This window comes from Adiantum capillus-veneris, chromosome 13 (genome assembly GCF_014529385.1).
Source record: "Adiantum capillus-veneris isolate H3 chromosome 13, ASM1452938v2, whole genome shotgun sequence".
NCBI lineage: Eukaryota > Viridiplantae > Streptophyta > Polypodiopsida > Polypodiales > Pteridaceae > Adiantum > Adiantum capillus-veneris.
The window spans coordinates 100,412,030-100,484,118 of record NC_140943.1 but is presented as its reverse complement, the minus strand read 5'-3'; the positions used below and the strand labels follow the sequence as shown (position 1 = coordinate 100,484,118).

General features: G+C 44.7%; 1 protein-coding gene across 1 annotated transcript; it reads left to right on the top strand.

Moving 5' to 3' along the window:
• The first annotated feature begins 13,399 nt into the window (after window positions 1–13,399).
• LOC147444523 (uncharacterized) lies at window positions 13,400–67,780 on the top strand. Its single transcript, XM_086527110.1, has 2 exons — window positions 13,400–13,830; window positions 66,993–67,780. Exons 1-2 carry the CDS (start codon window positions 13,560–13,562, stop codon window positions 67,418–67,420), a joined length of 699 nt encoding a protein of 232 aa, XP_086383236.1. The 5' UTR covers window positions 13,400–13,559; the 3' UTR covers window positions 67,421–67,780.
• The last annotated feature ends 4,309 nt before the right edge of the window (window positions 67,781–72,089 follow it).

Below are 72,089 nucleotides of genomic sequence, written 5' to 3'. Positions count from 1 at the left end.
GGTTACCTTCCCATACATATAGCATCTTATTTGACATGGATTTCAACTTTGGTCTCTCAGCTAATTCCTTTTCAAACTCCTCATTGATTTCTTTCCAATGATCATCTCACTCTTTTTGTATATCATCTATATTTATAAAAACCAAGACTCAAGCAAATATACATCAAGAACTAAAACAATCAAGTAAATCAGCACGAAGCATACCTGTGACATTAGTCTCCTCCCTCTGACATGTCCATATGGAGACAATAAAGGCTCCTTTCTCTTGCATGTAGCCCTCTCAAGCAAATGCAGATTTCAAGCCAGTGACATCATCCCGAAGACCCCTAACACGTGCATATGGAATGAGCCTACAAAGAGGTATCAAAGGACAAGAGAAACAACTATGTATTCTAGTATTTTGAAGAATATCTTGTCCTGTTTGCATATAAAGTTTGTTTTCTGCACCAACATCAATTGTCTGCTCGACCTCGGGCCTTGCAACATACGGAACAACCTCCATGGAAATATTAGCTTCATTTGGAACTAGATCACTCTCATGCAAGGATTCAAGTGTCACATCTTCTTGGCTCTCCATTTCATCTTCTTCAAGGGTAATATCCTGCTCTGTGCTGGCAATATTGGATGCAGAGACAGAACTCACAATATCACTAGACTCCCCTCCGTGGACATCTAGCTTTGCTTTACCTCTACTACCAGCTGCTCGTCCTCTAATAAAACAAAGACTCTTTAAGTTCTTAGATTTATACATTCCACTATCACAATTGAAAAAATTAGTTCAAAAACTGTTCAAAATTAACTACTTGAAAAGTGTCCGTGTTGACACGGGCAGTTTCAGAGAGGATATCTAAATCACAAATTAAAAAAAGCGAACCTTTTTTAACACTGCGGAGAAAGAAATTTTTAAATTAAATTTATTTAGGCCTAATTTATTGATAACAATTTGGCATAGAAGTTGTAAAGCTTTGAAAAACAATATCAAAGCATTATTGACTGAAATTGCCCGTGTTGACACAGACAGTTTCGAGCATATATAAACAAGCTCCTAAAGGTAAAAAAGTTCGAGGCATAGTCAACGCGGCTTTGTTTGCAAATCGAACAAGATATATAATCAAAAGCCCGCGTCAACACGGAAAGCCAGAGCAGGAAATAGCACCTAGGCCATGATCACTATAATAGCAAAAAAGAACTCGTTTTAATTGCCGGCATCAACAAGGGCTGCCTTGAAAAGGAAAAGATGAGCAGTACAATCGGTTAGATGCAGCGCAATGTATTATAAGCTTGCAATCGGTTAGATGCAGCGCTTGAAGCAAAACATGCACGTCTGCAGGGCCTTTGTCATTTTGTAAATATTTTCAACCTGTGGGCAACCTCACCAGGTCGGATGTCTAATTGCCTCCATTGTTCCACTGAGTTGGAAAGCTAGAAAATGACAAACTCCCCCTAGGCCAAGCTAATGCATAGAAATATATCGCAATAAAACCTATTTTTTAACTGCCTGCGTCAACACGGGCTGCTACGCCTGGTTATAGCTGTGGATAAGCTCTGCATAGCTGTGGGCAATATAGCTGTGCAAAAAAAAAAAAGTTTTTAACTGCCCGCATCAACACGGGCTGCTGCGCCTTGTTATAGGTGTAGACAATGCATGCGACACTTCTTGGCAGATACAACCCACAGAAACGGTTTCCTATATATATATAGCGTTTTTCAAAATACAAAACAATGCAAAACGGTATTATTGCTGAAATTGCAGTCCAGCTAATGCAGAGAAATTGTTTTTAACTGCCCGTGTCAACACGGGGTGCTTCAATCAATGGATAACGTAACTGGACAAAGCCCTGGATCGTCCTCGTCGCATCGCTGAGCTCGCTTATAGAGAGCTTTGGCGAAGTCGTATGCAATAAATTCAAGACTAGCTCGTATGCAGTCACGTTTTGGAGAGACCAAGCTGCAACGTCTCAACAAAGGGGAGGCAGCTTGTGCCTTCAAATCAATTGACGCGAGCGCTGCAAGGAATGCCTCAGAATCGTCGGTAGCTACAATCAACAAAAATGACCATGATAAGCAGCCGATATTGGAAGAAGCAGCGGCCCGTGCTAGTATACGTACAATAGTGCTTGCAATTCCATGGCTTGAATCTCGAAGAGGCAGCCTACAACGTTATTGCTAACCATTACACTCACTGCACAGAGAGTAAGAGAGAGAGAGAGAGAGAGAGAGAGGCGGAGAGAATCCGAGAATTACTGACTCTCTCTGTCGTGGACATTGAAAACCGGCCCCATCATTTCTCAGTAGGTAGGTGGAAAGGATTGGGTGGTTCACACCTGTCCACTTTCAGAAAAAATCAAATTCTATTATATAAAAATTACATTCCTTCACACCCGTCCAATGTTTCAAATTCCATGTCATATTTTGTAAGTTGTTAAAAATTGGTTTTTTTTTAAATAACGATATTTTGGACATTTTTACTCTACTTAAAAAATCTTCGGATCGGATTTTCTCCGGATCCCCGATCACTAGATCGACTAGAGCATCATTGCAAAGGCATTTGTGTAAAAAGACTTCGTCGTGCTAAACTAAAAGTTTCTGGAACTTTCAAAGGTTCTATGTGAACAAACTTTAAAGCAAATAAAATCTCACGTCAGATTTGAAAAGTTGAAACAGTCATTAGCATGCAAAGTTCTGTCGAAAATCATGGCAATTATGAGTCGGCACGCAACCATTTTTGGGCCTTGCCATGGTCAAAAGATTGTTTTGCTCTTCGATAATTCCCGTCAAGAGATAAAAGTTAAAACAGTTCAACAATATTTTGAGTTGGCTGACAAGGAATTTTCGATTGTGCCACTTACATTGTGTGGTGACCAGACAAAGCTTGAACCATTGCAGAATGCAGAAGGCGAGTATGTATATGTTTTTCACCATGTTGTCAGTGAGTTCTATAAAGTTCTTTTGGGTGAATCCAGTGAGCAATCTAAAAAACTGGGCTCCCAATCAACACCTATAGATCTTGATGTGGGGGAAACAGCCAAAAATAAAAAGTCTACAAAAAGTATTCTAGACTTGATTCGCGCACTACCCCTGCAAAGCAACCTACAAGCTGCCCTTTCACAGGTGGAGGAAATAGCTTTTGTCCAAGAACTTCCTAAGTACTATGATGGATTTATTGCATACGAGTTGCCACCTTCAACAAATAAATGTGCTATGACTGGTATGGAGCAAAAATATGATACTCATCCATGGATAGAGTATGTGACAAGCAACAGCGATAGCTTCTCTGGAATAGTGAGGTTTAGTAGATGTTCTGGTCATCTTCGTTGTGTCAATCTTGATTGTCCCTACTATCATAGGGCATCCATGTTTAATGAATCTCAGTGGCGTGGAAGGCTATCTAGAATGGTTCTAAAAAGTTTCTTAACCAAAGAGTCAGGCTCGCTCACGTGTGTTCATTGCAAGCAAATGCCAGAGTGTATTGGAACATGCCCTGCTGTCATCTATTACTGCATTCCTCAAGACAAATTTGGAGTGACACGATGTGTTCTTCACTTGGGGTATCACAAGCACCCAGTTGCAGAAGGACAAAGTAGAGTCGTCTCTGAGCAGGTTCAAGAAATTTTACGTACCCATGCATCAATGGATCTTCATACCACAGCTAAACAATTAGAAAGAAAAGCTACAGAGGATATAATCATGGATAGACTTGTCTCTAGTGATATAGGTCATGTTAGTGATATGGGTGATAAAGAGTTTGCAGAATTTCTAGATACCCTAACTCCATTGTCCAACAAGCGACGGATTGAACATTCCTTGCAAGATGATAAGAGGACGAAAGGGATCACTGCTAAAGGTCTAGAGGCAGTACTTGATCTAAAGGCAAGAAGCCATTATACATTTATTCATACTGTTTTGTACCCAGGACAGTTAGAAAGAGAAAGCCAACCACACATCTTTAAAATGTCCACTCAAGGCCCTGGCAGTGGTGTTGATCTAGTAAATAGAATGCGGCCTGGGGGAAACTTGGAGCAAATGTGGGTTCATTTTGATCACGTCCACCGAGTGCCAGGATGGCCTACCATGTCAGCTCATGTTTACGACCCATATGTCTGTGAGCTTCTCACACTAGCAACATGTGAGTTCACTGTTGAGAATAAGCATGTACAAATTGACTTTTGGAACATGCTAAATAATGTTGTTATGAAAGAAGGATATGAGATGCCCATATTTAGGGGTTTCATGGCTGATGAAGCTAGTGCAAATTGGATTGCAGTGCGAACTGTGTACTTTGGTGGGTCAGATAATCAAGTCCCTGAAAAAGAAAGGTCATGTGGTTTTCATTGGGAATAGAGCATGGTGCGCCATACCACTAAGTGCATATTGCCTCCATTTCAAGAAGAGCATAAGATTCTGTGTCGCAAATGGAGAGATTCTCCTTCCGAACATGTTGTACATGTTTGTAAGTGTGAACTAAGAATTTTTTGGAAAGTTGGCCATGCTATTTACAGTGAGCTCCCGTCTTTGGAAACATGGTTGTCGTGGTGGGATGTTCGGGTGGCGCACTAGGGAGGCAGGTTTGTTTCACAAGATGCTTCAGGTTTGTTTGTCCCAACAACAAATCTTTCTAAGACTAAGCATGCGTGCATCTGTGGGGTATAAGGCAAGCCTTGGTTTATATGAGGCAACATGTGCAGACATGGCTCTAGCAGTGCTTCAGAGTGTGAAATACAATGCATACTTAAAAGGCATCCATAGCTCCACAGGGCCAGGAATGCAGGACCTTGCCAATCGATTCATGATGCAATCATCAGGAATTGGTCCAAAAAAGAAGCTAGTTGACATGACACACTCCTCGATGTATGAAATCGTTATACATAGTCCTGAAATGAATCGATCCACAGTAAGGGAACAAAGTGTGCGAAAGAAAAGGCCTATCTTTGTAGATGCTGATGATATCTTGGATGATGATAGCCATCGTCCAGAGTATGTTACAGTCACAAAATCCACCAGTGCAAGAGGGAAGAGTGTAGGACCATTAGCTGGCAATAGCCTTTGGTATGAGCAACAAGTGGCAAATACTATGTGGGCAATTCGAAGAACAGAACCAGGCAAGAAAGTAACATGCTTTGGGAGGATTATAGGAAACAATGAAAGATGTGCCTGCATGATTAATGGTTCATTAGCAAATATGCAAAGTGGTGTTCCTGCACCATGTTTTTGGGGACGTCGCAAATATCCCTATGTTGGCGATAAGCCAGCTGGTGTTGTGGGAGGCTACATTTGGTTTTGCAATACAAGCAACACACACACACATGGCAGATTGATGACATGATAGTAGGACCACCAGGTCCAACGCCAGGAGTGTGGCCTATGGCAATCAGTGTTTGTTTGACTGCAACTGAGGTGGCAACACTACAATCCAATGGCTTTGTTTTGAGTAGACAGGGCAGCAACCCACATGTGCACAGGGGTGTGACAAACAGTAGAGTACCAAGTGGATTTCGTCCTCGATATCGAGATGGTAAGATGGTAAAGTGGAGGAGTAAACTCACAAAGGACTTCCAAGATAGAATACAGACGGGCAGAACAATGAAGGCTAAACTAGTGAAGGAAGCAATTGTAGTTGTGAATGAGAGCCATGTTTTTTACGTCAGCACAGATGGGTCTGTTGCAAAGGGTGTGACTTACTCTGTTACCCTTGCTGACTTCCCACAATGCACATGTGAAGATTTCCAGCGGCGTGAGAGCTAGAGGCTCACATACGTGCCATGCAAGCATATGTACTTTGTTTTTTTGCAAATCCTGGGTATGGATCCAATGGCTCATGAGTTTATGCATCAAGCCGCTCTGACCAAGGTCGAGTTGTTCCAGGCCTTGGGGGGTGTAAGAGCATCCACACTACCATAGAACTCAGCACTTGGATAGTATGTCTTCTGAAAAGTGCATTTACTCGACGAATATAATATTGTTTTGGTGTGTGTTTAATAGTTTGACTGACTATATTTTAGTGGTCATGTGTGAGATGCCATCACATCTATTAAAACTATGCGATCACTGCATATCTTGAAAGGACTACTTTTTGATTGTCTCTTTGGCTGATAGATGAATGGATCCATGAACTTTATCTCCAATTTCTTTATCAAGCTACATATTCTTGTTCTTTTGCAGCGTTTGGTATGCATTTCGTTAGATTGACTATGATTTTTTCATCATGTGCACATACCATGCCATGACATCTATAGTAATTTGGAGAAGTGTTTATAGCTTGTGTAAATGCCTCCTATCTTGATATTGACAATATGCGATCACTAATTTTTTTTAAAAAGACTACTTTATAAATGTCTCTTTGTCTGACAGATAGATAAATTCAAGAAATTAATCCCTATTTTTTTATCTAAGTAAATTGTCTACTCTTGCAAGATTTATCTTTAAAAACTCGCTCGGTTTGGTATTCGCTCGAAATTCTTTGCTCGGATGGCGTGAATCCTCCTAAACGAGGTTATGATGACCATGCAATTGAACTTCTTCCTGGAAGTTCACCGCCTAACAAACCTCCTTATAGAGTTTCTCAAGCTCAATAAGAGGAGATTATGCGGCAAGTGCATGAGTTAGTTGAGAAGGGCATGGCTAGGCCTAGCTCATCTCCATTTTGTTCTCCTGTGCTACTAGTGCAAAAGAAAAACGGCACATATTGTATGTGTGTCAACTATAGAGCACTAAATAGGATCACTATCAAAAATAGGTTTCCCGTTCCACGGGTAGAAGACCTATTTGATAAGCTACAAGGGTCCACCTACTTCAGTAGGATTGACCTAGAAAGTGGCTATCATCAAATAAGGATAGTTGATCAAGACATTGTAAAGACCGCATTTCTCACTACGTTTGGTCTTTATGAATACATTGTCATACCTTTTGGCTTACCAATGCACCAGCCACATTCAACCGCTTGATGGAGAAGCTATTCAGGCCTCACCGAACCTTTACTAGAGTGTTCTTTGATGATATCATCATCTACTTTAATCCATTAGACGAACATAAGCAACACCTCCAGGTAATATTTCAAGTTCTAAGAGAGAATAAACTTTATGTTAATCAAAAGAAAAGTGAATTTTTCTTACAAGAGATTCAGTATTTAGGTCACATTATCTCTCAAGATGGCATCCAAATGGATCCATCAAAGTTAATAAAAGGATGGCCTAAACCAAGGAATCTTCATGAATTAAGAAGCTTTATAGGTATGTGTGCATACTATAGACGCCTCATAGAAAAGTTCTCACTAATAGCAAGACCATTACATGACCTAACAAAGACAAACGTTAGGTACACATGGTCTGCCAAGGAGAACAATGCTTTCAAAAAGCTTATCTCTCAACCTGTGCTTACACTACCGGATCTCTCAAAGCCATTTGAGGTCCAATGTGATGCTTGTGGTGATTGCCTTGGAGCTGTTTTCCTTCAAGAAGGGCATGCCATAGGCTATGAAAGTCGAAGGCTCGACCCTATTGAGCAAGCTCTAGGCATATATGAAAAGGAACTCCTTGAAATTCTACATGCCTTAAAGACTCATGGAAGCACTATTTATTGGGGACTCCTTTCATTCTGTGAGACGGATCACCAAAGTCTTAAGTACTTTATGATGCAGACCAAGCTCTCCGACAAACAAATGAGGTGGGCAAATTTCCTTTCGCAATTTCATTGTCATATTGCTCACGTTGCTGGCAAGCATAATCAAGTAGCCGATGCACTCTCAAGACGACTGAGAGTGAATGCGGTTTCCATAGCAACTCACAATGATCTATCTCCCATGATAGATGAGTATGCTATTGATCCCAATTTTAGAGATGTGATTTCAGCCCTTGCACTAGGGAAGAAAGAGGGACCATTTACTTTACAAGATGGTTATCTTCTCTACGGCAATAGACTATGCATTACTAGCTCACTATGTGAGAAAGTAATGATGAATCTCATGCTGCTCCTTATGCAGGGCATAGAGGGATTTAGTCTACCCTAAAGGGGATTGAAGCATATTTCTATTGGCCTACCATGAAAGCAAACATACAAGAGTATGTTTCTAAATGTCTGGCATGCCAAAAGACGAAGTTTGATAGAGGGAAGCAACTTGGATTGCTTCAACATTTGCCAATCCCTAATTCACCATGGGAGAGCATATCCATGGATTTTATCTTTGGATTGCCTAAGTCTATCCATGGGAATACGGGAATATGGACGATAGTAGACAGGTTCAGTAAACAAGCTCATTTTATACCTGTCAAAAAGACTATCAAAGCCCATCAAATGGCAACCCTCTTCATTTTACAAATCTTCAAGTACCATGGCTTGCCAATGTCCATAGTGTCGAATAGAGATCCTAGAATGACCATTAATTTTTGGAAGGGTCTCTTTGAGAATTTAGGAACAAGGCTAAACTTCTCTTCGGCCTATCACCCGCAAACGGATGGCCAAAGTGAAATAGCTAACTGAACAATTCTCGATCTACTAAAAGCCTATGTAACAAAACTAGATCAAAAATCCCAATGGGAGAAGTACTTACCCTTAGTGGAGTATGCCTACAATAACACTTTACATACTTCCACGAGAAAAGCACCTTTTGGGTAATTGAGGGAAGATAAAAAAGTCCCTTGCTACTTAAGGTACACGAGAAGATCTCCACTGCAGATGAGTATAGTAGAGACCTACAAGAATCTTTCCAAAAGATTAAGGATGTTATCTCTATCTCATAGCAAAGGCAAAAGGCTGCTGCTAACAAGCACAGAAGAGCCCAATCCTTTAAAGAAAATGATTGGGTCTTACTCAAATTTCCCAAGGCTCGATTAAGGCACACGACAGGCAAGAATCCTACGGGACACCAAAAGTACTATGCTAAGTTAGCAAACAGGTACTATGGTCCCTTTCAAATTCTTAGGCCAATCAATGAGATGGCCTATCAACTCAAGTTGCCCAACCATTGCCTCATACACAATGCTTTCCATGTGAGCCTATTAAAGCCTTACAAAGGAGAGCCACCTCAAGAACCAACTATTGAAGACCCACCGGAGATCGAGGACCAAGAAGAGGTGCTACATCCCGAGTCCATTCTCCGACATGAAGACAAGGTACTAAGAGGCGGTAAGACTATCCGACAAAACCTTATTAAGTTTAAAAATTATCCTTTTGAAGATGCTAGATGGATGCAAGGCATACAATTAAAGGATAACCTAAACCTTGTCAATGCTTACAATGCTTTCCTAGAGTAAGCAAATGTACAAATGTAAAAAATGAACAAAGTTTTCGTCTTATAAGACTCTCTTTTTCTTTATTGTGCACAAAAATGAAGTAGTATGCATGCTTAGATCAAGTTTGCGGAGACGACGTCTTTCGAACACCAAGTAGAGCTTGTCACTCTACTATGGAAGACTTGTAGGACTAATGTGCAGACATGCTTGCGGCAGCTTAGGCTCTCAAGGGCCAAATGGACTAGTCATCCATTTTGGAACGATGTCGTAGGGTAACATAAGGATCCTCTACCCGCTACGAAAAGGACTAATGAATATGCTTTACCTTCTCTACCCCATAGTCGAGAACGACTATGATTTCAAGAGAGAGGTAATGTCATAATAATCAATATCTAATTCTCCTAAATAATTTTCTCATGTTAAACTGACCATTTAATATGGGGAAGTGCCAGGGGGGAAAAAGCTAGAATATTGGTTAAGCTAGCAGACCGGCCACAGTAGGGATCTAAAGGGGGGGCCATCTGCAAAAGAGCTATGTGCAACAATGGGCTCAAAAGACCCTAAGGTTCAGCCCATTAAGACTTCCAAAATGCTAAGGTTCCAAAATTCAAAGGTTGTGTCCAAAGGTCAAACATTAGGGGAATTGGTGTGTGTGTCCCAAAAAGTCTTTGTCGAGCCCTACATAGGAGGGGGCGAGCCCAAGAAGTAGGGGATGAGAGAGAAACACCCACACACACTCACAAGCTTCATTTGTACACAAGGGGAAAGAGGGGACACATGTCAGCTCCCTAGGCCAGATGCCCACAAGGTGTACTCAAATCCTATTGGATGTCCATGGAGGTGGACCAATGAGAATTAGGCTAGAGTAAATCTAGTTTAATTAATTTAAAAACACTTAATAAAAGAATCAATAGGAATTAAGCTCTCTAGAAGACTATTGGACAGTCTCCCAAGGGGACTAATGAGCATATAGCAGCCCAATGGCTTGCCTGATTCCTATTGGCTAGGAGGCAAAGGGGTCCAATGAGAGTTTAGTTGCATTTATAGATAGCATGAACAATACTTCAAAAGAGAGAGAAATTAAGCAATTGACAACAGTTGAGGACCGGATTTGCATGGTGCCGGTCCCCCCTCCAAAAGGCTTTGTATTATGGTTTCTCCCATCAAGAGAGCCATTTTACAATACAATTCTTTGTGTTCCTTCAATACTAGCTAGTGCAATGAAGATGGAAACTTCATGCACTAAGCAAAACACTTATCAAGCACGACATCAATTCCCTCACGGTCTCAGACCCAAGACCTCACACACCTTCGAAGATGGTGAGAGCTAGCGGGGTATGAGAGTAGATTGAGAGGAAGAAGGAGTATTCTTACGAGAAAGATGTACATCTCCTCACATAATCACTCATATTAGCATAGCTTAGCTTAGTAATTAGCATGGTAGAGGAGATGAGCATGCATTGAAGCTTGGCTCTTGGTTGGATTTGCATCACAAAGCCAAGAGTTGTTGGTGTAGGCATCCCTTCTCACAAGCTTGGAGTAGGTGGTAAGCTTTCCATTAATCTTGAGAAGGAGAGAGAGTCTTCTTTGCTTCACACATAAGATTGTGTGAGTGTGTGTGTGATAATGCCTTGCAAAAATCAGCCCCCTCTCTCTCTCTTGGTTAACCCCCCTTGCTAATTACTCATGCTACAGCCCGATTGGACCTCCCCAGGCCTAGCCAATGGAATTAAGCAGCATAAGTGATAGCCTTTTGACATGTGTCCCCCTTTCCCCTTTTGTGAGAGCTTTAGGTACTAGGTGTTATGCTTTTTGTTGTCTCTCCACCCTAGCACTCTTGTATTCTAATGAAATGCTCATTATGTTCATGCTATTTTCTGCTACAAACAAGTTACTAGACCGTTAAATGTTACAGAGTGAGTATCTAGATGCTGCACTTATCACTGTAACGCAGATACATTTACATGAGGTTGAAGGTGATAAACTCATATAGCGCGCCAATTATGTTCCACACACACACACACACACACACACACAGAGAGAGAGAGAGAGAGAGAGAGAGAGAGAGAGAGAGAGAGAGAGAGAGAGAGAGAGAGAGAGAGAGAGAGAGAGAGAGAGAGTAACCCGCTTGTTTGCCGAGACGAAGCACTGCCTGAAGACTACATGGCTTGGAGATGCAGAGTAGCGTGCTTGAGATTAATATTAGGCTTGATGAATATGAGTTTTCCACCACAACTTTCAATCGGAGGCAGTAGGAGCAAGCTTTTGGATGGCTCAAGAGGTGAAAAAAAGGTGCCACCGACGCTGAGTAGTCATTTTTTGGGTGAGGGCTCATGAGTCATCGATCGCCACGGTCCTTCTGTCTCTCTCTGTCCCATCAAGAGGACTGGTGATGCACTTTTCCCGTGTAACTAGCCTTGCTTGGTGGACATTTCTATAAAACGTAACAAGACATACGCAAATTGACATCAAGCATCTAACACTGAAGTAAACAAATACAAAGTGCATTGGCAAGTTTTACAAAAATTATTTCATGTGTATTTATTAAACATGTATGATGATTGATAACCTTTGCAGTTGTCTCTAAAATGGTCCAATTTTACTGCTTTCTCTACAACTGTTTGAGTAGTGAGATCAAGACAATGCTCTTTGCCGTACATGTCTTGATAGATTTTCTAGCCCAATTGACTACTTATTTGGTTTTGATTGCTGTTACCTTGGCTTTTGTTATGAAAGAAGTACCAATCGATAGCCAACAACAATGGCTTAGATTGGGACTTGATGACCATTGGGAAGAAGCAAGTTGTGTCCCATAGGGCTCACTATACCAACATGTTAATAAAGGTGATAATTAAATTGAGCAAATAGTTGCATCTTAATCATTATGCTCAAACTCAACTCCTCAACCAACTTTGGTAGTTTATTTGTAGATTGCCATTCAACCTGGTAATATTGTCAGTCATTTAGTCTCTAGACCAGAGACCCATCTTTGAGACACCCATATTCTTACTCTGAATCAAGCGTAGTCAATTTTTTCGTAGAACTTGAGAGAGAGAGAGAGAGAGAGAGAGAGAGAGAGAGAGAGAGAGAGAGAGAGATGACAAAGAGATGTTGTCATAGTTGGAGGGTCTTGGTGGCTACTGTTGATCCCAGAACCTGGTGCAAAACATATTTGAGGAGGAAAACCTTGGAATAAAGAATTGTCTATTACAAAATGGTTATGCAGAGGAGAACACTGGCTAACAATATATAAGATGCATTGTCAAACAAGGACATACGTAGATTGACATCAACAATCCAGGAATAAAGTAAACATATACAGAGTGCATTGAGTATTGCAGTACATAAGTTGAATTGTCCAACTATGAGAAAATAAGTACATGCTGTCTATTTGATATATAAATAAGATGATCGAGATTGAGCACTTACTACTGACGAAAACATGTAGCTAAACTAAACTTAAGGAAGCATTGACAAACTCAAACAAAAAGCATCAACAGACTATAAAAATCAAATTGCACTACCAACCTAATAATCGTGTACGGGTGTCGTCCAATTGTGCAAGCCGAAGGACAATGTTTGAGTCAAGTTACAAACAAGCGATGTGAATATATAAACATAACATCTTGCAATGAAACATTATGCAAAACTGTCATACAAAAGTATGGTGGAGAGTTGGCATTGTGGTCTCTCCAAAAATTATAAGAACGGAAGCAGTGCCTTGTCCCGTAGCGTTTATGTGTTGCGCCAAGCAAACACATAGACATGGTGAATTGGATACAGATAAAGAACCTTGTAGTGTTGCCAAGTTAGATTTGTGCTTGCGCGATGGAAACATCGAGTGTTGTGAGTATATGTCCTCCCTACTAGACACAAAAAACACGCATTAAGACAAATACAAGAGATGTAGCATATTGGTTAAACTTAAAGAGAAGCAAATCTGCTTATATACGAATGTTGCTTTTCGGTGCTGCAGACAACGTAAAGCTTTTCATGGTGCTCCTTTCAAAGCTTTCCATGGCGCTGCTTTGGTGTTGCACGTTTCGCTCGTTTTTTTAATAAAAAAATTGTTTGTCCCACGCCACATGGTGGCCCGTGGCTGCAAATAGGGGAAAAAGAACCTTTGAGTAATGAACAAAAAAAGCTTGAAACTTGAAAGTTTTCTTAGAGAGTGGTCTCGCGCGCGCGCACGCACACACACACACACAGAGAGAGAGAGAGAGAGAGAGAGAGAGAGAGGAGAAGAAGAAGAAGACGAAGACGAAGAAGAGAATTTTAACGCCGTAGGAAACTATTCCAAGAGACCTAGGAGGGAGAGAGAGAGAGAGAGCGCTGATGAGCTTTCTTGTCTGGTTGGTGTCGGCGGAATGGGTCGTGACGTTGTTGGTGATGATGGATCTGGGTCCATTTCTGAAGCTTGTAAGTTTAGCGAGGGTGGGTACTGTAGCAATTATCGTGAAGATTCTTGCGGGTGCTACTGTGCTCAATTTGGCAAGCACTATCAATGGCATCTACAAAATTCTCCGAAGGACTTCAAAGATGGCCTCACCAACTTCAGCAGATCATTTTGTATTGCGAACGTACCTGCTTGACTCGTTCCTCATGGGTAGTCCTCTCTAAGATGTGAATTTGTTGTTGTCGTTGTTGTTGTTGTTGTCTGTGTGTGTGTGTGGGGAGAGAGAGACCTCTCTTAGCCGTTGTTGTTGTTGTTGTTGTTGTGTGTGTGTGTGGAGAGAGAGAGCTCTCTCTAAGCCGTGAATTTGTTGTTGTTATGTGTGTGTGTGTGTTTGTGTAGAGAGAGAGAGAGAGAGAGAGAGAGAGAGAGAGAGAGAGAGAGAGAGAGAGAGAGGGGGGGGGAGACTTTCTCTTCTTTTTCTTAATTCGATTTCTAGATCTTTACAGTGCTGAAGTATTGCATGCACAGTTTAACTAAAAGTACATCCGTGTTCAATTTGCTGAGCCGAGCTGTCATAGAAATTGTTTGGCCAGCTCCTGCATTGGTGCAAGATTTTACTGGAACCTTGTGCTCTTTTAAAGACAACAAGCTTTTTTTATAGCCAAGAAAATTCATTTGGGCAAAGGAATTTGTTTTGTCTTCTAGCTCTGCCTCCTTCTTGCACGGGAAGGGGCATCAAGAGAGAGAGAGAGAGAGAGAGAGAGAGAGAGAGAGAGAGAGAGAAGGGGATGTGAAAGGGGGATGGGGGAAGGGGATGTGTCATCAGTTTTATACGCTCTACGCCGAGCAAGCTCTAAGGCATGCTTCAATAGACAAAGGCCTGCACCAAAAAAACTATCTGCGGAGTCCATGGATGTGAATGTGAGTTGTCATTTGACTGTGTGAGAGCTCAAGATGTAGGGTGGATGAAGTCTATGTGTGCATTCAAAGTTTGTTTTCTCTCCCTTGAATTGTGCTCTTGTTGAGTACGGTTTGCTTGAGAGGATCCATGCGGTTTTTGATGGAGTAGACAGGCTTCTTTATCTTTGCAAAGATGTTTGCTTCATTAGAGTTATCGTCTTGAATAACTGTATCCTGAAAAACTTATCGAAGAAAGAATATTTCATGACCGTACTAGGTGGTTGTTTGAAACTAAGAGTGATAACATAGAACACTTCAATATAAGAAGATTTGGAGGATAAGTAGAGAGAAGGAGATGATGTACCTACGAATGAAATATCGATTGGCACGGGATTGAATTAGTGCTCGCTACGGATGGGTTAGTTGATGCGGAAGCGTACTCCCTAATCACCAATGATTAGTGTTAGGCTATGGAGGGTGAAGCCTTAGCTTAACCATGTGTTAGGGTTAGGGTTAGAGAGATGGTGATTAGGGTTAGGTTATGCAAAGAGCAAGAGCATAGAGAGAGAGAGAGAGAGAGAGAGAGAGAGAGAGAGAGAGAGAGAGAGAGAGAGAGAGAGAGTATAGACACAATAATAATGCTCAAAGTGCAATTGATTGATTAGAAATTAGCATTTAATATAGGCTTAGTGCTTTACAATCATTGGCTTGAGAGGTTGCACCCTCTTGCAATTGGACCATGTCATCAATTATTACTTCCTAGGTGGATAGAGGGCTTTCCCATATCGTGCCACAAGTTGAGCTTACTCTAACAAACGTCCCCTTACGCCAAACTTGGGGTTTTACAAAGATTTGATGTGTTTTGTGGTTCATGTGTTCATATATGGGCATCATTTTGGGTGAATCAAATGTAGTATCCGAAATACAAAGGTGTCCTCCCTAGAGAATTGTCAATTGGGTGTAGGATCAAAGAAATAATATCCTTCTCAGAGAATTGTCAACTGGGTGTAGGATTTAAGTGCACCTCCCCTAGAGAATGATAAGCAACTAGATGGTAGGTCAAATATAGATGTGCTTTCAAAAGATTTTATGTATGTGGCTCCGATGTCGAAACGCCATATATGTCATTGATGCCATCTCTAAATCTGCAAAGTTGTTTGTCGATGTCGTCATCAAATTTTGCTCCGTCTTCATTTTGTTGTCGTTGTCGTTTTCATGTTGTTGGCTTTATCTTCATGCATTGTCATTATATCGTTTTCTTCATCTTCATTGCTATGTCGATGTTGTGCTTGTTCATTGGTTCAATTTGTTGAGAGTGTGGCCTTCTTGGCCAATGGTGCAAAGCACACTCACAAAGCAAATATGGTGCGCGTCTTGTGTATGCTCATGTTTATGGGCTGTCTTACCGTATACATGATGTATAGGCAGTGTCTAAAACCCATGTTTATGTGCTTAGTGCCTTTGTACACAAATAGTACATACATTTCAATGTTGATGCACATCGTGTGTGCGTGTGTTGTGTCTTCATACACATTGATTTCATATATTTCTACATTGGCATACAAGGTAGAGTTACCGGGGAACGGCGAGGAAGGGGCCTGGAATGCCGAAACGACGTTCCGGCCGGCTGGGAATGCTTGAAACGTCTTGGAATGGACAGACGTTCTGGCAGGCAGGCCATCACCAGAACGTTTGGGGGGGGGGGGGGGGGGGGGCACCGGAACGTCAGCCAACAATTACATGTCCCGCCAACGGTTAGAAATGTGCAGAATTAAAAAGCAGATCCTTATAAATTGTCTCATCCCCTCATCCCTTTCCTTCACAAAGCTCTCAAGCTCTCTCTTGCTCTCAACTTCTCAAGGCTCTCTACAAAGTGAGGGCACACTTCCTTCGAGTGCCGGGACATGAGGTGAGATTTTGCACCAACGTAAGCGTCGAGAAGAGGAAGGAGCTTGAGGAAAAGGATCGACAATTCAGCCATAAATCCAAGCCCATGCGCAAAGGTATCGACCCGAAGACCCTCATTTACCCTTCTTCTTCTCTACCCGATGGCGGTGGCGGTGGATCTTCATCAGGTCCGAATCGTCGCCAAAGGACCCTTGCCACCTCTTGGGACCCAAAGAAGAAGGAAGAGGTGGATGCCGCTGTGGCCCAATTTTTTATCACGACCATATCGCATTTGTTGCGGCTCGGTAAGCTTTTTCGATTTTCTCTCTCATTTCTTCCGTTATCAATTATCATACTAACCTCTTCTATGTGTGATCGAAATAGGTCAGAATATTGGAAAGTTCTGGTGCAACGGATAGGAGGGTATGGCACCGGATTTGTGTCGCCATCTTCAAAGGCTCTCCGAACCACTTTGCTCGATTGAGAGAAGGCGATCGTGGAGCAAGCAACACTCAATATTCAACGGCTTTGGGCAAAACATGGTGTTTCCCTCATTGCCGACGGGTGGAGCGATACAAGGAAGAGATCTATCCATGGCCTCGTCGCATACTCGAGCGGAGAGATGTACTTTGTGCACTCTCATGTTGCCACCGAGTGTGGCAAGTTCACCGATGTTCTCTCTGCAGAGTGGACAACGGCCATAGAAACGATCAGTGAGTAACACGTGGTGGCCTTTGTCACATATGGGGAGGCATCAAACAAGGCAACAACAGCTATTGTAGAGGGCCACTCTTGTCATGTGACAATGTGCTTGTGCATGGCACACTACTTGAACAACCTTCTGAAAGACATCGGCATGCTAGACTGGATTGCTCCAGCCATTTCTGATGCAATGAAGATTGTTACTTTCATCAACAATCACAACTTGGTTCGGAGTGAGTACCTCAAGAGGTTGGGCGGCAAAGTGCTTCTAGAGTATTCAGACACCCGCTTCGCATTTAAGTTTCTTCTTGTGCGTAGGCTCTCTGAATGTCAAAATGCAGTCCAGCAAGTCTTCATCAGTGATGAGTTCACCACCTCCCCCTATGCAAAGACAGTTGCATGGATTTTGTGCAAGGATAAGGAAGAGGATCTTGAGTTCTGGAAGGAGCTCAAGAGTCTAGACGCAGAGGTAAAACCGATGGTTCATTTGCTTCAAGGCATGGACCCTTGCATTGGCAAGGTTTATGAGGCAATGGACCGCATGATGGAGCAGCTTGCACAGCTTGAGCGGAAAGCAAAGCGATATGAGGAGATCCATGTGCTTTGCAGCTCGAGGTGGAATTCATACGCCTGTCCTTTACACGGGGCAATATACATGGTGGATCCAAAGTTCCAGGGTGCAAGGCAAGAGACAGATAGAGAAGTCATGAACCAATTTACAAAGATCTTAAACAAGATGGTTCTAAACAAAGATGGACGACGCATTGTCAGAGATCAGTCGAAACAGTGCAGAGAGATGCGGGGGTTATTTGGCAGTTCAGATGCTTAAATTGATCGCAGGAAGATAGGTTCAGTGCCATGGTGGGAGGACTATGGCTATGATGGCCCTGAGCTTTAGAGATTGGCGATCCGTATTCTTAGCCAATCAGGTAGTACCTCATGCTTGGAGCAATTGTGGAGTACCTTCAGCCACATTGCTTCCAAGAAGAGGAATTGGCTTGGAGTGGAGAAGGCAAATGATCTTGTCTTTGTCAGCGCAAACTTGAAAATGCTTTGCAAGAGTGCAAGTAAAAAGATAGATCCTTTTGTGAGAGTACGCGTGTGCGGAAGAGAGAGAGAGAGAGAGAGAGAGAGAGAGAGAGAGAGAGAGAGAGAGAGAGAGAGCCTCTCAGATTATTTACCCATCTCATTGTTTATCTCCTTCACTAGATCCTCTGCACAGAGGAGAGGCTGCCGCATCCCTGACAGTGTTCTCACCACTTCAGTATTGCAGCAACAGATTCATGACTTATGGTCCACGGAAGCTTCTTATTGTGGACCCCCTGGAGAGTTTCTTGCTCATTGCATTACTCAGTCTAGTATTTACTGCCGTGCTTAGACCGCTATTATTCATCGTCAGTTGAGGGTACGCGAGTCTGATCTTCACATCCCTCTTGGTTCCACTCAGCGCTTACTCGAGGAGTGGCCTCAGGATGCTTATCTTTCTGGTAGACAGACAGAGCTCAAGGAGGAGATTCGTCGCGAACAAGAGGCTAGGTCTGAGTTCACTCATCATGCTTCAATATCTCATTGGATAGCTAAAGCTGATCGAATGAATAAAGACTTCTTTGCTGCGCATAAAGAGCGCCCTCCTGGCACCACCCTTCGGACTCTGTGCGATGCTCAGGGGACACTACAATGTACATATGCATCCTGATGTTATACTTGATATGACTGCAGATTATTTTGAGACATTGTTCACTGCTGATGTATGCACTACTGAGGTTTTACATGCATGTGAGCAGATCTTGCATCACACGCGACACCGTTGTACAGACACTATGGCAGAGATCTTCTTGGTCTTAGCCAATCAGGTAGTACCTCATGCTTGGAGCAATTGTGGAGTACCTTTAGCCACATTGCTTCCAAGAAGAGGAATCGGCTTGGAGTGGAGAAGGCAAATGATCTTGTCTTTGTCAGCGCAAACTTGAAATGCTTTGCAAGAGTGCAAGTAAAAAGATAAATCCTTTTGTGAGAGTGCGCGTGTGCGGAAGAGAGAGAGAGAGAGAGAGAGAGAGAGAGAGAGAGAGAGAGAGAGAGAGAGAGAGAGAGAGAGAGAGAGAGTGGCCTGCTGTGCGAACCATAAACGGTTGCCTGCTGCGCGAATCTGCCTGTGCGAACCCTAATGGTTGTCTGTTGCACGAATCTGCCTACGCGAACCCTAACTGTTGGCGCTGCGCGAAACCTAACTGTTCCCTGTTGCACGATTCTGCCTGCGCGAACCCTAACTGTTGCCATGCGCGAACCCTAACTGTAGCCTGCGCAAAACGTGTTGCCTGCCCGAATCTACCTGCTGCCTTAGAGAGAGAGAGAGAGAGAGAGAGAGAGAGAGAGAGAGAGAGAGAGAGAGAGAGAGAGAGAGAGAGAGAGAGAGTGGCCTGCTGTGCGAACCATAAACGGTTGCCTGCTGCGCGAATCTGCCTGTGCGAACCCTAATGGTTGTCTGTTGCATGAATCTGCCTACGCGAACCCTAACTGTTGGCGCTGCGCGAAACCTAACTGTTCCCTGTTGCACGATTCTGCCTGCGCGAACCCTAACTGTTGCCATGCGCGAACCCTAACTGTAGCCTGCGCAAAACGTGTTGCCTGCCCGAATCTACCTGCTGCCTTAGAGAGAGAGAGAGAGAGAGAGAGAGAGAGAGAGAGAGAGAGAGAGAGAGAGAGAGAGAGAGAGAGAGAGAGAGAGAGAGAGAGAGAGAGAGAGAGAGAGAGAGAGAGAGAGAGAGAGAGAGAGAGAGAGAGAGAGAGAGAGAGAGTCCAAGCTTCACTTTGGGTCTTGTTTTTAGCACTTGCCAGTCTCGCCTATTCTTCATGGCTGCTATGCCGGTCTCGAGTGCTCCTCATGGCGCTCCATCACCACTTGCCTGTCGCGTGGACTGCATTGGCGACCTATTGTCACGCATTGACTCCAAAGTACAACACTTGGCTCAGCATGCCTTAGTTGGCCGGATGATTGGACAGTCTCCACCCCGATCTTCTATACGTGATTGGTGCCAGACTGCATTGGGCACTACTCAGGGACGGATCTCGGAGCTTACACTCCTTGGCAGAGGCATATTCATGGTACGTCTTTCAGATCCAGCCACCGCCTCAGCTCTCCTGGCTCGCTCTTCGATACTCTCTGATCGCAGGATGATATACTTGACGAGGTGGTATCCCGAATTTTCCACCGAGGAGTTTGACAGTCGACACCTTATTCCCAGATTCCCTCTGACGCTCTCCTTCCTGGGTATGCCTCTCCATTTTATCGATGATCATCTCCTCCAGATGATTGCTGCTCATTTTGGCACGGTAGTTCCAGGATCGTGCATCTTCTCGTCTGGCCCACCTCGCATTTAGGTCTTGGTGTTTGGGGATACTTCATTACTAGATAGAGTTACTGTGGCTGTGCGCGATCGAGACTACTCTCTCCGGATGGTAGTCACTGGCCGCCCAGGACAGTGCTTATGCTGTCACGAGATGGGACACTTGGCATGAGATTGCCCCACCCAGCCACGACATCGGCGGCAGCAACAGCCGGCCCGCGGCAGTCATGCTCAGCCATGTGGTCAACGTCAACAGCCGGTTCCTCCTCCTCACCCATCTACTACTCAAGCACCTCAGCAGTCTACAGGCGCTCCTCGAGCTCCAGCCCCTCTTGTTCCTCCCTCCGCTTCAGCTCACACTGAGGGAGCATGGCAGACAGTGGGTCGTAATCATTCCTTCCTTTCTCGTTAGCAACCAGCAGCGCAGCCAGCTCCTAGTGTTACCTCTCCAGCTCCCTCTCAGGTTTCCACCACCCCCTTACCCCCTGCATCTCCTCACTATTCTTCTTCTTCGCGGCAGGACCACTTGCCTCTGCTATCAGCTCCTCCTTCACCTGCAGTTTCTCCGTCCGCTCCTTCCCCTCTGCCCAAGGTCCGTGTTCCTATGCAGATGGATCATCCACTGCTACTTCCTCTCCCTTCTCCTCCTCTTCCTCTCGCCCTTACTCTCCCCCCTCCGCCTCCTGGTCCTCCTCCTCCCTCAGCAGCTCATACATACGTCTCACGCAGTTTTCTAAGCTCTTGCCCTCTTTCCTGTGGCACTCATCGGGCTGAGATGTGCGGTGACTCGGAAGGACCATTGTGGGTGCAGCTCTATCTTCTGCATCACAAGACAGGTTGTGTTCCCTCTTTAGTAGGCAGTCGCTCTCAGCCTACCCATTCCTTTTTCCTTCCATTCCACGCTGCTTAGGAATGGTCTGAGGATCGGGTTCTACATTTTGTGCACTCACAGACTATGGCTCAGCTTCATTTATGGTTGTCTCCTTCCGCTCCTGATGTTTTGTCTCCTCACTACCCTTCATGTATTGGTGCTATGGAGTGGAGTGATGTTTATGCTTGCTATTCACTGCCTATGGTCATTCATGTATCCTCAGATGTGGTGCTTCCTATGTCTATGCGCATTTGGGGTGTCAAAGCTGCAGCATCGGTAATGCAATGTAAACACGCTGAGGTCCGCAGTTGGTGCAATGAGACACCATATCTTAGAGAGGGCTTGCGAGTAGCTTTCCTACCACCTGAAGCCCACCCCTTGGATGGCCCAGCTGCCTCCAAGAAGATGCGCAGTTAGTCAGATGCTATTCACACTCTTTCATGCAGTCTATGGATTTACATGTAGTTTCTTGGAATGCTAATGGTTTACAGACTTCTCGGGTAAAAGGTTCCCGTAAGCTTTTACTTCGCAGAGATTTACACTCTCATGTAGTGGGCACTGTGGATATATTGCTAGTACAGGAGCATAAGATTGCCACTCCCTTTGGCAATCTCATGCCCTCGGGCGCCCGCACTTTTTGGGAGCGTGCTCTGGGCCTTCATGGATAGAGTTGCGGTGTATGCATCTCAGTGGGACCACGTTACTTGGCCTCAATTTAGCAGCATGGCACCCTTGTCGCTGGCAGAGCAGTTTATGTTTCTATTCGGATTCAGGAATCTATCATTGGTTTTATGTCAGTCTACGCACCCACTACTCCTCGGGAGAGGGCTACATTTTGGTCCTCTTTGGCTACTGTTCTACCTGCTGTAGACTCTTGGGTTGTTGGAGGCGACTTCAACAACATTGAGAGTGATTCTGATTGGCGAGCCACCACACCTCCAATTCTATCATCCATCTCTCCCCGATGAGCAGCCAGCTTGGGATGGATTTTTTCTAGCTATTCAGGGTGTTGACGTCTGGCATATACCCTCTTTTGGTCACCACCCTGCTACACTTCATTACTCTTGGGGGTTTCAGAGACAGCAGGGGAGATTATTAGAGCGTCTTGATCGTTTTTATATTGGCCCTTGGGCAGCAGCTCTAGGCGGATTCACTACTATATGGAGAGGGACCAGCCTCTCAGATCATTTATCCATCTCATTGTTTATCTCCTTTACTAGATCCTCTGCATAGAGGAGAGGCTGCCGCATCCCTGACAGTGTTCTCACCACTCCAGTATTGTAGCAACAGATTCATGACTTATGGTCCACGGAAGCTTCTTATTGTGGACCCCCTGGAGAGTTTCTTGCTCATTGCATTACTCAGTCTAGTATTTACTGCTGTGCTCAGACCGCTATTATTCATCGTCAGTTGAGGGTACGCGAGTCTGATCTTCACATCCCTCTTGGTTCCACTCAGCGCTTACTCGAGGAGTGGCCTCAGGATGCTTATCTTTCTGGTAGACAAACAGAGCTCAAGGAGGAGATTCGTCGCCTATAGGAGGCTAGGGCTGAGTTCACTCATCATGCTTCAGTATCTCATTGGATAGCTAAAGCTGATCGAATGAATAAAGACTTCTTTGCTGCGCATAAAGAGCGCCCTCTTGGCACCACCCTTCGGACTCTGTGCGATGCTCAGGGGACACTACATATGCATCCTGATGTTATACTTGATATGACTGCAAATTATTTTGAGACATTGTTCACTGCTGAAGTATGCACTACTGAGGTTTTACATGCACGTGAGCAGATCTGGCATCACACGCGACACCGTTGTACAGACACTATGGCAGAGATCTTGTTGGCACCCTTCACACTTACAGAGCTCCATGCTGCTATAGAGAGTCTTGATCCATCCTCCTGTCCAAGAGAGGATGGCCTCACTAGAGCTTTCTTTTTGTCATATTGGGATGTATTGCATATACCACTGCTTCGCGGTTGTCAGGACATCTTTGCATCAGGATATATGCATCCGGATCTTTGTTCAGGTCTCATATCTCTTATTCCGAAGGGGGGTGACGATGATTAGCCATCGCTTGCGGCTGTTCTTACCAGATATTATTCATACTTCTCAGACAGGCTTTGTCATGGATGCCAACAGTGCTATTACTATTGGTGGTCGTGTGAGTCCCAGTTTTGAGCTTTCTCGATCTATCCGCCAGGGATGTCCTCTAGCAGCATATCTGTATCTGTTTGTAGGAGAGACTATGTCTGACTTTCTTCGTGCTCAGAGTCATGCATTTTGTGGCTTGACCATGCCAGTACCTACAGCTCCAGACCTTATCGATCAGGAGTTTGCTGATAATACTATGCTCATGTTACGCTATTTGCTACCTGCTCTGGATGCCATGCGGGAGGCCCTAGAGGTTTTTTGCATTGCCAGTGGTGCACGCATTAATTGGCATAAATCCTATGGGTTATTGGTTGGCAGTGATGACATACCTACTTGGGGGGTAGCTGATGGTTTCACATGGCTGCGACCGGTTCAGACATGCAAATATCTGGGCTTTCAGGTTGGATTAGATGTTACCTCACAGCAGCAGTTTGCACCTGTGCTACAGTCTATTCGCAGGAAGCTATGCCATTGGTCTTCACGTCATCTGTCGTTGGCTGGCCGTGCATTGGTCGCCAACCAGGTCATTCTGGCTACAATATGGTATACGGCTTCTTGTTGGATGTTACATTCTGGTGTGATGGCTCCGCTCCGCCGCCCAGTGCGGAACTTTTTATGGAGTGGCACAGACGGGACTATTGATACCCGTGCTCGAGTCCGCTGGCCCACGATCATTCGTCCTAGGTCAGAGGGAGGCCTTGGCATTATTGATCCAGAGTTACAGAGCTGCGCCCTTCTTACCAAGCTTATTGTTCGGGGTCTTTTTCCTGGACAAGAACCTTGGAAGATGCTTCTTCAAGCCGCTCTTTGTGCAGTGACTCCACGACTCGGCACTAGAGATGGTCATACTTGGCAGACAGGGTACCATTTTCTCTTTACTGATGCCCCCTTGTCCACCACCTCCCTCTCCCCCTTCATCCGATCACTACTTCAGATTTGGGTTTCCATGCGACGGGCTATCATACGCTCACCTTTCTCATGTCATGAGGAGATTGAGCGCCAACCTCTCATTTGGAATGCTGCAGTTCTTGATTCTTCGGTTGATCCACCCCGTTAGCTTGAAGAGCGGACTCACATTGATTGGGCTGCCTGGGACGCCGGCCCTGCTGCCTGTATGCGGTTGTTTCATGAGACACGGATGCTAGATGCTGGTTTTGTCGCAGAGCATTATGACATTGGTCTAGGGGTGGTAGACAGATTGTTGATACCGCCCTTCCTTCACAGTGGGATGCAGTCATGAGAGGCACGGTTCAGATGCTTCCCCATTGTGGCTAGGAAGGCCTCTTTGCTTAGAGCACTCTCTTATTAGTTCGTTTAGACACCATGCTATTCACAGTTGATACTGACCAGTCTGAGGGGATTCATCCCTACATGTGCACCTGTATCCTTCTTTGAGTACACTGTGAGGATTGGACGGTTAGCATTGATGAGACAGCAGCCAGAGCAGCCCACTCGTATGCGTTTCTTGTTACATTCAGGTCTCTCTCATGCCTATCTGCAACAGTTTTGGTCCGCCATCTGGGATTTACATGCGGCTCGTCGTATTTCCTTTTTCATGTGGATGATTGCGCATGCGGGACTTCCAGTTGGGACTTGGCTAGCTACTATGGGTCATGATCCGTTATGTCCTCGCTGTCCTTTGCGACTCCCTGAGTCACCTGCACACTGTCTTTGGTCATGCTCAGCCTCCCATGTAGTGTGGCTTGCAGTTTGCTTTCTACTTAGCAAAGCAGGTGTTCAACATGGATTTCTTACTTGGGGATCTGTCTCATGGTTGATGCCGATGCCTGGCCCCCATCTTTTTTACGAGGGCTTAGACACAGATCCAACCTTTATGCTTACCTTGGCTAGTTATTGGCGAGGGACTTTGGCTATGCTACCACAGATTGCTTGGCAGGGGGATTCTCACACGTGATGAGGTTTTTTCAGTCATCACTAGTATTACACTCTGGAATGTTTGGAGAGCTCGTTGTCTCCACATTCTCAGTGCGGCTCCACAGCTCCTTCAGGATACCCTCACTGCCATTTGGCTGGATATCATTCACACCCTGATTTGGCAGTGGGATTCTTCCTCAGGTGCATCTCGAGCAGCCGAGGCTCGCCGTTTTACCTTCCTTCGGCGTTGGGCACGATCCCCACTCTTCTTCACACTTACAGGTGGACAGATTACGTGGCATTATGCCCCTTCTCGGTGGTTTCTCCTCCACTCGTCACACCAACCACCATGAGATTGTTTTAGTCAAGTTGTCACTATAGTGGCTCTCCTCCTTACATTCAGCTTGTACACCCCACGTGATAGGCTATTTTGGCATCCGCTGGGATTATATTGTACTCAGTAATATACAGCCTTGACTTTTCCAAAAAAAAAAAGAGAGAGAGAGAGACAAAGAGAGACAATAGACACAAACGCCAAAGATGGTGAAGAGGGGGCTGTCAGCCCCCCATGACTACCATGAGCAGAAGGCCCAATACACAATGACCGGATGTGTGATCTTTGTGAGATGTGATATATGTGCCCCTGGCCCCATGAATAGGTGCCCAAGGGGAGGTAGGGAAAGACCTGATAAAAATCCCCACAACCTAACAGAAAAATGATATATGGAAATATATGTGGGTGCCTGGACAAAAGTGGGCGGCCGGCCCCAAACTCGGACGGCCGGACCAGGAGCAACCTAGGCTATGGGTGGCCAGCCCGAAGAAATACTAGCCGTAAAAGTATGCCCTAGACCTGTGAAGCAGCAGAGTGGTGTAAGTCTAACACCCCCTCTCAGCACCTGATGTTGAACAAACCGCATGAAGCCGAAGATGTGAGGTAGATAATGAAGATGTCTACTGTGATGTCCACTGAAGGACAATACTCCAGCGAACTCCGCGGGTGTAGCAGCAGTCTGGGGTGTCCCGACCGCCAAGAAATCTCCGTGCAAAATTGCCGTCACAAGCATTGTAGCAAATTGCTATACTCCGCTAATTCAATGTGAAGATACTGCGTGAAGGTCCCGAACTGAGTGTGGAAACAACTCCTTGTCGTAAAAGAAAGTGCCAATAGACCTGCAAGTGTCGTGCCCAATAGGATCTGTGGTGTCTGTAGTCAAACCGTTCGGAGAAAATGGAGAAGCCCAAGAACCATCATGAGAATGATCGGGAGCTTGTCAATGCATGAACCTGCAACCTAGTGTGGCAGGTGGCTAAGCTGTGCAAAACTCCAAGAAGGCCAGGTGTAGTAGTCTGCGTCGTAAACGTCCTCCGAAACAAGGAAAACCAGACTAAATTGTTTGCACTGTAGAAGCTATCGTAAGCTGCAGCAGTCACTGATAGACCGCACGGACCACCACCGGATGGTGTCTTGTCAGTAGGTAGGGTAATCCAAGATAAGAGGAGAGCCAGACTCAACAGTTTGCACTGTGAAGGGCCTATGAGAAGAGGTGTGGTCAGACCAAGCTGTCTGAACCGTAATCATCCTGTAGAAGTAGGGAAGCCAGATTGAGCAGTCTGCACTGTGAAGAACCTCTGAGAAGAGGAAAGGCCAGACCAATCTGTCTGCGCCATCTTACTTGTATCTCATGCCTCCAATCCTTCGGTGTCAACCAAAACAGAATCCGCGCCAACAACGCCACCAAACCGCGACTCGGTGTGGCTCTCAATAAGAATGAGCTGGGAGTGGCCTACTGCCCAGATAGGGGGATAAGTCTGCTATAAGGTTACCAAGGGTGAGTGTAAGCAACACTGAAGGTAGCAATCCAAATGATTAGGAGTGTTGAAGAGCAGCTGCACTACCATCCAAGCCGGGCTCCGGGTGATTCCGGATGTAGTCGTGTAATGATGCTTGATCTCCCACATCTCGCGGGTAAACTCTCCAAGAGAGTCCAAAGCACTGAAGTCCCCCTCCATTATGTAGATCCAAGCAATGAACTTGTCCAAGAAGAGATCCAAGATCCTCTCCCTAAGTCCATGTAGATGCTCCTATGTAAGCAAGTGATCTGACGTGTTGAGGGCAAGTGGTAAGTGTATGGTGGTGTCTTCTCTGGGAATGTCGGAATCCCATGTGCCATGAGCATGGCCATATCTTGTTTGAACTCCTCTGATGAGTGCATAGGTGTGTCCATAGCAAACCACAAGTCACCACCCCCGCTGGAGTGCACAACCGTCGAATGATGGCTGGAATGAATGGATCTCTAAGGATCATACGCCTGTAGGATCAAGCCGGTGTCGAAGATATCGTGCACTGCAGCAGTCAGTGAGAGACCCCACAGACCACCATCTTATGGTGTCCTGGCAAGAGGTAACTTCATCCTCTGTAAAAAACACAAGCCATGTGGTTGCTGTCCACCCAAAAACGCAACTGCGAGGTGATGAAAACGCTGCTGTCCAGCGATTTTCAGCGTGCTGGTATGCTCCCGGCATGGTCCGGAGCGGTGCAGAGGAGTATGGGAAAGGTGGGGAATCAATGTAACAACCCCAAGAGGGCTGAAAACAGAGAAAACAGCAGGGGTTATGGCTGAAATCTGAAGATTTGAAGAGGAAATTCGCTGGCAAGGCACCGGATGCCAAGGCCGGGTAGGTGGTGGCAAGATCCTGGGTCTAGAAGCTGTTCGTTGCCCTCCTGTTGCAAAAACGCAGGTCAATTTGTAGCCCACTTTTGCTGCACTTTTTGGCACCAAAAACCTTTTGTTTGCTGAAAAAACAAAGGCTTGATGGGTACCCTAGGTGCCCAACAACTTGTGGAAGGTGTCAACGACACAAAGTGACCAATAAAACTGGCGAAAATGGGTTGAAAATCAAAAAACGCAGATGAAGGTAAAAAACGCAAATGAATGTGGAGGGGTTTTCTGCGACAAAGATGTCCAGAAATGGTAGCGCTAGCAAGGAAATCAACAGATTTGATGTTTCTTGCAAAAAACACATGTGGCACAACATTCCTTCGCGATGGAAGCTGTCCAAATGTTGGCGCCACCCCCTCTTGCAGGTAGATTTGCAGAAACGTTGATGCTTTCCAAAAATGTTGGCTGTTGTGATCCCTTGGAAGGAGAACCTTTGCAGGTGATGAAGTGCTGGTCCCATGGAGAGCTTGAAGCTGCTGATACCACGTGCCTTGGCGACTGATACCATGTGAGTGTGTGTGTGCGGAAGCATGAGAGGAGAGAGAGAGACAGACAGTAGACACAAACGCCAAAGATGGTCTAGAGGGGGCGATTAGCCCCCCATGGCTACCATGAGCAGAAGACCCAATACACAATGACCAGATGTGTGATCTTTGTGAGATGTGATATATGTGGAAGTTGGTACCCCCTGGCCCCATAAATAGGTGCCCAAGGGGAGGTAGGGCAAGGTCTGATAAAAATCCCCACGACCCACGGACCAGGAGCAACCTAGGCTATGGGTGGCCAGCCCGGAGACATACTAGACGTACAAGTATGCCCTAGACCTGTGAAGCAGCAGAGTGGTGTAAGTCTAACACCTTTTACACGGTGGGAGATGGAGCAAGAGGCTCCTGAGGCAGGTGGAGATGCAGAGCCACCGACACCATGTACTTCATCCATGGCTGAGGTCGAGCCGGGCCTAGAGCTCGATGATGAGGAATGGGAGGATGTGCATGATGTACAACTGGCTACTACGAATTGGGAGGCTTCTCAGGTTAGTGGCTCTTGAGTCTTGAGTCTTGAGACTCGAGAGTTGCGACTTTAGGACTTCCATTATCCTTACCTTTTTTGTATGGCTTCTTACCCTCTTTGTAGCATCTTCATGGTATTTGTCACCTTTAGTCTTTTGGTATTGTGGTCAATGATTTGGCACCCTTGTAGTCTCATTATGGTATATTTTACCTATGGTTGTTTTGTAGTGCCTTAGCGGGCCTTGTTAGCCAAAATTAAGCGAAAAGTGTTATCTCTGACTTCTACTCTTGCAATTATTTGAGAGCTCTAATTTGTAATTACATGTGTTATTGTGTATGGGCATTGTGTTTGTTCAATGTTGTGTATGTTCCATCTTTATGGTATCACCTTCAATCTTTTGGTATTGTGGTCATTGGTTTGGTCCCCTTGTAGTCTCATTATGGTATATGTCACCTATGGTTTTTTTGTAGTGCCTTGGCGGGCCTTGCTAGCCAAAATTAAGCGAAAAGTGTTATCTCTGACTGCTACTCTTGCAATTATTTGAGAGCTCTAATTTGTAATTACATGTATTTTTGTGTATGGGCATTGTGTTTGTTCAATGTTGTGTATGTACCATCATCCATGGCCGTGGCGCCGTACATCCCAATCAAGTCGTAATAAGGTTGAATGGTCTTTGAATTGTGTTTTTTGTGGGTATTAGAGTCAAAGGACTCTAGTACTACTTGTATTCAAACACATAACGCAAAAAATAGCATTATTTGGGTGTTTTTTTTAAAGCCTCTCGTTTCTCGCCGTTCCCATTCCGGACCCGTTCTCATTCTCCTGTTCCGCAAGGAGGCCTGTCGCCGTTCGCGTTTCGCGTTCCGTGTAACTATGATACAAGGCCATTGGGCTATTGCTTGCAAGAGGCTTGTCTTAAAAAACCTGTTCACTGGAACTGCTTCTTAAATGGTTCTGCAGACAGTGTCCATGAGAAGAACCTTTAAAGAGGGGAAGCTATCGACTGTGAATTGTGGGAACAGGGCTCTGTAGACCTTGAGCTCTTCAGTGTTGAGGTCGGTTGGCCACGGGAAATGGCCCTAGCGGAGCCAAAATCAGTGATGAAGGTGAGTTTGATAGTGCTTGGCGTCCGGCGCGGTAGTACACGTGTGGCGTGGGAATGGCAGTCAACAGATCCACCCTTCATTGTAATTTGACTTAGGGCCTGTGTGAAGTCTGCCGACGCCTCAAAAGGTTGTGAGATCGCGGGACTGCACCTCTACGGACTCGATTGAAGCCCTTTGAGGAGTCACCACATGTTTGTTGTAACAGACTTGGACACTCCAAGTCGAGAATCTACCGCGATAGCACAAATAACCACTCCAAAACAGTTCACAGTTCACAATTGATTCGACACTGGCCTGTCGGCGGAGTTCTGTGTTAAGAGATATTGGCCCCAAAGACTGGCGCCCATTTCGACATTTCTTTATGTATGAATCTGTGTTCAAAGTACAAGAGTGCGGGCATGCGCTCACACTCGGACTCTGCGTCCAGATGCTCTGAGTTATGAGGCCCTGCCTGCTTATTTAAAGAGTACAAGGGATGCCAAAAGCAGAGCCCCAAAAGCTAAAAATCAAAAGCTTTTAAAATAAAGCAAAAGCTTTCTCTCACAAGCTCTCTTGAGCCCTAAAATAAAGCAAAAAGCTTCTCTCTCTAACTCTCTTGCGTAGTAAAAGCAAGTAATCCCCAAAAGCTCTGTCCCTCTCTTGCGTAGAAATCAGCCAGCTTTTGCCTAGTAAAACACTTTTGCCTATTAAAATCTGTACACTTTTTGCCACGTCAGCAGCCCAGAAATTCCTCCGAAAATCGCGGGGGTCCGTACCGTAGTGCCACGTCAGCATGCATCACAAATTCTGGTGCTACATCACTGCCATGTCCGTATTTCAGCTAGACTGTATTTCCCGGGATTGTCCATGCTACTGTGTGTGTGTGTAACATGGGCAGCCACGTCATCACATTTGTGACATATTCCCCTCTTGAAAGCCTTGTAATCGCCCTTGATTACGCCTGCATAACAGACAGAAGCCATAAATTGTCTTAGCAGACACTGATTGTTAGTACCGACGCACTAGAAACACATATCTAGCACATGTACCAATCGACAGGACATTACTAGTGTAACAAACTGCTGACGTGTCGAAGCCTAAAGAATGGAGCCAACTTACAGATGCCGGCCGAGGGGCCTAAACCCTAAGAAGAACAAGCAGCAGAAGAAGTGTCACAGAGTGAGGACGTGGTTGCCCGAGTGCAGAAAACCCTAACCCTAATTTCTGCCAGAAACCCTAATTGCTGAAACCCTAATTGTGGAAACCCTAACCCTAAAACCTGCAAACCCTAATTTCTGCCAGAAACCCTAATTCTGGAAACCCTAACCCTAAGGCAGTAGACAAATTCCGAAAATTGCGCTGACATGATGATGTGGCAGGCTGTACGGATTTCCGCGTTTTGCACTAGCTGATGACGTGGCAGGCTGTACGGATTTCCGTAAATTGCGCTGGCAGCTTTTGGCATTGCTTTTTGGACCAGAAGTTTTTGAAAACTTTTTATGCTTTTTGGACGAGAAGCTTTTGAGTTTGAAAGCTTTTCATATAAACTGCTTTTCAGGCCAAGGGCCTTTAAATATGAGGCTAGGGCTCATTCTCTGGCATGCTTCAGTACGAAGGTGCAGAGTCTGGAGAACCGGCTTGTACTGTGTTGATGCAATATAAAGAAATACCGAAAGGGGCGCCAAGGTTTGGGGCCAATACTCTCTGGGGTGGAATTCCGCCACTTCTTGTCGCGTGTCGTCTCTCTCTCTCTCTCTCTCTTAGTTCAGCTGTTATTGAAGTGTTAAAAGCTTGTTCAGTCTGTTCTTTTCCATTGGCACGTGGTGCCCGCCTTTTGACAGTGGTATCAGAGCATCATGCGTGTGCTTTTTTGAAAGCATACCGGTCCTACAAAAGAGCAGACAGAGCTTTATTCGAGGATATCTTCGCCCTCCAACCCGGACTTATTAAAGAGCAGACAGAGCTTTATTCGAGGATATCTTCGCCCTCCAACCCGGACTTATTAGCCACTCCCACCCTTACTTCATCGCGCATCGGGCGCGCTCCCGTCTTCACCGCAATGTCTTACAGGGCATAAGCCAATTAAGAACCCAATACTTGGAATTCATGGATTCAGCAGAATATTTGCAGTTCCTGCTCAACGAACTCCACGACATTCTTTTGCGGCATCCTCAGCAGAATCTTCCAATGCTGCGAAGTTTTCAACAATTTTTGAACTTCATGTTACCCCCTTTGCTGCCCCAGGTGGTACCTCCTCCTCCTGCACCAGAAAGTACGAGAGCTTCTAACCGGCAACCTTCTCAGCCGTCTGTTCGAATCGGGGGAGTCTTCAGGAATATGGTGCAGCCATCTGACCCTGATCCAGTGCAACCGCCTTTGCCACCGCCATTGCCCCCACCTCCACCACCACCGCCACCAAGGTACAATGGTTGGAGCCCATATGGATACCCTTATTATCCATACTCGGCATATGCGCCTAACCAACCCAAAGATTTCAAGGATGGTGGCACGACAATCAAATTTTTCACTTTTTCTGGGGTGAAAGATCGCAAGAAAGCATTGCAGTTTCTACAGCAATTCGACAACATCTATGCTTTAGGGAACTATACAGAAGAATCCAAGATTTCTCGAGCAGCGGGATTTCTTAAAGATAATGCTATGCAATGGTGGAGTTCAATCGTGAAACAACCGCATGCTCCAAGGACTTGGCAAGCTTTCAAGACAGTTTTTGCACGTAGTTACATGACTTCTATGTTTGAAGTGCGGATTTTGGCAGAATGGGGCAACTTGAAAATGCTTGCCACTGAAACCATGGACGAATATAACCAAAGGTTTCTCGATGTGTACCTTCCGGTGTCCTTCTTTAGATCTGTTCCCTTGGAGGCCCAATGCGAGCGATACACCATTGGACTACCATCACCATTGCAGGAATATTGTCTATCCAAGCAAGTCTCTACCATGCAAGAACTTATGGACCATGCCGCGGTCGGCTACAAACTGATGAAGGGAAAGCTAGAGTTTACCACAGAAGAATCTCCGGCCACTAACCACAACTCTCGGCAACAACGAACAAATTCTCGAGAGTTTCGTGAAAATCAACCGCAAAGGCTTCGTTTGACGCCTCAACAACGAGACACCTTACTACAAGAAGGCCGATGCTTTGGATGCTTTCAAACAGGGCATAATCATTCTAATTGTCCCAAACGCACTGATAGACCAGAGGGGCCGACGTCTGCACCATTGGTCGACAGAACCCCGGTGCCACCTCCTGCTAAGAGAGCTAGACCCGCTATTGGACTAGTTCCTGATATTTATGGCAAACGCCTTGAGAGTACAAACGAATTGTGTCGAGCATATGGCAAAGTCAATGGTTTCAAAGCCCTTATTTTCTTTGACCCCGGAGCTACAGAGAACTTTATCCATCCAGAATTCTTAAAGCAGATGCACTTTGATTATGATGCAGAGGGTGGAGAAATTGAAGCTGAGCTAGCCACAGGGCAAACTTAGAAAGTAGTACCGCTCATTGGTGCTCTTCCAGTGACTATTCAAGATTATCATGGAAAAGCTGATTTCCACATCATGAAGTTGGGCAATTGTGACGTTCTATTAGGTATGCCTTGGCATGACAAGAATGATGCGACTCTCCAAGTCCTGAACCGAACCATCACCGTGATGCAGAAGGACAAGCAAGTCGTCCTCAAAGTTCGGTTGTCCGAACAAAAGCCTGAATGAACTCTCTAGTTGTTTTATAGTTAGATACTTTTGAACTTTGTTTAAGAAATTATTGTTTGAAACTTTGTTTGAAATGGATGGTATCTGTTTTGAACCTGTTTTGGTGCCGATTTGAATTGTTTGACTCTGGTTTGATACTGGTTTCAATGATTGGTGATTTTACTCCCGGGTGGAGAAGTGGTAAATACTGTTTTGGTATTGTTTAAACCTCCGTACGACGCAGGCCGATGCCTGGGGAGCGTTTGGTTGTATGCTTGTAAAATAATTGTTGTTGTGACTCCCGGCCCGGACCTGGATGGTTATGCGGGAGGAGTATTAAGAAGTCTGAGCAGTGGCTACTCTCAGCACCTCTAAACGACGCAGGCTGCGGTCTGGGGGGCGTTTGGTTGTAAAAGGCCTCTATATCTCCCGGCCCGGACCTTTTTAGGTTATGCGGGAGGAGTGATGAGGGAGTCATTGAATATCTCCCGGCCCGGACCTTGTTAGGTTATGCGGGAGGAGTGTTCATCGGCGGCTTTATGTTTCTATGTCTTGTAACATACATATGTGAGCACTTGTGTTGCATTGTGATGTGCCAACCACTGAATATTCCTAATTGGATGAGATTGCCTGGGTATGTAATTTTAGTGCATCAAGACACCCGAGGAAGATCAGTACGGTCTGGGTGTGATGGCTAATTTTACTACGCCGGAATATCAAGAGTTCCGATCTGGACGAAAGGAGAAGCTAACTCCTTGATCAAAACAGCCGATAGGAGCAGCTAACTCTTTGATCAAAAGAGTAGAAAGGAGAAGCTAACTCCTTAATAAAAAGAGCAAACTGATTGTCCCTCGGAATGTCCCTCATAAATTTTTGAGCTAACTTGAGTTGTTTTGCAGATATGTTGTAATCGCGGAAGATTACTCTCTTCAAGAAGAGGAGATGTAACAAACTGCTGACGTGTCGAAGCCTAAAGAATGGAGCCAACTTACAGATGCCGGCGGAGGGGCCTAAACCCTAAGAAGAACAAGCAGTAGAAGAAGTGTCACAGAGTGAGGACGTGGTTGCCCGAGTGCAGAAAACCCTAATCCTAATTTCTGCCAGAAACCCTAATTGCCAGAAACCCTAATTGCTGAAACCCTAATTCTGGAAACCCTAACCCTAAAACCTGCAAACCCTAATTTCTGCCAGAAACCCTAATTTTGGAAACCCTAACCCTAAGGCAGCAGACAAATTCCGAAAATTGCGCTGACATGATGACGTGGCAGGCTGTACGGATTTCTGCGTTTTGCATTGGCTGATGACGTGGCAGGCTGTACGGATTTCCGTAAATTGCACTGGCAGCTTTTGGCATTGCTTTTTGGACCAGAAGTTTTTGAAAACTTTTTATGCTTTTTGGACGAGAAGCTTTTGAGTTTGAAAGCTTTTCATATAAACTGCTTTTCAGGCCAAGGGCCTTTAAATATGAGGCTAGGGCTCATTCTCTGGCATGCTTCAGTACGAAGGTGCAGAGTCTGGAGAACCGGCTTGTACTGTGTTGATGCAATATAAAGAAATACAGAAAGGGGCGCCAAGGTTTGGGGCCAATACTCTCTGGGGTGGAATTCCGCCACTTCTTGTCGCGTGTCGTCTCTCTCTCTCTCTCTCTCTCTTAGTTCAGTTGTTATTGAAGTGTTAAAAGCTTGTTTAGTTTGTTCTTTTCCATTGGCACGTGGTGCACGCCTTGTGACAACTAGACATCACAGGACATGACGTGACAAATCGCATTCAACATTCATTCGGATCTTAGACCATGATTTATCGACAGTGCAGTTAGTAATCGCATCTAGATTCACTCGGGACCTCATAGATGCCCGATTGACTAACCCCTAGTGCAACCATGTCTATTCGAGATGGTTCAGACCAAAATGCTGCAGTCATTTCGTCTATCAGTTCCTGCACTTAAAAACAAGTCAAGAACAAATCAGTTTCATATTCAGGAATTCCATTTCATAAAGTCATGCAACAAAATACTGTCAGCTCTAAGTATCCCTGAAGCTCAAAGAGACATCAGTGACTCTAGTATTCAAGATTCGAGGCACCTCTTGACAAAGGAGCGGACTAACTCCCTTCTTGTGCATCCCACTGCACCAGATCTGCGGTCAAGTTGAATTCTGGGTTCCATTTGGAATAGACTATGCTAAACCAAAAGCTTCAAGCTAAAGTTTCACAATCTGAGGAGTATGTGCTAGGTCCTCCTCCTCCATCCACTTCGCATCCAATGCAGGATAGTTCTTGAATTTAACCAAGAACCGCCTTCTTACTTTACCCTTGTTCTTTGTGTCCTTATGTGCCAAAATCTGTTTAGGAGCAAGGATTTCCTCGTTTTCTTCCACTTCGGGTTGCTCATCAGGCTCCCCATCCTCAGGCACATCACCTTTGAAAGGTTTCAAGAGACTCACATGAAATGCATTGTGAATCCTGCAAGTGTCAGGCAGTTTCAGTCGGAAGGAGACATCATTGATCTTTTCAGAGATCTGGAAAGGTCCGTAGTATCGCATACTAAGCTTTTGAAAAAGCCTCTCCTTTCCCTTTTTCTTTCTCAGGCGTGCCTTCTCATAACGTAAGAGCACCCAATCATCCTCCTTCAATTTCAAATCGAACGATGGCGATCCGCTGCCTTTTTCTGTCTTTCCTGAGATTTCTGCAAAGCCTCGCAGACCTTGGCAAAAGCTAAAACCGGCCCGTGGGGCGGTAGGCTTTGGCTTTCACCCGAAATTCTTTACTTTAGACACAGAGAGAGAGAGAGAGTGCAAAGGAAACCTGCGATGGGAATTAACATTTAAGTACACACACGGCTCGGAAGCTAGAATGCCCCGAGCAGACGCCGACAACGTGTAGGCCTCAAAATTGGCGCCCCTTTCGGTATTTCTTTATTCTTTAGGAGGGTAAATTACAAAGAAGAGTCCTAGGAATTCTTTATCTGTATCGAGCTAGATACCATCTGTTTTGGCCAAATTTTGGCAGCATAACAGGCCCAAAACTTGCGCGAAACCAATTCCCCTGCTGGAACTCTCTTCCACTAGCATAAACCCTTTGATTCCTGCCCAAAAACAGTAAATTTAGCACGCTGTATTTTACTGGTTTTTGCCGTGTTTTCAGGCCCAAACAGTCCCCTAATTGTCCTTTGCTAGTGGGGCACTATTCCCAAGGGTTCTGGCGTCCGTATGGCTGAAAAACAATCAATTTACAGCGCATACACAGCGCTGAAAACGCAACTGTACGGTGAGGTTATGACCCTCACCGGTGCCTGCTTTGGAGTAGCAGTTAGCTACCCCTGTTCTTGCTCAAGGAGGCTCTTGCCTCATCACAAAAGCATGAACCCACACAGCTGTACATCAGTCAAATGAAGAGCCCTCTTGTGGGGTATCACATAACTGCACGTAGGGGGAGAGAGCAGTGTGTAGCGTGCAGGGCATCACTCCTAGCACCACAGTGTACATGAGAGGGAAAGAAAGCACTCCATAGCTCTTAACCTGTGAAATGCAAAGTGAGGCCTCTCCCAACTTAAATTTCAGCACGTATTTTTCTGAATGAGGCAAGTGCATGAAAATTTGCCACTTGGCACTATTACAAGGTTTTGCCCGTTTCGGGGTTGCCGCCTAAAAATCTCCCGAATGATTGCCCAGTTGACTTCGTGGCAGAGTTGTAAAATGTTCCCCTTGCCATACCGGAGGTAATGACGCGAACACATTTCACGACCCAAAATAGCAGTTCCCTAATTTTTAGGAGATGCTTCTGTTGGGCTCGGAGTGGTCGTCTGACCATCTATCCTCATTGGGACCGCATCCAAAAGTGCAATGTGGCCCAATTGTTGGATACTTTCTGTTGGTAGTCCCACCTTGACTGTATGCCTTTATTGAGTTAACTTCTTAGTATCCACCAACTTGCGAAGTGCGACGGGGGGACCTAAATGATCTTGCTCTGAGCCTAGACATCCTCTTACTATACGAATTCCAGTGCCGACTACTTCACGTCTGCGAGTGAAAAAAAAATAGGGATTGGATTTCCCGTAGAAGAGAAATCTGCCGTGCTTTGAGACCACTGTAACAGACTTGGAGACTCCAAGTCAAGAATCTACTGCGACGACACAAATAACCACTTCAAAACAGTTCACAGTTCACAGTTCACAATTGATTCGACACTGGCCCGGCAGACTTCCGTGCCTAGAGATATTGGCCCTAAAGACTGGCGCCCCTTTCGGTATTTCTTTATGTATTAATTTGTGTTCAAAGTACAAGAGTGCGGGCAGGTGCTCACACTCAGACTATGCGTTCAGATGCTCTGAGTTTTGAGGCCCTGCCTACTTATTTGAAGAGTACAAGGGATGCCAAAAACACAGCCCCAAAAGTTGAAAATCAAAAGCTTTTAAAATAAAGCAAAAGCTTTCTCTTGTGTAGTAAAAGCAAGTAATCCCCAAAAGTTGTGTCCCTCTCTTGCGTAGAAATCAGCCAGCTTTTGCGTAGAAAAATCCGTACACTTTTTGCCACGTCAGTAGCTCGGAAATTCCGTACAGCAGTGCCACGTTAGCATGCAGCGCAAATTCCGGTGCTACGTCACTGCCATGTCTGTATTTCAGCCAGACTGTATTTCCGGGGATTGTCCATGCCATTGTGTGTGTACACATGGGCAGCCACGTAATCACATTTGTGACATCCGTCCACGTTGCTCACATTAAATTAGGAATTGATTTCCAGACCCGCGAGCAACAATGCTATAATTTCAACAAAGTAAACCAATTACCCCCATGAGCTAGCTTGCAAATGAAGCGAAAAATAGCTAATATAAATGTCTCTTAGCAGGGCTTCACACAAATAGATGAATATTACACACACCTAAAGATAGGATGGAGGTTAGCTGAGCTAATTAGCTCCAAATTTAGAGTTTAGGGGGTCTACAGAGCTCTTAACAATGGCTTGTAGCACACACCATTAAGGGGTCAAATCTTGAGCAAATTTAGCATCTAGAGGCTCTACAGAAAGGCGTTAGAAAGAGCTTTGCACACACACAAATTGCACAAAGTGATAATGATTATGACAAGAATTATACTAAATCAAAGTAGGCTGAAAATGAACACGAAATGCATACATGCAATGCAATGATGTGAATCTAAACGTAATACAAGGAAAAAAATCCTAATTGCAAGTTCCTCTTCAGACTTCACCTAATCACCAAAGGGTAGTGGAGCATGCTCATGCCCAAATGGTGATTAGGGAGTGGGATTATTAAGAGAGCACATGCAAATAGAGATTAGTTGAGCGATTTGCCTAGGTACAAAACCGTCGGCTCTGATGCCATTTGATGGGTTACTTGACTGACGACGTTAGTGGGGATGTCGTGGTATTTAGTCAATAGTATGCATGATGGACCTGATGGTTATGTTGTCTTGTGGGCGACTACCACATGTGTATTCCTTGCACTTCCCTTCAAAGGTGAATCAGGGCTTATTTTGGATTTATTAAGGTATATAAAATGATTAACGTTAGGCTATGGAGGGTGCAGCCTTAGCTTAACCATGGTGTTAGGGTGAGGGTTAGAGAGATGGTGATTAGGGTTAGGTGATGCCAAGAGCAAGAGCATAGAGAGAGTATAGACACAATGATAATGCTCAAAGTGCAATTGATTGATTAGAAAATAGCCTCTAATTTAGGCTTGGTGCTTTACAATCATTGGCTAGAGAGGTTGCACCCTCTTGCAATCGGATCATGTCATCAATTATCTCTTCCTAGGTGGCTAGAGGGCTTTTCCATATGGTGCCACAAGTTGGGCTTACCTTAACAACTACAACACGGTCTCGCCTTTGTTAGGCGTTTGTCTTTAGCAACAAGGTCTGCATCTTCGTACTTTATCTATGTACTTGAAGGTGAAAACAAGCAAGACCCTAACCCTAGGAAACTCTGTTCCTTAGAATCCTCGAGAGCCGATGCTCTCAACTTTGGATCGATGTCTAGTCTCAGGGCATGACATCCCTATAACTCTAATCCGACTGTATACCCAGAGTCCTCTCCTATAGAAATTTTAGCATGTGTGTAACAGACTTGGACACTCCAAGTCGAGATTCTACCGCGACACCACAAGAAAATACTTCAAAACAGTTCATAGTTCACAATTGATTCGACACTGGCCCGGCGGAGTTCCGTGCCTAGAGATATTGGCCCCATAGACTGGTGCCCCTTTCGGTATTTCTTTTTGTATTAATCTGTTGCAAAGTACAAGCGAGTGGGAGGCTCTCACTTTCAGACTCTGCGTCCAGATGCTCTGAGAAGTGGGAGGCCTGCCACTTATTTAAAGGTTTACAAGGGATGCCAAAAGCAGAGCCCCAAAAGCTGAAAATCAAAAGCCTTGCCAAATAAAGCAAAAGCTTTTTGTCTCTCACAAGCTCTCTCTCTTTCTTTTAATAAATAAAGCAGAGCTTTTAGCTCTCTCTCTCTCTCTCTCTCTCTCTCTCTCTCTCTCTCTCTCTCTCTCTCTCTCTCTCTCTCTCTCTCTCTCTCCTCCTCCCCCCCCCCCCTCTTTTCCGTAGAGAAAGCTGGCCAGATTTGCGTAGCACCAAAAGCAGCCAAAAACTGTCGTAAATTGTGCATTTTTGTACAGCTTCTGTCACGTCAGCATTGCGCAAATTCCGCTGTGATTTTCGGACAGGCATGCCACGTCATTGCCTACCACGTCATCATTTTTGTAGGGGTGTTCCCATGGACTGTCCATGCCTAGGGGTAAGTGTGTTTGTGTGTACAAAGGCCACTTCACTAGTTTGTGACATACCCCCCTCTTGAAAGCCTTATAATCGCCCTTGATTACGCCTGCAAAACAGACATAAGCCATAAACTGTCTTAGCAGACACCGACTGTTAGTACCGACGCACTAGGAACACACGTCTAGCACTTGTATCAATAGACAGTCACATCACATGACATCACTTGACATCACAGGACATCACATGACAAATCACATTCAACATTCATTCGGATCTCAGACCATGATTTATTGGCAATGCAATTAGCAATCGCATCTAGATCCACTCAAGACCTCATAGATGCCCGATTGACTAATCCCTATTGCAACCATGTCTATCGAGATCATTCAGACCAAAATGCTGCAGTCATTTCATCTATCAGTTCCTGCACTTAAACAAGTCAAGACAAACCAGTTTCATATTTTTCGGAATTCCATTTCGTAAAGTCATACAGCAGAATACTGTCAGCTCTCAGTATCCTTGAAGCTCAAAGAGACATCAGTGACTCTAGTATCAAAAATCGAGGCATCTGTTGACAAAGGAGTGGAGTAACTTCCCTTTTGTGCAAACCCACTGCACCAGATATCCGGCCAAGCTGAATTCGGGGTTCCATTTGGAATAAACTATGCTAAACCAAAAGCTTCAAGGTAAAGTTTCACAATCTGAGGAGTATCTGCTAGGTCCTCCTCCTCCATCCACTTCGCATCCAATGCAAGATAGTTCTTGAATTTAACCAAGAACCGCCTTCTCACTTTACCCTTAATCTTTCTGTCCTTATGTGTCAAAATCTGTTCTGGAACAAGGATTTCCTCGTTTTCTTCCACTTCAGGTTGCTCATCAGGCTCCCCATCTTTAGGCACATCGCCTTTAAAAGGCTTCAAGAGACTCATATGAAAAGCATTGGGAATCCTCCAAGTTCCGGGCAGTTTCAGTCGGAAGGAGACATCATTGATCTTTTCGGAGATCTGGAAAGGTCCGTAGTGTCGCATATTGAGCTTTGGTAAAAGCCTCTTCTTTCCCTTTTTCTTTCTCAGGCGTGCCTTCTCAAAACGTAAGAGCACCCAACCATTCTCCTTTAATTTCAAATTGCGATGATGGCGATCTGCTGCCTTTTTCTGTCTTTCCTGAGATTTTTGCAAAGCCTTGCGGACCTTGGTAAAAGCCGTGTCCAAGTCGCAACAAATTGCTGACGTGTGAAAGCCACTGAAGAACGGAGCCAACCTGCAGATTCCGGCCGGGAAGCCAAAACCCTACGAAGAAGTACAGAAGAAGAAGAAGAAGTTTTACAGACTTACAAAGTCTTGACGAGTGGCATATTTTTAAAGGAGAGTTCCCACCAACTTACGGGACCTCGTCCGATGGGGCCCAAGTGACATAAAGGCATTAAAAATAAAGCAGAACACACTCAAAAGACTTTGCATATCAAAATATGATGATGTGGCACTTGTACGGACGTTTCGGATTCGCAACAGATTTTTAGGGAAATCCCAAAATTTGAAAGTGATTTTTTGGGGTCAGCTTTTCATATTTGATGCTTTTAGGCTTTGGGCCTTTAAATATGAGCCTTGGGGGCCCTCTCTAGCACTCTTCAACGCGCAGATTGCACAGGAGGTGCTCCCCGACTGTTGTACTTTGCAAATCAGCAGCAATATAAAGAAATACCGAAAGGGGTGCCAAGGTTTGGGGCCATTACTCTCTGGGGTGGAATTCCGCCAATCCGTGTCGCGTGTCGTCTCTCTCTCTCTCTCTCTCTCTCAGTTTAGTTGTTATTGAACAGCTGTTATTGAAGTGCTAAAAGTTTGTTCAGTCTGTTCTTTTCTACTGGCACGTGGTGCCCGTCTTGTGACACACGTCCATGTTAGATGAGCAGCGAGAGATCATTGACAGAGCATTGGTCACAATGAAAGCTGGGTGGCAACAGTTATGCACGGTTTTTTAGGAAGACTAGTATTTTTCCAGTCACTTTACATGGAATGGGTATGTTCAGGTTTTTGTGTTGGAAGTGGTTTCAGGAATTGTCCTCCTCGGAGATTCTTGAAGAAGGTAAATCCACGACTATAGCCGAAGTTGGAGCTTTGACGCAGCCACAGATGGCTTTGTGTTGCTTTCGGCGCAGCCCAAAGAAGCAAGCGTTGCAGACCTTTATTAAGTTCAAGTATCGCACGACCCACACATCAGAGTGGGTCGGCGAAGAGGGGATGTCACCTGCACATCTAACCTATGTGCATGTGGACAAGCTACTTCATGACTAGGGTTCAATTTAGCTTAGGAAGTGTTCTGGCACCTTTGTGAGTCTGTTTGCAGGCCGTATGTAACAAACTGCTGATGTGTCAAATCCTAAAGAATGGAGCCAACTTACAGATGCCGGCCGAGGGGCCTAAACCCTAAGAAGAACAAGTAACAGAAGAAGTGTCACAAAGTGATGACGTGGTTGCCCAAGAGTAGAAAACCCTAACCCTAATTTCTGCTAGAAACCCTAACTGCTGAAACCCTAACTGCTGAAACCCTAACCCTAAAACCTGCAAACCCTAATTTTGGAAACCTCAACCCTAAAACTGCAACAGCGTGGCTGATTTCCGTGATTTACGCTGGCAGCTTTTGGCATTGCTTTTTGGCCAGAAGCTTTTGAGTTTGAAAGCTTTTCATGTAAACTGCTTTTTGGACCAGAAGCTTTTGATTTTGAAAGCTTTTCATGTAAACTGCTTTTTAGGCCAAGGGCCTTTAAATATGAGGCTAGGGCTCATTCTCTGGCATGCTTCTTGGAGAAGGTGCAGAATCTGGAGTACCGGCTTGTACTTTGATGATGCAATATAAAGAAATACCGAAAGGGGTGCCAAGGTTTGGGGGCCAATACTCTCTGGGGTGGAATTCTGCCACTCCGTGTCGCATGTCGTCTCTCTCTCTTTCAGTTCAGTTTTCGTTGAAGTGCTAAAAGCGTGTTCAGTTTGTTCTTTTCTATCGGCACGCGGTGTCCGCCTTGTGACAGTGGTATCAGAGCATCAGGCGTGTGCTTTTCTGAAAGCATACCGGTGCTACAAAAAAAGAGCAGACAAAGCTATTGTTTGAGGGATCTTCACCCTCCAACGTTGACTTATTAGCCACTCCCACCCTTACTTCATCGCGCATCGGGTGCGCTCCCGTCTGCACCGCTCATGTCTTACAGGGCATAAACCATAAGAGATCACTTGCAAGAGAAGGATCCAAGATTTGTTTCGAGCTGTTGTTTTTTCTCAGAGGCAGTGCCATGCAGATATTAATGTCCATAGCTACCAAGCCGCACACTTCCAAGGACTTGGCAAGCTTTCAAGAAAAATTTTGCCCGAAGTTATATGGTTTTTGACATCTTCCCTCGGAGCGCAACTTCAGATTTCTCTTCTCGAGTTGATAACCTTGGAAGTTCGGTGTGATTGCTATCTCTTGGGACTACCATCGCCGCCAAAGAAACACTATCTGTCCAAGAGCTGATGGACCATGCTGTGCTCCATCCAGGGACGCCTGGGAAGTATTGTTAAATGCATTGGTTTTAACTTATAAGGTTTTATTGAGTTTTTGGGCAGGTTCAGACCAATTTTAAAATATGCCGACCGCCCACTTAATAAGTGGGCAGCCACTTAGAGGATAAAGCAACAAAACCAGCCAGCGAATTCTCTCTCCCTATTTCAGGTAGAACAGCGCAAAAAAAAAAGAAAAAAAAGAAAAAAAAAACGGCCGCGATCTCTACTTGAGCAGTTATTCGTGCCGTGGCCAGGGAGCTATAAAAGCACCACATGCCCTCACTCACGGGAGGTACCAACATCAGCAAGAGAAGACTCTGCCGCAAGAGATCGCGAGACTACGAAGCACGGAAGTCGCTTTTCCCGCGCAAGAACGACAGGTATCTATTGTGGATTCGCCATACGAATTGTTGTCGCGTGTTTGTGTGGTTTGTTTTGCAGGAATCTCCCGTCTTACGGGAAGGTCTTCACGGGAAGTACGGCTTCACGCCTAAGTCCCTTACGGGAAAGTACGGCTTCGCGCCTAAGTCCCTTACGGGAAGAAACGGCCTTGTGCCCAAGCCCTTTACGGGAAAGCACGACCTTCGGGTCTAAGATTACAGAACGGAGGGGTTTCCTCGGGTTCTCGTGCTTGTATACGAATTCTCCCTGAATAAAAGAATACTCTTAACGGGGGGGGGGACCAGCCCATCTTCTGGTCCCCAATACTGTGTCGATCTTCTCCCTTCTCTCACATTTGCAAAGTATTTTAATTTTCAGATTTTCAAGTGCTCGTGTACGCTCCCGTTTTGTGACAGTGGTATCAGAGCTCGGACTCCTCTCTTTCTCTGCAAAGGAGGACGATTCCGGGAAGAACCATGTCGAGCCAAGGGAGAAGCGTTGAAGAGGAGCTTCAACAAGTGTAAGCTCAGCTTGCGGAGTTGCAACAAATTTTACTGTTGCCTAACGTCCAAAAGCTTTTGGGCGGAATGAAGAAAACGAATGGAACTGATGCAGCCAAGCATCCAGACAACACTGTTGGCGTGAGACCACAGGAGGCAAGAGAAGAAGCATGTGCCGAGGTGCACAAAGGATCTTCGGATCGGAATGAACGGCCTACTTCAAGGAAAGGCCAGGAAAAAGCGCTCTCTCTGCTAGACGAGAGCAAGGACATCTCTATCTCATCTCCATCTTACTCTCGTGATTATACTTCTACTTCTCGATCATCTCGTCAGAAGAAGGAAGCAGCTACTACCGCCACTACCATACATCAACCTAAAGATAAGCTTCGATTCAAGAAGCAAGGTCGCAAGTCTCAACATCGCATGAGAGTCTTCAAATCAGGCGACAAGGACATCAAGTTCGAAACCTACAACGGACGGAGAGACATCTCCAAAGCACTGTCCTTCATCAGACAGTTTGAAGTCGCCTTTACCAATGGGCACTTCACAGAAAAATCCAAATTACGCCATGTGGGGATGCACCTCAAGGAAACGGCAAGTAATTGGTGGTTAGCCAAGATTCTGGAAGGTTCTCAGGCCAGAACTTGGGAGAGCTTTAAATCTGAATTTTATGAACAATTTCTTCCGCCTGACTTCGAGCAGGACATACGGAAGGAATGGGACTGGCTTGCCCAGAAGGAACATGAAAGAGTAACGACTTATGTGGACAAGTATTGGTCGGTTCTTCTGAAGGTCACTCCCTTCATGAAGATTGCCGACAAGGAAAAGAAACGAAAGTTCGAAGCGGGTCTCCAACCGCAGCTTCGAAAGAGTATGAAGGTGTATCCGCATGATACTCTTCAGAGGATGATGGAGTCAGCAATCATTGCTGAGGATTTGCACTCAACTGGGACGCCCAGAAAGATGGAGCATAGCACTTACCGTGCAAGACAAAGAGGGGTCTACGATGACCAAGGGGGCCAAGGAAGAAAACGTCCTCCATCTAGAGACGATGATCGTTCTAAGAAGCCAGAGGGCACTGGCAAGCGAACTAAGTACCTTTCTCCTACTCAACTTCAAACTTTCAGAGAGGAAGGAAGATGCTTCTACTGTGGCGAGAAAGGACATATGAAACCGGACTGCCCGCTAAAGCAGCAACGGCAAGAGCAAGCCTCTACGAGGCAAGAGAAAGCAAGGAAGGAACCCGCACCACCAAGCTCGAACTCCATTCCAGATGTTCAAGGAAACACAGAAATGGAGAAAGGGAAGCGTCAACTTCTGAAGGGCTGGGCGTCTTTGAACAACCAGCGAGTACTGATTCTTTATGATCCAAGATCCACGGATAACTTCATCTCTCTGGATACTACGGAACGTTTGTGCCTCACACCGGCTCAGCTCGGCACACCGGTTACATCCGGATCGGCATTCGAGGGGTTGACAACCAATGCAACTCCCGTGCAAGGACAGCTCAATCTTCGGATTGGCGAGTACAAGGACCGCGAATCATTTTTGATGGCACCCATCGAGGGATGTGATCTCATCTTGGGTATGCCATGGCACTTTCACATGACACCTATTCCCGATTATGTGGAAAAGACCCTCACTTTTGATCATGGGGGTAAGAAAATAAAGATTCAAGCTGATGCAGGAGATTGGCAGTTCCCAATTGTGTAAGCCATATCTCCATTAAGAAAGAAATGAAGGAGTGTGTTTCTGCTTACTTGATTTTTGCAAAGGATAAAACTAGTAGGGACTCTCTCTCTAGTTTGGAAATTAAGCGTCTTCAATTTATTGAAAAGTACAAGTATTGTTTCACGGAAACACTTCCTGATGAACTCCCTCCGGTACGCCCGGAAGATCACCGCATAGATCTCATACCGGGTAGCTCGCCTCCCAATCAACCCCCTTATCGGGTGAGTCTTGCTCAGCAAGAGGAAATTTTGAAGCAAGTCAACGAGCTTCTAGAGAAAGGGTTAGTACGACCAAGTGCTTCACCCTACTGCTCTCCAGTTCTACTGGTGCAGAAGAAAGATGGCATGTTTCGAATGTGCATAGACTATCGGTCTTTAAACAAGATCACAATCAAGAATCTCTTTCCGATCCCTCGGATTGATGATATACTTGATAAGTTGCAGGGTGCAAGTGTCTTTAGTCGCATAGACTTAAAGAGTGGGTATCACCAGATACGGATCGCCCCTGAGGATGTCCACAAGATTGCTTTCCGCACAACCTTTGGACTATATGAATTTTTGGTAATGCCTTTCGGCTTGACAAATGCTCCTGCGACGTTCAATCGCATGATGGGCCGCATTTTCAGCCCGTATCGAGCTTTTACGGGAGTATTCTTTGATGACATACTCATCTTCTCTAAGTCAGAAGAGGAACATCGGAAGCACTTGGACTTAGTGTTTCAAGAATTGCGAAAGCATGAGTTGCATGTGAATGCAAAGAAGAGCGAGTTCTTTCTCTCAGAGATACACTATCTCGGCCATATAGTCTCTCACAATCAAGTGAGTATGGATCCTGCCAAGATCCGAGTGGTAGAAGATTGGCCTATTCCCACTATGGTACATGATGTACGTAGTTTCCTGGGATTATGTTCGTATTATCAAAGGTTTGTTCGAGGATTTGCTCATGTAGCAGGACCACTTTATGACTTGACAAAGAAGAAGATTCCTTTCAGATGGGGATCGAGACAACAAGGAGCTTTTGATCCGCTCAAGCTCTTGCTAAGCCATGGACCTATTTTGATAGTGCCTGACTTAAGAAAACCATTTGAGGTTCACTGCGATGCTTCAGGCGATTGCATCGGAGCAGTGTTAAACCAAGAAGGCCATGCAGTGGCCTACGAAAGCAGACGGCTTAAGGATGCAGAGTTGCATGCATCAATCTACGAAAAGGAACTCACGGCTGTGATTCACGCCTTATCCAACTGGAAGCACTATCTTCTAGAAGCGGATTTTGTGATCAAGACTGATCACCAGAGTTTGCGGTATTTTCTTACGCAAAGGAAACTATCTGAGAAGCAGATGAGATGGGCAAACTTTTTGTCTATGTTTCACTTCCAGATCCTTCACACGGCTGGGAGTAAGAATGTGGTCGCGGACGCATTGTCTAGGCGGCCAAGGGTGAACGCTATCACTTCGGTGTATCATCAAGAATTAGAAGCACTACCGGATTTGTATCCGAATGATCCAGACTTCTCCACCGTTTGGGGAAAGCTACATCGTGGAGAGAATGAGTTCCCTATTCCATTCGGGACGGTTATCTCTATCACCATCAGGCCATATGTGTGGCGGAACCATTAAGAAAGAAGATCATGGATAAAGCACACGCTTCGCCTTATGCGGGTCATCGGGGTATTCTCCCTACGACCTTAGCAATGGAAAGATATTTCTTTTGGCCTAGCCTTAAAGCAGACATTGATAAGTATGCCAGGGAATGTTTGGTTTGCCAAAAAGTGAAGTATGATCGGCATAAGACGCCTGGGTTGCTACAACCTTTGCCTGTGCCTAATGAACCTTGGGAAAGTATTGCCATGGACTTCATCATGGACCTCCCTAGAACTCAGACTGGAAATGACGCGATTTGGACCATTGTGGACAGGTTTAGCAAGCAAGCACACTTTATACCAGTCAAGAAAAGGATAAAAGCAGATCATATGGCTAGGGTCTTTCTGGCACAGATCTTTAAGCATCATGGAATGCCTAAGTCTATTGTGAGTGATCGAGATCCTCGCATGACAGGAAATTTTTGGCGTGCCTTGATGGATAATCTTGGTACGAAGCTGAATTTTTTCATCTGCCTACCATCCTCAAACGGACGGGCAGAGTGAGATAGCCAATTCCACAGTATTGGATATGTTAAAAGCTTATGTGTCAGACCGGCAATCTGACTGGGAGAAATATTTGCCTCTTGTCGAGTATGCGTATAACAATACCATACACTCATCGACAGGGAAAGCACCTTTTGAGATTCTATATGGTAAGCCTTTGCTTCCACCCATCCTTTTAACTAAGGATAAGATCTTTGCAGCAGATGAATTTATCCGAGACTTGGACACAGCCTACGGGCAAGTTAGGAGAGCTATTCTACGCTCTCAGGAAAAGCATAAGAAAGCTGCAGACAAGCACAGAAGGAATCTAGACTTAACAGTCGGACAGTTAGTCTTACTCAAGTTTGAGAAGGCAAGACTTACGAAACAAGCGTCTCATAAGGGGAAGGTGGTAAAACTTTCTACCCGTGATTATGGGCCGTTTAAGATCACTGAGCGAGTAAATGATGTCACGTTCTGATTAGCGCTACCGCCTAATTGGAAGATCCATAATGCTTTCCATGTCAGTTTACTCCGGCCGTATGTGGGACCGCCTCCAAGCTAGCCTAGTGCTGAGGAACCTCCTGAGGTTGAGGAAACGGAAGAAATACTCCAACCGGAGCAGATAGTAAGTCATCAGGAGCGGTCTCTCAAATCCAGAAAGATAACACGGAAGTATTTGGTTAAGTTTAAGAACTATTCGAATCTAGATGCTCAGTGGATGACGCAGGAGGAATTAGCAGCTTATCCCGAGATACTGGAGGTATATGTCCAAGCACTACAGTTGTTTAGAAGCCAGAGGGATGTTGCTAATTGGACTATTTTCTTATTTTTAACGATTAATCTTTTTTTAAGGATATTTTATTATGTGCACTAAGAATTGTTAAAAAGATTGTAGCTACAGGAACTGCCATCAAGAACGGACAACTCTGATGTGTCATTTGATGGGTGACGGTAAACATCGCGAAGGAGTTTCCGTAAGTTCGGTGGAAAGGGCCGGGTTACGAGTGCCTCTGATGCGTCACATGATGGGTGACGGGTGCATTAGTAAGGGGGCATCTCGTATGCTAAGGAGGAAATCCGAACTGAGTAAGAAAATACGCGTAAGAACGCAAGCACAAGAATAAAGATGGGTTCAATGAAGCTTTTTACGAAAAGCAGGAACAATCGCGGGAAGGCAGACGCTTTCCCGCGAGGAATCTATGTTTGCATTGCATTCGTGCATGTGGTTGCATCCAGGGACGCTTGGGAAGTATTGTTAAATGCATTGGTTTTAACTTATAAGGTTTTATTGAGTTTTTGGGCAGGTTTAGACCAATTTTAAAATATGCCGGCCGCCCACTTAATAAGTGGGCAGCCACTTAGAGGATAAAGCAACAAAACCAGCCAGCGAATTCTCTCTCCCTATTTCAGGTAGGAAAAAAAAAAAAAAAGAAAAAAAAAACGGCCGCGATCTCTACTTGAGCAGTTATTCGTGCCGTGGCCAGGGAGCTATAAAAGCACCACATGCCCTCACTCACGGGAGGTACCAACATCAGCAAGAGAAGACTCTGCCGCAAGAGATCGCGAGACTACGAAGCACGGAAGTCGCTTTTCCCGCGCAAGAACGACAGGTATCTATTGTGGATTCGCCATACGAATTGTTGTCGCGTGTTTGTGTGGTTTGTTTTGCAGGAATCTCCCGTCTTACGGGAAGGTCTTCACGGGAAGTACGGCTTCACGCCTAAGTCCCTTACGGGAAAGTACGGCTTCGCGCCTAAGTCCCTTACGGGAAGAAACGGCCTTGTGCCCAAGCCCTTTACGGGAAAGCACGACCTTCGGGTCTAAGATTACAGAACGGAGGGGTTTCCTCGGGTTCTCGTGCTTGTATACGAATTCTCCCTGAATAAAAGAATACTCTTAACGGGGGGGGGGGACCAGCCCATCTTCTGGTCCCCAATATTGAGTCGATCTTCTCCCTTCTCTCACATTTGCAAAGTATTTTAATTTTCAGATTTTCAAGTGCTCGTGTACGCTCCCGTTTTGTGACAGAGCTTGTTTGGTGATCCTGTTTGGAATCTGTTTGAAATGGATGGTATTTGTTTTGGTGCCGATTTGAAATGTTTGACTCTGGTTTCAATACTGGTTTCATTGATTGGTGATTTTTACTCCCGGGTGGAGAAGTGAGAAATACTGTTTTGGTATTGTTTGAACCTTGGAACGATGCAGGCCGATGCCTGGGGAGCGTTTCGTTGTATGCTAGAAAACCTCTGAACGACGTAGGCCGATGCCTGGGGAGCGTTTGGTTGTATGCTTGAACCTCCAAGCGACGCAGACTGCGGTCTGGGGAGCGTTTGGTTGTACAGTCTTCATGGCCCGGACCTTTTTAGGTTATTTGCGGGGGGAGTGACGAGGTAGTCGTTCAGTAGCTTCATACCGCAGACCGTTTGTCTTGGGGGAGTGCTCAACGGCGCTGTTTGTTGTGTCTTGTAACATGCATATGTGAGCATTTGTGTTGCATTGTGATTTGTCAATTACTGAATATTTCTAATTGGATGAGATTGCCTGGGTATGTAATTTTAGTGCATCAAGACACCCGTGGAAGATCAGTACGGTCTAGGTGTGATGGCTAATTTTACTACGCCGGAATATCAAGAGTTCCGATCTGGACGAAAGGAGAAGCTAACTCCTTGATCAAAAGAGCAAAAAGGAGAAGCTAATTCCTTGATCAAAAGAGCAGAAAGGAGAAGCTAACTCCTTGATCAAAAGAGCAGAAAGGAGAAGCTAACTCCTTAATAAAAAGAGCAAAATGATTGTCTCTCGGAAATTTTTGAGCTAACTTGAGTTGTTTTGCAGGTATGCTGTAATCGCGGACGATTACTCTCTTTCAAGAAGGGGAGATGTAACAAACTGCTGACGTGTCAAAGCCTAAAGAATGGAGCCAACTTACAGATGCCGGCCGAGGGGCCTAAACCCTAAGAAGAACAAGTAACAGAAGAAGTGTCACAAAGTGATGACGTGGTTGCCCGAGAGCAGAAAACCCTAACCCTAATTTCTGCAAGAAACCCTAACTGTTGAAACCCTAATTCCAAAAACCCTAACTGCTGAAACCCTAATTCTGAAAAACCTAACCCTAAAACCTGCAAACCCTAATTCTGAAAACCCTAACCCTAAAACCTGCAAACCCTAATTTTGGAAACCCTAACCCTAAAACTGCAACAGCGTGGCTGATTTCCGTGATTTACGCTGGTAGCTTTTGGCATTGCTTTTTGGCCAGAAGCTTTTGAGTTTGAAAGCTTTTCATGTAAACTGCTTTTTGGACCAGAAGCTTTTGATTTTGAAAGCTTTTCATATAAACTGCTTTTTAGGCCAAGGGCCTTTAAATATGAGGCTAGGGCTCATTCTCTGGCATGCTTCCTGGAGAAGGTGCAGAGTCTGGAGTACCGGCTTGTACTTTGATGATGCAATATAAAGAAATACCGAAAGGGGCGCCAAGGTTTGGGGCCAATACGCTCTGGGGTGGAATTCCGCCACTCCGTGTCGCGTGTCGTCTCTCTCTCTTTCAGTTCAGTTGTCATTGAAGTGCTAAAAGTGTGTTCAATCTGTTCTTTTCTATTGGCACGTGGTGCCCGCCTTGTGACACCGTATATGTCCAGACACTTAGAGTAGTTGGATTTCTTTTGGTTGCACACATCATGATCATCAGATTACAGTCAGTACCCATTAGGAGCATTTTACAGTGCTTAGAACCCATTTTCCCTATTTTAGCCATTTTTCACTTATTATTAATAAGTGACTTTGTTGGGAAACTGGGTAGGGCAAATTGGCTAAGGATATATATAAGAAAGCTAACGCTAGCACTTTCTGGTAGAAGAGGCAGCAGGGACCAAGTGTTTGGCAATGCACCTTCTCAGCAAGACCCTCGGCGGAAGAACCTAGCGTTTTCAGCCATCAAGAACAGCCTAGCGTTTTTAGCATTTGCAGATCAGCCCCAACGTTTTGCAAGTTGCAGATCAGCCTGGCGACAACAGATTCTCTAGCGTTTTGTAGCAGATATCAACATTAGTCCTAGCGTTTTTGGAACAACAAATCAGCCTAGCGTTTTGCAGTTCCTTGGCGATAGAACCACTTTCTGCATGAGCGTTTTGCATTTTCAGTAGTTAGGATCTGTACCGCCGTCCCCAAACCTCGCAGACCTCACCTTCCTGTAGCGGATCCTCGCTGCACGATCAGATCAGCTAGCGTTGCAGATTCAGCCCGCTATTCGTAGATTTCAGCATCTTCGTTTTCAGCGCATCGTCGTCGCGTCGTCATCATCGTCGTCGTCACCGACATAGAGTCAGAATTCAGCAGATACAAGATTTGCAAAATTGAGCCCTTAGCGTTTTCAGATTTCAGCCCGTCTTGTTGTCATCAGAGTTACCCGGAACGCGGAACGGGAACGGCGATGGGCCTCCTTGCGGAACGAGGGAACGGGAATGGACCCGGATTGGGAAAGGCGCGGAACGGGAGGCTAAAAAAACACCCAAATATTGTTTTTTTTAGCGTTATGTGTTTGAATATAAGTAGTACTAGAGTCCTTTGACTCTAATACCCACAAAAAACACGATTCGAAGACCATTCAACCTTATTATGACTTGATTGGGATGTGCGACGCCCAGAGAGTACATAGCACATACACAACATTGAGCAAACATAATGCCCATACACAATGCTCTCAAATAATTGCAAGAGTAGTAGTCAAAGATAACACTTTGGAATTAATTATGGCTAACAAGGGCCGCCAAGGTGCTACAAAAAAACCAAAGGTGACATACCATAATGAGAGTCGAGAGTCGAGACTACAAGGGGGGCAAACAGTGACCACAATACCAAAAGACTGAAGGTGACAAATACCATAAAGATGCTAGTAGCTACAAATGGCAAAGAGGGCGAGGCTCAAGCAGCCATACAAAAAGGTAAGGATAAATCATAATGGAAGTCCTAAAGTTGCGACTCAGAACTCTCGAGCCTCAAGACTCAAGACTCAGGAGCCACTAACCTGAGAGGCCTCCCAATCCGTAGTAGCCGGCTGCACATCCTCCCATTCCTCATCATCGAGCTCTAGGCCCGGCTCGATCTCAGCCACGGATGAAGTACCTGGTGTTGGTGGATGTGCATCTCCACCGGCTTGAGGAGCCTCTTGCTCCATCTCCCACTGTGTAAAAGGATCTGTCTGTTTGTCTGTACTCTTGCAAAGCATTTTTAAATTTGCGCTGACAAAGACAAGATCATTAGCCTTCTCCACTCCAAACCGATTCCTCTTCTTGGAAGCAATGTGGCTAAAGGTACTCCACAATTTCTCCAAGCATGAGGTACTAACTGACTGACTGAGAATACGGATCGCCAATCTCTGAAGCTCAGGGCAATCATAGCCATAGTCCTCCCACCATAGCATTGAACCTATCTTCAATGACCCCCGCATCTCTCTGTACTGTCTCAACTGATCTCTGACAACGCGTCGCCCATCTCTGTTTAGAACCATCTTGTTTAAGATCTCTGTAAATTGGTTCATGACTTCTCTATTTGTCTCTTGCTCTGCACCTGGGAACTCTGGATCCACCATGTACGCTGCCCGGTGTAAAGGAGAGGCATATGAATTCCACCTCGAGCTGCAAAGCGCATGGATCTCCTCATATCACTCCACTTTCGGCTCAAGCTGTGCAAGCTGCTCAATCATGCGGTCCATTGTCTCATAAATCTTGCCAATGCAAGGATCCATGCCATCCAGAACTCGAAGCAAATGAACCACCGGTTTTACCTGTGCGTCTAGACTCTTGAGCTCCTTCCAGAACTCCAGATCCTCTGCCTTATCCTTGCACAAAATCCCTGCATTTGTCTTTGCATAGGGGGAAATGGTGAACTCATCACTGATGAAGACCTGTCGGACCGCATTTTGACATTCAGATAGCCTGCGCACAAGAAGAAAGTTGAATGCAAAGCGGCTGTCTGAATACTTTAGAAGTACTTTGCCGCCCGACCTCTTGAGGTACTCACTCCGAACCAAGTTGTGATTGCTGATGAAAGTAACAATCTTCACTGCATCAGCAATGACTGGAGCGATCCAGTCTAGCTTGCCGATGTCTTTTAGAAGGTTGTTTAAGCTGTGTGCCATGCAAAAGCACACTGTCACATGCGGATAGTGGCCCTCTATAATAGCTGCTACTGCCCTGTTTGATGCCTCCCCATCTGTGACAAAGGCCACCACATGTTGCTCACCGATCGTTTCTATGGTTGCTGTCCACTCTGCAGAGAGGACATCGGCGGACTTGCCACTCTCGATGGCATCATGAGAGTGCACAAAGTACATCTCTCCACTCGAGTATGCGACGAGACCATGGATAGATCTCTTCCTTGTATCGCTCCACCCGTCGGAAATGAGGGAAACGCCATGTTTTGCCCAAAGAAGTTGAATGTTGAGGGTTGCTTGCTCCACGATAGCCTTCTCTCGATCGAGCAAAGTGGTTCGGAGAGCCTTTGAAGATGGCGGCTGTAATAGACTTGGACACTCCAAGTCAAGAATCAACTGCGATAGCACCAAATAACCACTTCAAAACAAGTCACAGATCACAATAGATGTACACTGGCCCGACGGAGTTCCGTGCCTAGAGATATTGGCCCCAAAGACTGGCGCCCCTTCCGGTATTTCTTTTTATATTAATCAATTCAAAGTACAAGAGAGTGGCTAGGGTTTCACTCTCAGACTCTGCGTCTAGATGCTCTGAGAAGTGAAGCCCTCTCCACATATTTAAAGGTACAAGGGATGCCCAAAAGCAGAGCCTCAAAAGCTTTTAAAATAAAAAGCAATTCCTCTCTCTCTCTCTCACAGAGAGTCAAAACTTGAAAGCAAAAGCATTCTCTCTCTCTTTCTAAAAGCGAAATTTGCGTCGCTCATCATTTTCAAAATTTTTTTTTCAGCCTTTGCGATTTCCGAAAATTAGGGTTTTTGGCAGAAATTAGGGTTTGCAGGAATTTTAGGGTTTCTGACAGAAATTAGGGTTTCTGTTGCCCGCCACGTCATCACTTTGTGACATACCCCCCTCTTGAAAGCATTGTAATCGACCGTGATTACGCTTGCAAAACCGACAAAAGCCATAAACCGTCTTAGCAGACACTGACTGTTAGTACCTACGTACTAGGAACACACATCTAGCACATGTACAAAATCGACAGTCACATCACAGGACATCACCAGACATCAGAGGACATCACATGATATTCAACATTCATTCGGATCTTAGAGCATGATTTATCGGCAATGTAGCTAGCAATCACATCTAGGTCCAATCGGGACCTCATCGATGTCCGATTGACTAACCCCTATTGCAACCATGTCTATTCGAGATCAATCAGACCAAAATGCTGCAGTCATGTCGGCTATCAGTTCCTGCACTCACAAGAAGTCAAGAACAAATCAGTATCATAATCAGGAATTCCATTTCATAAAGTCATCCAGCATAATACTGTCAGCTCTCAGTATCCCTGAAGCTCAAAGAGACATCAGTGACTTTAGTATCAAAATCGAGGCATCTATTGACAAGGGAGTGGAGTGACTCCCCTCTTGTGCATCCCACTGCACCAGATCTCCGGCCAAGTTGAATTCTGGGTTCCGTTTGGAGTAGACTATGCTAAATCAAAACATCGAGGTAAAGTTTCACAATCCAAGGAGTATCTGCCAGGTCCTCCTCCTCCATCCACTTCGCATCAAATGCAGGAAAGTTCTTGAACTTAACCAAGAACCGCCTTCGGACTTTACCTTTCTTCGTATCGTTATGTGCCAAAATCTGTTCATGAACAAGGATCTCCTCGTTTTCTTCCACTTCGGGTTGCTCATCAGGCTCCCCATCATCAGGCACATCACCCTTAACAGGTTTCAAGAGACTCACATACAATGCATTGTGAATCCTCCAAGTATCTGGCAGTTTCAATCGGAAGGAGACATCATTTATCTTGTCTGTGATATGGAAAGGTCCGTAGTATCACATACTAAGCTTTGGAAAAAGCCTCTCCTTTCCCTTTTTCTTTCGTAGGCGTGCCTTCTCAAAAGTAAGAGCACCCAATCATCCTCCTTCAGTTTCAAGTCGCGACGATGGCGATCCGCTGCCTTTTTCTGTCGTTCTTGAGACTCCTGCAAAGTCTCGCGAACCTTGGCAAAAGCCGTATCCAAATCTCGGGAATATTCAGCCGCTTCCAATATCTAACCTTTCGTGCTCAGGAAGGATGGAACCTTCGCAACACTTTCAACAATCTCACATGGCATCTTCCCCGTCGAAGAGTGTATCGTGTTATTGTAGGCAAATTCCACCAAAGGTAAGTTCTTTTCCCATTGAGTCTTCTGATTCGAGATACAAGACTTCAATAAATCTAAAACCACTTTATTGGCAATCTCAGATTGCCCGTTAGTCTGCAAGTGGAACGATGACGAGAACTGCAACCGTGTGACAATGTTCTCCCAAATTGCCTTCCAAAACAAACTCATAAATCTGGGGTCTCTGTCGGAGACAATCGTCTCAGACGTACCATGTAATCGGAAAATCATCGTGATCATTCTGTGTAATCGGGAGGTCAAAAATGAAATCCATTTCAATACTTTCCCAAGGGCGGGTGGGTATGGGTAAAGGGTGTAACAATCCCTGTGCCTTATGCCTGTCAAACTTGACCTTCTGGCATACTGGGCACAACTCTTCCACGTCCTTTTTGAGTCACGGCCAAAAGAGTATCTCTCTACCCCTTTCATGGTGGTAGCAATGCCGCGGTGACCCGTAAAAGGTTGACAGTGGCATTCAGTCATAACCTTATCCCTCAACGGCTGTGTAACGCACAACATAGTCTTTCTCATCAAGTAGCCTTCCTGAAGGGAGTATCCCGCTACTGTCTCCCCATCCCGTATCCGTGTGAAAATATCTGCAAAATCTGTATCTGTGGCATACTGATCGACCATATCCTCGAAGCTCCTATGATGTATCGCGGAAATAGCCAGAACCAACGGTTTCTGAGACAAAGCATCTGCCACCACATCCTTCTGTCCCTACACATGGACAATCTGGAAGTGGAACTGGGACAAGATGTTCGCCCACCGCATCTGCTTTTCCGAAAGCTGCTTCTGTGACAAGAAGTAGCAAACTCTGATGGTCTGTAAAGACAGTAAAATCCGCTCCGAGTAGGTAATGCCGCCACTGAGTAAGAGCATGGATAACCGCCAAAAGCTCTTTCTCATAGATCTGTGCTGTCATCTCCGGCCTAGAGAACAAACGGCTCTCGTAAGCTATGACATGGCCTTCTTGCATCAAGACCGCACCCAGACTACGACCACAAGCTTCCAATGACTTCTGCAAGTCCGGCAAAGTCAAATCTGGTCCTGTAGTCAATTTCTCTTTCAATGTCCGAAAGGCAGGCACCTCTGTGGGTCCCCACGAAAAAGGTACTCCTTTCTGTGTCAAGGTATGCAAAGGGGAAGCAACCTCTGCAAACTTTCGTATGAACCGCCTGTAGTACGAACACAGTCCCAAGAAGCTTCTAACTTCATGGACATTCCTCAAATCGGGCCAATCACGGATAGTCTCTATCTTGGCTGGGTCCATTTGCACTCCTGCTGCTGCTGCCACAATGTGTCCCAAAAAGTGTATCTCTGGTAGGAAAAATTCACTTTTCTTTGCATTAATCACTAACGTGTGATCTCGTAATGCTTGAAAGACTTGAAGCAGATGATCTCTGTGTTCTGCCTCATTCTTGGAGAAAACAATGATGTTGTCAAAGAAAGTGCCAACAAATAGCCTGTATTCTCGAAAAATCCTGTCCATCATCCGGTTAAATATCGCAGGAGCATTGGTTAAGCCAAAAGGCATCACCAAAAACTCAAATAACCCAAAAGTCGTCCGAAAAGCTGTCTTGTAGACATCTCCTGGCGCTATCCTGATCTGATAATATCCACTCTTCAAGTCAATCCTGCTAAAGCACGAGGATCCCTGTAACTTGTCGAGTATATCATCGATCCTAGGAATCGGAAATCTGTTCTTGATGGTGATTTTGTTGAGAGTGCTATAATCGATGCACATTCTCCAAGTCCGTCTTTCTTCAAAACCAACAACACTAGAGAGCAATACGGTGAAGTACTAGGCTGGACAAGACCCTTTTCCAAGAGGTCTTTCACTGGGTTCATAATCTTTTCATTCTGTACTCGGCTCACACGGTAAGGTGGCCAATTCGGTGGCGTGCTTCTAGGTATCAGATCAATGGTTTGATCTTCAGGCCCTCTGAAAAGCAATCGGCATGAGTGTGGAGAAAAATCTTGGCGTTCTTTTGATCAGGTCAAAACATATTCAACCTTTATCTAGCGTTCAGTTCTCTCCCAAAAGAAAGAACAGCTTTGAAAGAGGTCTGGTTCATATATTTTACCATCTTCGGGTCCTTGGCAAAATTGAGCATCATCTTTGTTGCATCGCCAATCAATTGACGACGCTCCATCTCTCTTTGCTCCGCCTGAGTAGGCCAAGGCGGGCCATACTCTCTGCTGGAATCTTCGTTGTGATCCCAGCCAGCATCTCCAGATGCAGAGGGAGTCGACTGATCATTGCCTGAAGCCATAGGTGCCGTGGAAAAAAAATTCGGGGATTGGATTTCCTGTAGAAGAGAAATCGGCCGTGCTCTGATACCACTGTAACAGACTTGGACACTCCAAGTCAAGAATCAACTGCGAAAGCATCAAATAACCACTTCAAAACAAGTCACAGATCACAATAGATGTACACTGGCCCGGTGGAGTTCCGTGCCTAGAGATATTGGCCCCAAAGACTGGCGCCCCTTTCGGTATTTCTTTTTATATTAATCAGTTCAAAGTACAAGAGAGTGGCTAGGGTTTCACTCTCAGACTCTGCGTCCAGATGCTCTGAGAAGTGAAGCCCTCTCCACATATTTAAAGGTACAAGGGATGCCCAAAAGCAGAGCCCCAAAAGCTTTTAAAATAAAAAGCAATTCCTCTCTCTCTCTCTCTCTCTCTCACAGAGAGTCAAAACTTGAAAGCAAAAGCATTCTCTCTTTCTAAAAGCGAAATTTGCGTCGCTCATCATTTTCAAATTTTTTTTTCCAGCCTCCGCGATTTCCGGAAATTAGGGTTTTTGGTAGAAATTAGGGTTTGCAGGAATTTTAGGGTTTTTGGCAGAAATTAGGGTTTCTGCTGTCCGCCACGTCATCACTTTGTGACACTGGCACATAGCCTGTGCCATACTCTCCTATCCGTTGCACCATGACTTTCCAATACTCCGACCTATTTCGATCAAACATAGAAGAAATCAAAAAGGCGGAAACGACGATAACTGAAGAAAGGAGAGAGAAAATTGATATATCATAAAACATACCTCGCGGCGACAAATGGGATATGGTCGTGATAGAAGAATCGGGCCACGGCCGCATCCACCTCTTCCTTCTTCTTCGGGTCCCAAGAGATGGCAATGGTCCTTTGGCGACGAATTGGACCCGATGAAGATGCACCAACACCTACACTGGGTAGAGAGGAAGAAGGAAAAATGAGGGTCTTTGGATTAATACCTTTGCGTGCGGGCTTGGCTTTATGGTTGAATTGCCGATCCTTTTCTTCGAGCTCCTTCCTCTTCTCGATGGTTACGTTGGTGCAAAATCTCACCTCATGTCCCGGCACTCGAAGAAAGTGTGCGCTCACTTTGTTATGCCCCCCTTTCCGTGTGTAAGAGCATAGCTTGCATGCCCATGCACGAGAACCTCCCGCCGTCGACAAGGTGCCCTCCGAGGTCACTTCATCCCACCACGACCATTCCTCCGCCTTTTGAGTGTTGCCCGCATGAACGGAGGGGGTTGTACGAGAAGAAGAAGCCATGGATTATCCGTGAAAGAGAGAGAGCTTGATCTTTGAGGATTTGAGAGAGAGAGATAGCTTGAGAGAGGGCTTGAGAGAGAGAGGCTTGATTCCGTGAGAGCTTGAGCAATGAGAAGTTGAGATAGAGAGCTTGAGAGAGAGGCTTCACCTCTTGAAGGTTGAGACCGAGAGAGAGAGCTTGACCCTTGAGCCTTGACTCTTGAGGGTTAGCCCAAGAGAGAGGTTGAAACTTGAGAGCTAGAGGCTAGGCCCCTATGGCTTGAGAGTTGAGAGCAAGGGAGAGAGGGCCTTCAAACTTACTTGATGCTTTGGTGAAGAATGGGGGAAGAGGGGGGGATTTATATAGGGCTGTACATGGCCGTTGGCTGCCCAAAGCTCCCAAAGAGTCACATTTTTAAACGTTGAAAATCTGTCCGTTGCTGCCGTTTCGGCCCGTTCCAGTCGGCCCGTTCCGATGATTGCCTGTATGTCGGAACGGCAGTCCGTTCTGATGCGTTCCAAGGAATTTTGACCGACCGGAACGCCGTTCCGGCGTTCCAAGCCCCCATATTGGCGTTCCCCGGTAACTCTGGTCGTCATCCTCATTGTGGTCGACATCGTTGGCAAGTCCATTGCATTCAGACCATTGTAGAGATTTGTGCAATCAATAGTAGACCTCTCTCGCCATAGAGAGAGGGCGCTCTTGGAGGAGGGTTTGACAACTTTTCTCGTGTCGTATTCTTCTCTCTCTATCTCTCAGTCTGAGCATCTTCATTCACAGTGTTTACCACTTTGTTGTGATCATTTGCACTCTCTCACTAAAGGAACGGAAGGCTCTCCCGTTCGTAAGTAAAAGGAACCCTTGAGCACAGTTCGGAGCACTCAGCTTGAGCAAACTTCAACATTCACTTCCGCTGCACCTTACATGGACACTGCTCTACAAATGCTAAAGTTATAATATTAACTTCTACCGTAGATAGAAATAGCAAAAGCATGAAGGTTTCATTAAGTCATTTGTATCTATGTTACATGACCTTTCTTGCTGATACATGTGATGATAGAAGGGTGCTAATCACACTAAATCATGTATGGCATGTATATCTGGCATGCAATCGAGGACGATTGCGATTTCAAGGGGGGATGTCAAGAGGCTCTGGCAACCACTAACCTTAGTTTTTGATTTCTTTCCCTTGATTTTTATTTGATTTTTGGGACCCTCTTTTTGAAGTCTCAAATGGACGGACATAGTATGGCTAGTGTGAAACGGCCGGCGGTCGCCGTCAGTTTCACTTGCAGTCGTGAAGGGCAGGTAGCCATGAGATGGTCGGCCAGTCGGCATTGAAATCTGGGCAGTAAAAGGGTGTCTAGGCTCAGTTCAAAGTCATTAGGTCTCACACGACACTCAAAAGCTGGTGGGTACTAGGAAATCAACTCATAAGAGGCAAACTTGACACCTGGCAGTAGGAGAGCAACTTGTAAGCCAACGCACACTCCTGCAATCTCAAGAGGGACCACCCATTTTTGGAGTGGGGGCTGATTTTTTAGCTCAGTGTGACTACAGTGTGTGTGAGTAGTGGATGCAGGTGATCACAACCTTAATGGAAAGCTCCCTTGTCTCGTGTAGCGCGATGATTTGCTCTCTTGCATCTCTCTCTCCATGTTAGATGAGCAACGAGAGATCATTGACAGAGCATTGGTCCCAATGAAAGCTGGGTGGCAACAGTTATGCACAGTTTTTTAGGAAGACTAGTATTTTTCCAGTCACTTTACATGGAATGGGTATGTTCATGTTTTTGTGTTGGAAGTGGTTTCAGGAATTGTCCTCCTCGGAGATTCTTGAAGAAGGTAGATCCACGACTACAGCCGAAGTTGGAGCTTTGACGCAGTCACAGATGGCTTTGTCGCTTTCGGCGCTGCCCAAAGAAGCAAGCGTTGCAGATCTTTATGAAGTTCAAGTATCGCACGACCCACACATCAGAGTGGGCCGATGAAGAGTCCTTCCCAGGATTCATCCATACGTTGTTGGCGATCTCCCTCGATGCCATACAATTCGGTACTAGTACTTCACTTTAAAAAGGAGGGGATGTCACATGCACATCTAACCCTATGTGCATGTGGACAAGCTACTTCATGACTAGGGTTCAGTTTAGCTTAGGAAGCGTTCTGGCACCTTTGTGAGTATGTTCGCAGGCCGTGCATGTCCAGACACCAAGAGTAGTTGCATTTCCTCTGGTTGCACACAACATGATCATGAGATTACAGTCAGTACCCATCGGGAGCATTTTACAGTGCATAGAACCCATTTTCCCTATTTTAGCCATTTTTCACTTATTATTAATAAGTGACTTTGTTTGGAAACTGGGTAGGGCAAATTGGCTAAGGGTATATATAAGAAAGCTAACGCTAGCACTTTCTGGCCGAAGAGGCAGCATGGACCAAGTGTCCGGCAGTGCACCTTCTCAGCAAGACCCCCGGCGGAAGAACATAGCGTTTTCAGCCATCAAGAACAGCCTCGTGTTTTCAGCATTTGCAGATCAGCCCCAACATTTTGCAAGTTGTAGATCAGCCTGGCGACAGCAGATTCTCTAGCGTTTTGCAACAAATATCAATATCAGATCTAGCATTTTTGGAACAGCAAATCAACCTAGCGTTTTGCAGTTCCTTGGCGGTAGAACCACTATCTGCATGAGCGTTTTGCTTTTTCAGCAGTTAGGATCTGTACTGCCGTCCCCAAACCTCGCAGATCTCACCTTCCTACAGCGGATCCTCGCCGCACGGTCAGATCAGCCAGCGTTTGCAGATTCAGCCCGCTATTCACAGATTTCAGCATCTGCGTTTTTGGCGCATCGTCGTCGCGTCGTCATCATCACCGTCGTCACCGACATAGAGTCAGAATTAAGCAGATACAAGATTTGCAAATTTCAGCCCTTAGCGTTTTCAGATTTCAACCCGTCTTGTCGTCTTCCTCATCGTCGTCGACATCATCGGCAAGTCCATTGCATTCAGACCATTGTAGAGATTTATGCAATCAATAGTAGACCTCTCTCGCCATAGAGAGAGGGGCCCTTGGAGGAGGGTTTGACAACTTTTCTCGTGTTGTATTCTTTTCTCTGTATCTCTCAGTCTAAGCACCTTCATTCACAGTGTTTACCACTTTGTTGTGATCATTTGCACTCTCTCACTAAAGGAACAGAAGGCTCTCCCTTCCGTAAGTAAAAGGAACCCTCGAGCATAGATCGGAGCACTCAGCTTGAGCAAACTTCAACATTCACTTCCGCTGCACCTTACATGGACACTGCTCTACAAATGCTAAAGGTATAATGTTCACTTCTACCGTAGATAGAAATGGCAAAAGCATGAAGGTTTCATGAAGTCATTTGTATCTATGTTACATGACCTTTCTTGCTGATACATGTGATGATAGAAGGGTGCTAATCACACTAAATCATCTATGGCATGTATATATGGCATGCAATCGAGGACGATTGCGATTTCAAGGGGGGATGTCAAGAGGCTGTGGCAACCACTAACCTTAGTTGTTGGTTCCTTTCCCTTGATTTTTATTTAATTTTTGGGACCCTCTTTTTGAAGTCACAAATGGACAGACATAGTATGGCCAATGTGAAACGGTCGGCGGCCGCCGTGAGTTTCACTTGCAGCCGTGAAGGGCAGGTCGCCACGAGATGGTCGGCCAGTCGGCACTGAAATCCGGGCAGTAAAATGGTGTCTAGGCTCAATTCAAAGTCTTTAGGTCTCACACGTATTCAAAAGCTGGTGGGTACTAGGAAATCAACTCAAAAGAGGCAAACTGGACACCTGGTAGTAGGAGAGCAACTTGCAAGCCAACGCACACTCCTGCAGTCTCAAGAGGGAGTCGGGACCACCCATTTTTGGAGTGGGGGCTGAGTTTTTAACTCAGTGTGACTACAATGTGTGTGTGAGTAGTGGATGCAGGTGATCACAACCTTAATGGAAAGCTCCCTTGTCTCGTGTAGCGCGATGATTTGCTCTCTTGCATCTCTCTCTCTCCCCTTTGCACATATGGTAATGCCCCACTAGTTGGGCTTTTGAGATAACCATGTACAGTTCTGGGGATTTATGTGCATTTGCCAAGGCAAGAGCCTTCTGTCCACCGCGAAAGATTGCGAAATCGGAGAGTTTTCTCGCGTGAAAACTCTTTCAATTCAAAGGGAAATTGTCACATTGCGTGTTGGAGCTCCTGAGACACGCATAGATGTGTTCGCTCCACCCAAAACGATCCAAAACAGAAAATTACAGCCTGTTGTGTTTTTCTGCAGGTTTAGGGTTTCAGACCTAAACTGTAGCAAGGGGAGCCTTAGGAAAGCCTTGGGGATGCTTAAACAGGGCTTTGGGCACCTGACAATGACAAAACAGGGAGTTACAGCATGCTGAAATTGACCTGCAGCCAATTGGAAAGCTTTCAAACTGCAATGGAAATTGTCCTTGACGTGTACTTTTGACCTACAGGGGTTTTTGTGCCATTATGTTGGCGAAATTGGGTCAAAAACCTGCAATTACGGCCATGGACAGCTTGGTGAGAGTTAGGTGAAAGCGTTCGGATCGTTTATTTGCAATAAGAATAAAGTAATACCGAAAGGGGCGCCAGTCTTTGGGGCCTACAGGGTGTCATTGTTTGCTTGGAAGCATTCTAGGCTCTAGCTCCCCTGCCGTGTTTCTGTTTGAAGTGTTAATTCGAGTCACAGGTTTATTTGTGAAGTTTCTCTGTGTTGTAAAGTTCAAGTAAAGTTTGCCAAGTAAAGATTCGGTTGAAAGCTAAAGTCTACCGCCGTACGGTCGAGTTTTCAATTTCTTTGCTATGGAACTCTACTCGGTCATGGAGACATCCGGTACACTTGGGTTAGCCATAGGAGTCGGCAACATCATCTGCATGGCTGAAATCTGCAGCAGCATCGTGAGGGCTCTGTCGCCTTCTGTTTCTTGTGCCTGAGAGTGAGAGAGGGATTGCTCTTGGCAGCCGGCGGAAATAGGGGGAAGCTGGGTCGCTTCTCTGCAAAAGTAGGGCAGCAGAGGGGGCGCCTACACACACACACACACACACACACACACAAAGAGAGAGAGAGAGAGAGAGAGAGAGAGAGAGAGAGAGAGAATGTGAGAGAGAATGTGCAAGTTAATATGAATCTGCAAGAACTCAATAAAAACTCTCTGTTAGCCTTATGCTTTCACACACACCATCATGCGTCCCCGGATGCAATCTCATGCACATATGCAATGCTCACACATACTCCTTTATGGAAAAGCATCTGCATTTCTTGAAAGCAACTCGCTTTTTTAGAAAGCAACTGCAAGTCCTCAAAGCTACTAAAAACCCATCTTCATTCAAGTGTTTGTCTCTTGTTTGGAATCTACTCAAACTAAGAAATATTCCCTACTTGATGCTCTTATCACCCACCATGTGATGCATCAAGAATTCCCATCTCTTAGTCTCACACTCACCGAACTTATGGAACAACTCCTTCGTGATGCTCTATGTCACCCATCCCATGACTCAACAATGCCCGTTCCGGATGGTCAAATGCTTCTTGTCGATGCTGTATGTCACCCATCCGACATGAGGCATCAGAAGGATCCCCGTTGGTGGCCAGACCTATATTCGTGTTCATAGTGCTTCCATCATTTCTGTGAATGATGCACTAGGAATCTTCATACTTGGATGTCTCAAGCAAGAAAACCCTCTCACTTATGGATCCAATTATTTTCCAGTAATTCATTTAGAATTATATTTCTCTAGAATGAAGCTAATTTAGCAACACTTGCGTTACACCATGCCTTGCAGCTTGAATGAGTGGAACGGGGTGAGTCTTCCCTTTAACATGTCCGACAATTTGTTTTTCTCAGAATAAGCGTCAAACCAATGTGTGGAACCATATTGAGGAGATTGTCTTTTTTATAGTGGTCTGTATGTTTGTTTTTTGTGTGTTCAACCTTGGTCCTTAATGCCTGATGCTTGGTAGTAACTGTTAAGTTCTAGCTTCTCATTGGCTTTTTTTTGCGCTGATAGTTAAAAGTACCCAAAGGGTTACCAAAGTTGCACAACGCCAGTTTTAAGAAGGTATATAAAAGCATGTGGAGCTTGTTTTCACATCAAGGTTTTCGATCATGTAAATCTAAAGCCACCGTCGTTGTTTCCATGCGTGCTATTGCGGCTCTATTGCACTTACAGTTTGGAAAGCAATGATCTTCCCATATAAATTATTTGTAGTTTTGTTTTTACCCTTTTTGCAGTTTCTTCATTGCTGCTGCTCTTGGTCATCAGCCGCTTACATGATCAAGTCAATCAAATAGACCGATTGAAATTGAACGTAGAGACACTCAAGAAACAGTCCCAGGCTGTGGAGAGCGAGTATATGCGACTAAAGGCAGAGAAAAGCGCTCCAATTGAAAGAGAACATGCCAAAGCACAGGAAGAGATTGTCTCCTTGAAGGATCTTGTTGCTGCACTGCGGACAAAAATGGAGAATTTGCAGCTGGAGTCCTTGGAGAAGGATAAAGTGGTGAAAGCAGCTGAGGCAAATGCAAGAGCTCTTCAGAAGCAATCAGAAGGGTTCTTGTTGGAGTATGACCGCCTTCTGGATGATAATGAGAGTCTTCGAAGTCAGCTTGCGTCTTTCGATCGCAAGCTTTCTCATTCAGCCAGCAAGAAATATGCATGACATTAACCTGTTTGATGCCCGCAGTAGAGCCTGATACTGCAGATACAAAGCGAAGAAGATAAAGAAATAGCTCGAGGAGTCACACTTCGGTCCCTGTTTTCCAAACTGAGTACGAGAGCAAGCACTTTGTACTAATTCTGTATACAATCATCGTTTTATTAACAGGATATGACTCCATGTGCATAGTGTGGGTCAGCAAAATGCTGTCAATTGCAATATTTATGGGATAGGGTCTCAACTCAAGGCCTTACTCAAATCCTATGCTTTTGTCCCCCTCTTTTTCTCCACTCCTAGGGAGCTTCCTCATTGTAGAAAAGAGTCTCTCTAAACTAATGTTACCACGACAGATTAGAGCTTTTCTATTGGGCGGCCGCTATTGTTCTCTCCTTTTTTTTCTTTTTTGGGGGGGGGGGGGCTAATATACAAACTATATATAGCTCCCATCCCTTAGTGTGTATGATCCCCCCCCCCCCCCCCCCCCCCACCGCGGGAACCAACCCGCATTCACGTGCACACACAAATTTATATTTATGGACGGATGTGCGCATGTGCATATGCACGATCTTATATGCATGCTGGGTGTGTGCACAAAATAGATGTCGATGTAGTATGGTGTATAAAGAGTTTATACTTACCTATTTGCTTCTTTGATGGATGACATTGAATGAGATTACGTGCACATGATCACCGTGTCAACATCCTTTTGTCTTATGTTGATTTAGACTAAATTTACTTCTACATTGCTAAGGGTGCAAACCAAAAGTACTAAATAGTATTTTATGAATTTGTAGGATTTAAAAACTATTTCCTTGTTATTTTTACCATTTTTTTCTTCCTCTTACCCTCATTATGAGTGCTAAGCTGAGGCAAACCTTTCTTGCACATTTTTGCCCCACCACGATTGTGTGTAGTGATTCCAGTCCTTTCGTAATTTAACTTGTCGTCTTATGTTCACAAGGTAGACGAAAGCAGTGCATAACTAAGTGGTCTGAAGGCAAGATCAAAGACATTCACAAACATAGCATCCTGTAATCTAAGTTGACAAAAAAGGTAGAGATTTTTGAGAACAACTCCTTTTGCAATCCTCTAGCATAGGAACCTCTAAGTTGAAACCCATGGAAGAGTGCTTGACACTATTATATGGAAACTCTTCAACAAGTAAGCACTTTCCATTAGGCTAGGATTTGTTCACGTAGGCTCTAAGTGTGTTGGACTATCGTAGACAGATTCAGTAAGCAAGCACATTTCCTTCCAGTTAAGAAAACGATTAAAGTTGATCACATGGCTAGAATATTTCTACTCTAGTTTAGTTAATCGGTTTTGTTTGGCCATGTGTATTGGTTTATATCTTCATTGGACAAAGGGGTCTTGAAAGAAGATGAGACACATGGACATAGAATGGAATAACCAATTTTCTTAGTCAAGTCCATTTTGCCCTTTCCATACATACGACAATGTTGCCAAGCAGAGCTAATTTGCTATTGCGTTTTTTAATAAGCGACACAATTTTTGCAAACCACTAACTCAAACAACATGTGTGGCCCCTTTAACAACAAATTTGACAATTATAGGAATTTTTAGCTAGAATGAAAAAATCTATTTGGCAATATACCTTGTAGCATTCGATAATGCAAATTGGTTTGCTAGACTATTTAAATGTCTTACTCTTAGTACGCGATATCTTTTGACAAAGACCTTCAAGAGTTTCTCCCTTTGACCTTGACTTCAAAAAACAACAAAGAAGCTATATAAACTTGTTGAATTAGTATGTTTTATCTACGAATGATTAGAGCCTAATGACAGATTGCATAGAGAAAGTTTCAACATGAGAATAAAAGCTATAAGTCAAAACCAACATGTTAGCAGATCCACAAAGTTAAACCACTAATCCTACAATTTAAAAATAAAATAAAAGGTAATGGCTTCAAAAAAATTAAAAGGTATTCTTTTTTTTCCCCCCTAATTCAAAGATTCTCTCCCTAATTCAAAGATTCTCTCAACAACAACAAAAATGTCTTACTATTAGTACGCGATATCTTTTGACAAAGACCTTCAAGAGTTTCTCCCTTTGACCTTGACTTCAAAAAACAACAAAGAAGCTATATAAACTTGTTGAATTAGTATGTTTTATCTACGAATGATTAGAGCCTAATGACAGATTGCATAGAGAAAGTTTCAACATGAGAATAAAAGCTATAAGTCAAAACCAACATGTTAGCAGATCCACAAAGTTAAACCACTAATCCTACAATTTAAAAATAAAATAAAAGGTAATGGCTTCAAAAAAATTAAAAGGTATTCTTTTTTTTTTCCCCCTAATTCAAAGATTCTCTCCCTAATTCAAAGATTCTCTCAACAACAACAAAAATGTCTTACTATTAGTACGCGATATCTTTTGACAAAGACCTTCAAGAGTTTCTCCCTTTGACCTTGACTTCAAAAAACAACAAAGAAGCTATATAAACTTGTTGAATTAGTATGTTTTATCTACGAATGATTAGAGCCTAATGACAGATTGCATAGAGAAAGTTTCAACATGAGAATAAAAGCTATAAGTCAAAACCAACATGTTAGCAGATCCACAAAGTTAAACCACTAATCCTACAATTTAAAAATAAAATAAAAGGTAATGGCTTCAAAAAAATTAAAAGGTATTCTTTTTTTTCCCCCCTAATTCAAAGATTCTCTCCCTAATTCAAAGATTCTCTCAACAACAACAAAAATGTCTTACTATTAGTACGCGATATCTTTTGACAAAGACCTTCAAGAGTTTCTCCCTTTGACCTTGACTTCAAAAAACAACAAAGAAGCTATATAAACTTGTTGAATTAGTATGTTTTATCTACGAATGATTAGAGCCTAATGACAGATTGCATAGAGAAAGTTTCAACATGAGAATAAAAGCTATAAGTCAAAACCAACATGTTAGCAGATCCACAAAGTTAAACCACTAATCCTACAATTTAAAAATAAAATAAAAGGTAATGGCTTCAAAAAAATTAAAAGGTATTCTTTTTTTTTTTCCCCCTAATTCAAAGATTCTCTCAACAACAACAAAAACGATGCGCTTGTCTATAGCATGTAGCAATGAGAAATGACAAAGCACGTAGATTTGCAATAATCTTACCTGGGAAGGACATATACAACATTGAGAGAGAGAGAGAGAGAGAGAGAGAGAGAGAGAGAGAGAATACTTTAAAGAGAAGAAAACGTTAAAGGGAAAATAAAGGAGAAGAAAAACACCTCTTTATATGGACAATAAAGGTCTATTGACTTTCCACTTTCATTTGTCTTTTCATTTCTTAAACTCACCCTTCACTTATGCACTTAATATGTTTTGAAAGAATTTTTAATTTTTTGAGATTGGGGAGACCTACTACTACTGGCACGTAGTATTGTTTATTCAAATCATTTCGAGATTCCTCCGATTCCCTTTCCTCTCAGGGCATTGCTTTAGTACCTCTGTAAAAGGTAGATGGCGGGTTCGAAACCATAACCGTTCCTTCAATGGCTTATCGAAGTGTATCGTAGCCACTCAATCAGCCAAGTTGAGATGGTCCCAGGCCTCAATTCATGAAAAAAAAAACCCTATGCGGCTCAAGCTCTCGACAACTCCTCCTGACCCTCTACCCTCAGTCCTCTGCTCTTCTACCCTCCGCTTTGCCCACACGCCCTCTTGTCTGCTGACTGCTGCGTCGCCCGACAACCAGCATTGTGCTCCGACTTTCATTGCGTCCCTCGTATCTATATTGATTCTTTGTAATTTCCGATTTAATTTGATCTCTCCCCCCCCCCCCCCCCCCCCCCCCCCCCTTAAGAAGAAAGAATTAAATATGTTTATGTTGCAAAGTAGTAGTTACAACGTGAAAGGCTTTTCAGGAGTGTTTGGGAGGGAATCACATTGTTTTCTTGCTGCAAATAGAGTAATTAAGTAATTGGTTTATCTAGCACTCATATAACTTAAGAGATTAATCTTTAGAGGTTAGAAAAATAATAAGGAACGAAGATGCGTCTATGCACAACACTAAGGGGGTAACATGACAAGTATATTCCCAAATGGGGTCATCAAAGTTGGGCAAGGAAAAGTGAGTTTTAAAAATGGAAATTGTGTAAGTGCTATGTGCATGCCTACTATCTTTTTGGTGTTTAAGTTTTACTTTTAACTGTGACCTACAACTTCACATAAACCACATAGCATGACACCAAGTATGAGACTCACACTAAAGCTGAGTCTCAACATCCTCCTGCCCCATCTTTCAAGGATACATTGTTGGGGTAAAGGCCTGTGGCTGGCAGCCCATGACTAATTATTAACTCTACTCTTCATATAAGAATAAAGGTAACACACATACTTTCCTCTTAGCCTGCAGTTTTGCCCCAATTGCTTCTTCTTCTTCTTCCTCCTCTTTCCCGCATGCACGCATGGCCACACGCCGCGTTCTTCAGCTGCTATCATAGCAAGGCAGTGGACACCCTTCCTCTCCCCCTGCATGTGAAGTTCCATGTAAAGGCTTGAAGAAACATTTTTGGCTTTGGCAAAGCTTTTCTTAGATCCGCGGGAAACAAAAAATGTTTCTTGAAGCTTTTGAGAGACAACGAATCTTGAACTTTTTTTTTTTTGTACAACTCACAATAGTGAGTGGTAATGTATTAGAAAAATCCACAAAAA

What these genes read in the sequence shown, in the direction of transcription:
- LOC147444523 (XM_086527110.1), top strand. Translation starts at nt 13,560, where the DNA reads ATGAGCTTTCTTGTCTGGTTGGTGTCGGCGGAATGGGTCGTGACGTTG. An exon ending in GCTTGACTCGTTCCTCATGG is followed by an intron (nt 13,831 to 66,992) that starts GTAGTCCTCTCT and finishes CCCTTTTTGCAG; the next exon opens with TTTCTTCATTGCTGCTGCTC.